The sequence below is a fragment of the Pan troglodytes genome, chromosome 22 (assembly GCF_028858775.2).
Source record: "Pan troglodytes isolate AG18354 chromosome 22, NHGRI_mPanTro3-v2.0_pri, whole genome shotgun sequence".
NCBI lineage: Eukaryota > Metazoa > Chordata > Mammalia > Primates > Hominidae > Pan > Pan troglodytes.
In genome coordinates, this window is record NC_072420.2 from 43,976,549 (window position 1) to 44,045,739 (window position 69,191).

General features: G+C 56.9%; 1 protein-coding gene and 1 long non-coding RNA gene across 5 annotated transcripts; one reads left to right on the forward strand and one right to left on the reverse strand.

The window, feature by feature from the left end:
- Positions 1 to 38,564: 38,564 nt before the first annotated feature.
- Positions 38,565 to 49,453, reverse strand: SIK1 (salt inducible kinase 1). Of its 3 annotated transcripts, XM_054675309.2 has the most exons (14): positions 49,301 to 49,453; positions 48,323 to 48,492; positions 47,706 to 47,822; positions 44,261 to 44,324; positions 43,925 to 44,086; positions 43,206 to 43,330; positions 42,973 to 43,096; positions 42,197 to 42,420; positions 41,822 to 41,968; positions 41,316 to 41,441; positions 40,984 to 41,200; positions 40,223 to 40,504; positions 39,504 to 39,735; positions 38,565 to 39,078 (listed from the first exon to the last, which is right to left on the reverse strand). In XM_054675309.2, the coding sequence occupies exons 2-14, from the start codon at positions 48,476 to 48,478 to the stop codon at positions 38,703 to 38,705; spliced, it is 2,352 nt and encodes a 783-aa protein (XP_054531284.1). In that variant the 5' UTR covers positions 48,479 to 48,492; positions 49,301 to 49,453; the 3' UTR covers positions 38,565 to 38,702. The 3 variants fall into 3 exon arrangements, with proteins under 3 accessions (XP_054531284.1, XP_054531285.1, XP_054531286.1); XM_054675310.2 differs by lacking the exon at positions 41,822 to 41,968 and having other exon boundaries at positions 49,301 to 49,444; XM_054675311.2 differs by lacking the exon at positions 40,223 to 40,504 and having other exon boundaries at positions 49,301 to 49,444.
- A 3,558-nt stretch (positions 49,454 to 53,011) lies between these two features.
- LOC107970172 (uncharacterized) lies at positions 53,012 to 59,769 on the forward strand. Of its 2 annotated transcripts, none has more exons than XR_010154405.1 (2): positions 53,012 to 57,833; positions 59,119 to 59,769. It is a non-coding gene; the product is annotated as an uncharacterized LOC107970172 (long non-coding RNA). The 2 variants fall into 2 exon arrangements; XR_008541556.1 differs by lacking the exon at positions 53,012 to 57,833 and adding an exon at positions 58,230 to 58,308.
- The last annotated feature ends 9,422 nt before the right edge of the window (positions 59,770 to 69,191 follow it).

Here is a 69,191-nt window from a genome sequence, read left to right on the forward strand (position 1 = left end):
CTCTATCTCTTGACCTCGTGATCCGCCTGCCTCGGCCTCCCAAAGTGCTGGGATTACAGGCGTGAGCCACCGCGCCCAGCTGAGAGGGCCCTTTCTTAGGATCACCGCTGCCAGAGGACACAGCCATGGCAGCCATCAGGCCTGCTGCAAACAGAGCTGGCACTGAAGGTTCTCAAGCCCTCCCATGACAGAGTGCACAGTGGTCGAGGGTTCAGGTCACTCCCACCAACCTTGGGGCCAGAGGGGATGGCCTGACAGCCACCCCCAGACCTGGCCACAGGATTCTGGCAGCAGCCTCTCCTCAGTGAAACCAGCAGACGAGCCAAGGGCCGTCCCAGTCACCAGCAGTTTTGGGTCCCATGTACACTTGGGTCCCTTGTGCACCTGTTGGGGAGGGGCATGCACAACTGGGTCCCATGCATACCTGGGTTCCATGCACACCTAAGTCCCATGCACATCTGAGTCCCATGCACACCTGGGTCCCATGCACTCCTGGGTTCCATGCATACCTAAGTCCCATGCATACCTGGGTCCCATGCACACATGCACACCTGGGTCCCATGCACACCTGGGTTCCATGCACACCTAAGTCCCATGCACACCTGGGTTCCATGCACACCTAAGTCCCATGCACACCTGGGTTCCATGCACACCTAAGTCCCATGCACAACTGGGTCCCATGCACACCTGGGTTCCATGCACACCTAAGTCCCATGCATACCTGGTCCCATGCACACATGCACACCTGGGTCCCATGCACACCTGGGTTCCATGCACGCCTAAGTCCCATGCATACCTGGGTCCCATGCACACATGCACACCTGGGTCCCATGCACACCTGGGTTCCATGCACACCTAAGTCCCATGCATACCTGGGTCCCATGCACACATGCACACCTGGGTCCCATGCACACATGCACACCTGGGTCCCATGCACACCTGGGTTCCATGCACACCTAAGTCCCATGCACAACTGGGTCCCATGCACACCTGGGTCCCATGCACACCTGGGTCCCAAGCACACATGCACACCTGGGTCCCATGCACACCTGGGTTCCATGCATACCTGGATCCCATGGACACCTGGGTCCCAGGCGCACCTAAGTCCCATGCACACATGCACACCTGGGTCCCAGGCACACATGCACACCTGGGTCCCAGGCACACCTGGGCCAGCTGCTGGCTGCAGTGCAGGTAGTGATGACAATTCTCCTAACCAAAGACCCGCTGGCACCAGCCTCGTACTTGATGATCCTTCGACTCTTTGCTGAGCACCTTCCATGCACGGCCCTCAGGGGAAAAGCCCTTGATGGAAGGGAGGTGGGCGCTAGAGACACAGGTGAGGAAGCCAAGCCTGTTCAGTAGCGATGGAGCTACAGGGAAAATAAAGCGGGAGCCCTGGGCATGGTGGTTTAAATAGGGAGGTCCTGCAGGAAGGTCCTGACATGCTGCTTTTGGGCAAAGACCTTCAGGCTTGGAGTGGCATGAAGCCTGGGGTCTGCACGTCGGGGAGCTGCTGCCTCTGAGACAGACCCCAAGCAGAATCAGATTCGGGGTCCCAGATCCCCAACCCGCCACTGACGGTGACTCCCAGGCCAGGAGTGAAACCCACGCTCTCATTACCTTGATTTCTCAGGGGGCTTCATGAATATTTTGGTGTCTGGGGCACCTGTGGACAGTGGAGGAGGGGTGAGGCTGGCCCTGTGTGAGGAGGAGTCCAGGAGAAACCTGTGGTTACGCAGCCACCTTGGCCTGCCTGACAGTCAGGTTCCTCCTGAGGCCACAGTGAGATTGTGGGACGGGACCTTCCTGCTCGGTGATCCTCTGGAGGTCAGCTAGACGTCCTCTAGGAAGTCCGGCAAGGCCTGGAGTTGAGTGGCCCTGGCTAGTGTCCCAGGACCGGCCCGGGCCTCCCGTGGAGGAAAGGGTGTCCAGGAGGGGAGTCGAGGCAGGGACATACAGGGCATCTCCGACCTGGAGGAGGTCCCCCCGCTGCAGAGGTCTCTGGGGATGAAAGCGGGGAGTCCCTGTCTTGACCACACCTGAACCCTACAGGAGGCTTCAAGGGCAGGTGGGCGGCGGGCTGAGGGGGTGCTGAGTCTTTGGCCTCTGAGGCGGTGTCCCATCTGTGCGGCACTGGGGGGCTTCGGATCAGCCTCCTGGCAGCCCTCCCTGCTGAGCCCTCAAAGCTGTCCAACCTCGGGGGTGGGGGTCCCGAGCCCCCTTCTCTAGAAGCCCCTTGGCCCTTCCTGGACTGAGGAGCAACTTGCGGCTCTCCCGGCCCTGCCCTGTGTGTGACGGGAGGGGGACTTTGCCTCAGTTTTGTGCAGGATGGGTCACACCCGCGTCCAGAGAGAATGGGGCTGAGCTCTGCCCCGTTGACAGTTGTGCCCCAAAAGGACGCTGAGAATGTGGGAGCGTCTCTCCTAAAAGTGCTACCCTTTCCCTCGGCCGGGAGGGAGGGGGGCAGGCCAGGACTTGGAGGTACCGTGTGGGCGAGAGGGTTGTTGTCATAGCTCCTGGGTGGCGGGAGCAGGAAAGCTGGAGCCCAGTAGGAAGCAGTCCCCAGGTTCCCACCGGCTGATTCTAGGGTGAGGGCGAGTGGGCGCAGAGGAAGTGCCAGCCCTTCTGGGGAGCCCCTGAGGCTGTAGCAGGGCCAGCTGGAAACCACCCCTCAGTGAACACACAGCCTGTGCCTTCTGGGGCTGGGAGGTCAGGGCACCTCTGCCCAGAGGGCTCCTAAGCTGCCTGGGGAGCATCTCCTGCTGGTCACAAAACCCCAGGGAGCCCTGGGCCCCACCCGGCAGGCACAGAGAGCTCTTTGCCACCCAAGACCGAGTTGTCTCCTTCTAACACCACGGTGCACCCCCAGAAGCTGCAGTCAGGAGGGGACAGGGCAGAGGTGTTGTCCCCAAGCACCCTTGCTCCACAGGGCTGGAAAAGAACAGAACTGTCTGGAGTTACTGGTAGTCGCCTTGAGGGGGCGATGAGGGAGGGAACATCGCCTGCCCTGTGGCAGAGAAGAGGCAGGCGCCGGGGCCTTCTGGGAGGCGGTGCGGGTCTCGTTAGCACTCCCAGAAGCAGCAGCTTTCCCACTGTGCAAGTACAGGCCCCCCAGGACCTGCCAGAGGCACCAAAACCACGGGTCTCCGTGTGTGTGTGTGTGCGTGCTGTGTGCACGTGTATGCATGTGTGTGCCTACGTGTGTGCCTGTGTGTGCCTATGTGTGCTATGTGCATGTGTGTGGTGTGTGCCTGTGTACAGGCCTGTCCCTTAGCAATTGTTGCAGGCCCCATTCCCCCGGGTGACAAGCACTCCTCCCTGCAGCTGTCACCTCACACCCCAGGGCCAGCAGGATGTCTCAGCCCCCTCACCACCCTGCTTCGGTCTCCCGGTCTGTCAACTGGGGCCATTCGATGAGCCTCACCTGAGGTCTCTGCAGACGGCCTGTCCAGGTGGCAGGTGACGAATGCCCGGACACTGGTGGAATCCTATTCCCGGCCCTCCCAGGACTCACTCCAACTCCACAGGCCTTGGGTTGGGGCCCAGACACCTGCCCCTCCTCAAGCTTTCAGGGAAGCTGAGGCGGCCTGGTCTTTGCAGGCAGGTGCAGTGCCATAGTGCACAGCCCCCCACCATGACCAGCAGCTAAAACCCCCTTTCCAGCCGCCACGGCCACCCCACCCGACTTCTCACGGTGTGGCCTCCTGCGGTGTTTCGGTTTTGTGTAAATGGGGTCCCCGCTGCCCCCTCCCATGCCCACTGCACTGGGCCATGCCGAGCAGTGTGTGGTCAGGGCTGTCCCGCCTGGGTGGGTATTTGGGGGTTTCCGGTGTGGGCTGTGTGGGCCGGAGCTGCCGAGAGCGGGCTTCTGATTTCTGGTGCACGGATGTGCTGCCGGGCCCCAAGGGTGTGTTAGTTCTGCGTTAGCCAAAGCACCAAGACGATGATGTCCCCAGCCGGACTAAGAAGCACGGGGAATGGGCGTCCATCAAGAAGGAGCCGTGCCTGGGCAGAGGGCTGTGCTCGCCCAAGGACAGCGACCCGCGCTCCCCACTTCCTCTCCAGGGACTGGGGGTGGAGGTGCCCCAGAGGCCCCACCAAAGGCAGCCTGAACGGGCCTCCTGAGCCAATGCAGGGCCCCAGGATACTGCTCGGCAGGGCCCTGGAATCGCTTGCCCAGCCTGACTGCACTTGGCCAGACAAACTGTGTGTTCGTTTGCCTGTTTGTGTGCTTTTGTGGGTGCCAAGCTAGAAGCCACTGAATCTGATCTGTCCCAAGCCACTTGAGCAGCCATTCCTGACACGCGCCACAGTGGGCACTGCCCTGGACACCTGCGGGGTCGGAAAGGAGGAACCAGACGCCCGGACCTGCCCCCTAGACCCATGGCCTGGCCCGAGGGAGAGGTGCATGGCTGGCACAGATGCACGGACCTGCCCCCTGGACCTATGGCCTGGCCAGAGGGAGAGGTGCACGGCTCGCGTGGAAGGCCACACATTCCCATCTTGAGGGCAAAGACACCAGGCGTGTGGCAAGGCGGGTGGTCACTCGAGGACACTGCAGAAGCTGCCGGCACTCCCTGGGGCCCTATAAGCAGAAACCCTGCCCAGGGACCTCCTATGAGCTCCAGCTCACATTAATTTCTAGACAGTTCCATTGCGGCTTCGGTGCTTGGTTGGTTTGTCTCCCTGTGGTGAGCACTTTGCCCAGCACTGGAGAAGCTCATGGGCCACTTGCACCTGCCTCTGCTCGCTGAAGTCCTTTTTCCCCAGAGGAAGAGACGCCTCGCTCTCCACAGCTTTCCACGTCAGAGGTCCTTGGAGACTCCACAGGAAATCCCACCAGGAATGTGGGGGTGGAGGCAGCTCTGTTCCCCTGCACCCCAGCTCTGGGCCAGCCCCTTGGCAAGGCCCCTTGGGGGACCCATGTAGAGGGCAGGGGGACCAGGAGCACCCAGCGTCCCAGAGCAGCCCCTCCTCTGGAGAAGCCATGACTGGCTGAAGTTAAGGGGCCTTAAGAAAACAAGCTCTGTGGACCTTAAATGTTTGCTGCTGTCCGAGAGGAGAGTGGAGCACCAGAAGCCATAGACGTCGGTCGGGAGGAGCTGGGTGTCCCTCCCCAGCCCCAAGCCACCAGGGATGCTGAGGAGAGCACAGGCTAGGAGAAGCCCCCTCCCCACCCTCTGCCTGGCTCCAGCTTCCGGGAGACGCCCACCCCCTCTTCTCTCCTTCTCCTTCCATCCTTCCAGAGGCTTCCCGGACTTCCCTGCTCTACCACACACACTGTTGGCCAAAATTTACTCTTAAGTATTGATAGAAAAGTCTCTTACTGATAGTATCGTGTGTATTTTTGGGATAATTGAATTCCGCGAGGTGCTTTGTTTTGTTTTTACATGAGCTAGTGGGTCTGGAAGAACCTTCCACAGAGGAGCCCCCGGCTCTGCTCCCAAGCCCTGTCTCTTCCTAACTCCTCGGACTTGAAACTGCCCGGACACGACCTCCGACCGCGCAGGTGTGCAGGGGCAGTTTCCCGGAAGCCATTCCTATTCTGGACAGCTGTGAGGTACCCATAAGTGACCATGAGCCATCTGTACAGTCATCCCGTAACCCCAACTAGATACAGTTTGGGTATCTGTGCCCCCCAAACTGTGCCAACAAGGGGAGGGTGCCTGGGGTGGGGAGAGAGGCTGCCGGGTAGAGAGCGTCAGGTGGGAAATGGGACTGGGCTACACACTTTTGTGGAGTTTGCACCACTCCTCACACCACTCACACCAGCTGCCAGGACACTTCCTGTCCAGGGCCCAGCGCCTCTGGCAGGTGGGAGCCCCATTCAGTGACCGTGGCCCCGCCCCCCTCCCCCGAGCCTCCAAAGAAAGGAGCCGTTGTTTATCCAGCAACAAGCCCTGTGGATAGTGAGGATCCCGGGAGGGGACAAGGAGCAACTGAACACTGGCTCCATGGGACAAAGGCACCGGCTCTCAGTCTCCAGAGTGTGGTCCCCTGGCTTGCTGAGAAACTCCGCCGGGACTGGGGAGGGGGAAGGGGGCAGGGGGCAGAGCAGGTGTGACTAGGACCCAATAGCCAGCGTATGTGTGGCTGGTGCAGTGCTACTTCCGTCCCCCTCCTGAGCCCCCCTTGAATCAAGTGGCACCGTCACCCCTGCAGAGCGCGAGAAGCCACCCGCCCGGGAGCTGCCAAACGTCATTAAGTCCCTACGGTGATGGTGACGCAGGCACTGAAAGCTCTGAGAAATAGGCCGGCAGAGGGAGGGAGGGAGGGATCCAGGATGCCAGGCCTTTGTGTCCCTGTCACGCCAGGCTCAGGGACGTCGTCTGAGCCAGGAAAGAAGGAGGCTGGGGGCTGGGCCCAGGGCAGGGGCCCTGTGTGTATAGGAAGGGAAGCCCCAGGCAGGGAGCCCAGCCCTCCGAACGCAGCCTGCTAAGGGCACCGGGAATTAAGACGTGAAAGGCACACAGCAGAACGCGCGTGGGCCTCGAAAGGCTCCCTCGGAGCTCTTCATGGGCTGGCCCCAGGAGTGTTAGCGAGAGTGCCCACTGTTCCCACCCACGGACCCCCGGGCCCCAGCAGCTACAGCCCGAGCCTTGTTCCTGAGGCCCCACGCAGTACGAGAGGAGAGAGCGCCACCCAGAATGGACCTCAGAGAGGGTCCCTCCAGAGGGCACGGGCCCACCCTCCTCTGTCCTTTCCTTGCTGGCCATGACACAGGGAATAAAGTAACTCCGGATAGTCCTTTCCTGGGGTTTAAGGCAATTTTTTTTTTTTTTTTTGAGACGGAGTTTCGCTCTGTCGCCCAGGCTGGAGGGCAATGGCGTGATCTCAGCTCACTGCAAACTCCGCCTCCCGGGTTCAAGCAATTCTCCTGCCTCAGCCTCTCGAGTAGCTGGGATTACAGGCATGCACCACCACGCCTGGCTAATTTTGTATTTTTAGTAGACGGGGCTTCTCCATGTTGGTCAGGCTGGTCTCAAACTCCCGACCTCAGGTGATCTGCCTGCCTCAGCCTTCCAAAGTGCTGATATTACGGACATGACCCACTGCACCTGGCCAAGGCCAATTTTTAGATACCCATTTTAGACACCCATCCCAGGCTGTGTTCAGGAAAAAGTGAGATGGGGTGTCAGGAGCTGTGTGAGCCTTGTGGTGCTGAGTGGCCATGGGCAAGCCCCTGCCCTCTGGGCCTCGGCTGGGACACAGGTGTCCCTCCCCTGGCTGGAATCATGCCCAGCATGGGCCCATCCAGCTCCGCCCTGCCCCCAGCCTCACCTGAGCTCACCACACACAGGCCCATCAGGGAAGCGGGACTGGGCACTCCCTGGCACCCCTGAGAGCCGGGGCCAGGCAGAGAGGCCACACAGGCCCACCTGTGCCCAGGTAGGCAGGTCCCGTAGAACCTGGACAGGTGCATGACCTGGGCAGGGGTGACAGCAGAAACACAGCTCCTCATTAAAGAGAAAACCTTATCCTGGATGTGTGCGTGGGTGTGAGTGTGCTTACTTGTGAGTGTATGGGAGAATGTGTGTGTGGGTGTGAATGGGTGTGATGTCGGCGAGGGTGTATTTTGACAGAGAGTGCTGCTAGGTGTGTGAGTGTATGTATGAAATCACCTCTAATTGTGCATATGACTGCTGTGAGATGATGTTGGGTGTCTGATGGGTGTGTGGTGTGTGTGAGATGATGTTGGGTGTCTGATGGGTGTGTGGTGTGTGTGAGATGGTGTGTGGGTGTCTGATGAGGGAGTGTGTGCTGTGTGTAACCATGTGTCTCTGGTATGTGTGTTATGTATGTGAGTGTGTGGGGAGGTTATGTCTTTGTGGTGTGTATTGTGTGTACCCATGTTGTGTGTGTTTCTCTGTGTGTCCATGGTGTGTTCACAATGTGTACCAGTGGTGTGTGTGTCCATGGTGTGTGTGTGTGTAGTGTGTGTCCCTGGTGTGTGTGGTGTGGGTCCCTGGTGTGTGTGTGTGTCCCTGGTGTGTGTGTGGGTCCCTGGTGTGTGTGGTATGCGTCCCTGGTGTGTGTGTGGTGTGCATCCCCGGTGTGTGTGTGTGTGTGTGTGTCCCTGGTGTGTGTGCATCCCTTGTGTGTCTGTCCCTGGTGTGTGTCCCTGGTGTGTGTGTGTACCTGGTGTGTGGGTCCCTGGTGTGTGTGTGGGTCCCTGGTGTGTGTGGTATGCGTCCCTGGTGTGTGTGTGGTGTGCATCCCTGGTGTGTGTGTGTGTGTCCCTGGTGTGTGCGGGGGTCCCTGGTGTGTGTGGTGTGCGTCCCTGGTGTGTGTGGGTGTCCCTGGTGTGTGCGGGGGTCCCTGGTGTGTGTGGTGTGCGTCCCTGGTGTGTGTGTGGTGTGTGTCCCTGGTGTGTGTGTACCTGGTGTGTGTGGGTTTCCCTGGTGTGTGTGGTATGCGTCCCTGGTGTGTGTGTGGTGTGTGTCCCTGGTGTGTGTGGGTGTCCCTGGTGTGTGTGGTATGCGTCCCTGGTGTGTGTGTGGTGTGTGTCCCTGGTGTGTGTGGGTGTCCCTGGTGTGTGTGGTATGCGTCCCTGGTGTGTGTGTGGTGTGCATCCCCGGTGTGTGTGTGTGTGTCCCTGGTGTGTGCGGGTGTCCCTGGTGTGTGTGGTGTGTGTCCCTGGTGTGTGTGTGTGTGTCTGTCCCTGACGTGTGTGTGTATCTGTGCACACGGCTGCCCACCCACAGGCTGTCCTGGCCAGGTGCCTGGTTCTCCCAGGCCCTGCGGAACACTCTGTGCAGAGTGGGCCCAGGAGGTGGGATTCCTGCAGAGCCGGTCCCTCTGGCCCTCGGGGTCTGCGCATCTTGGGCAGTGTCCTGTGGGCTGCTCTGAGCCCAGGCACTGCTTGCAGGGCAGATGGGACACCGGCTGGAGGATGCCCACAGCCCATGGGCTGGTTGCTGCTGTCTCCCACCTGCCTGCCAGGGGCACAGCCGGGGGTTTAGGGTGCAGCCTCCGGCCCGCTGGCTCAAGTTTCCAGAAGAGTCTGCCACAGACAGATCTCATGTAGCAAAGGGCAGAGGCCAGAGGTGGATTCCACACGGGCCTGCAATGGGTGACTGTGGGCAAGTCACCAAACCACGCAGGGCCTCCTGGTCACCGACCAGTCACCACCCCTGTCCCAGGATAGGTGATGAGACAAAGCCCTTCCCTTGGCCCTGGCAGAGGAGTGAGGAGCAGCCGCTCTGCCTTAGTTTATAAAATGGGAAGAACAAGTCCCTGAGGGTCAACGTTTGGGGGACCTTGCAGAGACTGGGCACAAAGTGTCCTGCACATCTAGGATCAGGCAGGTGATGCTCAGACAAGTTCCAAACACATGGGGAACCAAAATGTGGTTGCCCCAAAATGTGGTTTTGGGGACCCCAACACCTGGGGTGGGCGGGCACAGCGTGCTCCTGTGTTGCTGAGAGCCAGAGAGGAAGTCTCCCACCCCACAGGGCTTTCCTGATCCAGGCATCTCGGCCCGGGGCCTGGCTGCTGGGCGGGCCCCAGGAGTGCGCCCGTGGAGGGCCTTCTGGGATGACATTGGCCTGTGGCCACTGCTGCAGCCCCAGCCCAGCCTTCAGGTCTCTCCCGCTTCAGAAGCCCTTGGCCATCCCCAGGCACCTCCCGGACACTGCCCAGAGCGGCGGCCCTAAGACGACAAGAGCTGTGATGCCCCGTTGGTGCCGCTAGGACTGCCCAGCCCTCCTGCTGCTCCGTGGACCTCCAGGGTCTGGGATGGGTGGGTGGGGCCCTTCCTGGTGACTGGCGTTTACTGGGCTTCTGTGGGGCCACCAAGCACCGACACAGGGTCAGAGTGAGGAGCGAAAGCCCTGACGCCTGCCCTCATGGGGAGTCGGTCTCCTCTGGACACGGCCTTGTTCCAGTGACCACAGAGGCTGGCGAGTGCCACGTGGTCCCCACTGCATCACACACCTCCCACGCCCTGCCCGGCGTCAGGGACAGGAGGCTCAGGGAAGTGAAGGACACTGCCCAGGGGCATGGGGCTGACCAGGGCTCGCCCAGGCCTGCCTGCCCCAAAGCCCAGCTCCTCTCTCCACCCGGCTCCTGGCTTTGTCCCAAAAAGCAGGAAGGACCAGACACTTGGTTTGGGGCAAAACTTAAGTGGGAGGGTGCTAAAAAAAAATCAAGATCAATAACATTTTAGTGTAATACTTTTAAAAATTAAAATTAATGCACAATTCATGATGAACGAAATGTCAAACTTCTAAACAAGTCAAGGCCCGCCTCTGTGTGGCACAGCCCTGGGGGCGAGTGCTCAGCCCACCCCAAACCCCTGGGCCGGGCTCCAGGGAAATGCTGCCAGCTTCCCACTTCCAGCAGAGCCAGCCCCTCAGCTGTGAGACGGTTTCCACAGCGACCAGCCCAGGTAGCGGGGAGGCTCTCCAGTTCAGGGGCTGCTAGGAGACACTGGGAAGGGGGATCCCTGCAGGGAAGAGCCAGGAAGGGGCTCCACAATTCCTCTGGAGGAAACACGACCTCCAAGGATGAGGAGAGGAAATCCCTCCAGCCCAGGAATTTCCCAAGCCAGAGCTCTCTGCCTCATGAGAATGGAGCCACCGTCCCCAGGGCCAAGGGAGGCTGCTCCCTCCCTTCCTCCTTCCCTCCCTTCCTCCCTCCCTCCCTCCCTTCCTCCTCCCTGTCCTTGCCCCCCGGGAGCCTAAGAGCTCGCTACCTGGGGTGAATGCCCAGTAGACCGTGCAGTTCCGATTTTCTCACACACTGCACTTTCGGATGATTACTTATGGATGCTAGCCATTACGAAGGAAGCAAAAAGCCGTGTGCAGTGCAGGACTGAGTTTGCTTGATTAAAAGCCCTCGCCAGTTGCTGACGCCCTGGGGTTGCGTCTGAGGGGCGGTGAACGTGGCCTCCAGATTTCTCTTGCTGCAGAGGCTTGGGCAGGTCCCGATGGCAGTTGGCTGTGGGGTGAGCGGGGGGTGCCAGGCAGGAGGCAGGGGCCTGGCAGGAAATAGATGTTACATGCAAATTGAATCACTTAAGGAGCATTTAATAAAGGAATTACAAGAACAGGACAGACTTGGGAAACCAGGAGGGATGGGTGCTCAAGGGGCAGCCCGGGCAGGAGAACCGCGTCTTCCCAAGGCCTGGAGAGGGAGGGCAGGAGCCAGTGCCGACCCAAGCCTTGTAGCTGTTGGTAAGAAGGCCTGGACAGGAGCCACTCCCCCACCCCTGACACACATAAAGGACACAGTGAGCCCCAAGCCCTTGGAGGGCAGTGGAAACGCCCCCTTAACAGGCAACGTTCTTCCGAGAAACAGAACCAGGGGGATTTGTCCCGGCTTTCCTGACATGAAAGAAACAATAGGCGGTTCACATACACGTATATATATTTAGACAATAGGCGGTTTACATACATGTATATATGTTTAGAGAACAGATGGTTTACATACACGGATATATGTTTAGACAACAGGCGGTTTACATACACGGATATATGTTTAGACAACAGGCGGTTTACATACACGGATATATGTTTAGACAACAGGCGGTTTACCTACACGGATATATGTTTAGAGATTTATTTTAAGGCATTGGATCCCGCAATCATGGGGGTTCAAAACCTGCAGGGCAGGCGGCGGGCGGGAGACACGCAGCAGGGCACGTCACCGTCTTGAGGCAGGTGTTCTCAGTGAAACCTCAGTTTTCACTCTTAAGGGCTTCCTTTGAAGGGATGAGTCCCTCCCAGAAAAATCGAGGCTAATCTCCTTCAGATCATCTGATTGTGGATATTGAGCTCCTCTGCAGGACACCTTCCCAGCTACACCTGAGCTCATGTTTGAGCACTTAGGTACTGTGGCCTGGCCAGGATTACAGGTCATGCAAACCTCATCCTCCCCATTTTGCCTCTCCCATCCTGGGCTTCTCTGCCAGGGCTTCCTAAGGGCTGAGCCAGAGGAGGAGAGGGCCTTGGGGGCATGCAGAGAGCTCAGCAGAGCAAGAAGACGTCAGCCAGGCTGGGGGTCCCGGCGACTCAGGCAGGAGCCTGACGTTTAATTCCAGGTCTGCAGGAAACCATCTTGAGCTCCAGGTGGGAGAGGGTTCCCTGTGATCAGATTCTGAGCCTCGGGCGGGAGAGCGTTCCCTGTGATCAGATTCTGAGCCCCAGGCAGGAAAGGGTTCCCTGTGATCAGATTCTGAGCCCCGGGCGGGAGAGGGTTCCCTGTGATCAGATTCTGAGCCCCGGGCGGGAGAGGGTTCCCTGTGATCAGATTCCACAAAAGAAGAGCTTCTTCCTTCCCCTCCCATTCCCAGTCACCCACGAGACCCGTGGCTAGCTGGTGGTGGCATGTGGGGCAAACGCCTGTGTTGACCACCTGGGAGGTTTGGTTTCCTCCACTAGAAAACTGGAGAGCTGAAAACATGTCCTTGTAGAACATGTGAAATGACCTCCTGGGGTGCCTGACGCTGCCCGTGCGGGCTCTGGCGATGCCTCAGTGGCTTCCTAAGACACACCCTCCTTCACCCCGCACAGTCTCCGGTGCAGAGATGGACGAGCTGGGGGACTCAGGCAATTTCCCCCAAAAAGTGTTGCAATGGATTGAGAACGCCTCCCGGAGTGTCTGAGGCCACCTGCATTTTCAGAAGAAAGTTCCACTTTCTTCTGAACAGATAACATGGCGCTTTGACTGCCACTGTTATCTGCTGCACCGAGTCAGGAGAGGCTGGGCCGTGACGTGACGCAGTAACAAGCAAACCTCCAAAATCTCACAGCTTAATTGCACTACAGCATATTTCTCTCTAGGGCAAGCAGCACACGGATTGTCAGGGCCCTCCTCCAGGGTCACTGGGGGGCCGGGTTCCCCATCTCCTAGTGCCACCCTCACAGACATGCCTCCAGGGTCCCACAGCAGAGAGGGGCCCGTGGAGGAGGCATGCAACCTCTGAGTGTGTTGGCAAGCCGACTCATGGTCCTTCTGCTCAGAGCCCATTGGCCATGGCTGGTCACATGGTCCCAACCTCACCTCGAGGGACGCTGGGCCTGAAGGAAAACACACAGAATATTTAGAGAATTCTCCTGCCCTTCCTCTATGGAAATGTGGGACAGCTGGGCATGTCTAAAATTAATCGGTTTTTAAGAATGTTCAGTAAGATCCCATCCTGGGAAGAAAACCCTATTTAAAAATATATCATATAGAATATATAAAACATATACACATACAGATATAGACTGTGTGTGTTTTCTATTTCCATGTAGCAAATTACCCCAAAACTGAGCAGTGTAAAACAACAAACCTTCATTATCTTACAGTTTCAGAGGCTCCAGGATTTGGAAGAAGCCCAGTGGGGTGGCTGTGGCTCAGGATCTGGCATGAGGTTGCCGCCAGGACGGCAACACCTGCACCTGCGACTGGGCTGGGGGATCCGTTTCCAAGGAAGCTTGCTCACATGGCTGCTGGGGAGAGGCCTCCAGTCCTCACAGGGCCATTGGTGGAGGCTGCAGCTCCTCACAGGCTATTGGCCGGAGGCCTCCATCCCTGGCCTCATAGGCTTCTCCACAAGGCTGCTTGAGCATCTCCTAACATGGCAACTGTCTTCCCCCAGAGTGACCCCAGGGAGAGCAAGGTGGAATCCACAAAGCCATTTGTGAACTAGGCTTGGACATCACTCACTGTCACACAGGCCAACTCTGATACAATGATACCAGGACGCTGTGATGGCCAATTTCATGTGTCACCTTGACTGGGAAGAGGTGGCGAGATATTTGGCCGCATGTTCTCTGGGGTATCTGTGAGCTGTCTCTGGGTGAGATCAGCATTTGAGTTGAAGGACTGAGGAAAGTCCATGGCTGTCCCCTGCGTGGGCGGGCATCCTCCAATCCCTTGAAGGCCTGAGCAGAACAAAAGGCTGAGGGAGGCAGAGCCCACTTTCTCTGCCTGAAGGTCTTCAAGCTGATGGGATCTTGTCCAGCCTTCAGATTTGAACTCGGCTGCATCATCAGCTCTCCTGGGTCTCAGGCCTTCAGACTCAGATGGGGACATGGGCCCTCGTCCATCTCCAGGTGGCAGGTCTCAGGACATCTCAGCTTCGGTAATCACATGAGCCAGTTCCCTGGAATAAATAAACCCATCTCCTACTGCTTCTGTTTCTCCGGAGAACCCTGATGAATACAGCTATGGAGGCTGGCGGGGAAGACCCCAGAGACATCCTGGAGGCTCCCACAGAGAGAGGGGGGTGGTGCAGGGTTTTATTTCCAGTAGGATTTTTACTACAGCAGCGGAATTGATGACTAAGGTCCACAGATGAAAATGGCAGAGGTTCCAAGCAACCCCCAACACCACCCAGCGCAATCTCCACATTCTAAGAAACTCATTAGACCCAGACACACAGCCTGCAGGGCTGAGCAGGACTGACCCGCCAGTCACCCAGCCGCAGCCCCAGCCTCTGTGTGGGGATAGGGAGGTCGCAGTCATCAGAGCTGGTGGCTCATCAGGGCACCAGCCCAGAGGGTAGAGGGGAATGAGCAGGAGAGCACGCACACCTCTGTTCCCACTCCAAGTCTGGAGAGACAGCAGCCTCACCCCGGGGCAGGGGAGCATGAGCGGGACAGAAGATTCGAGCTTTCAGCTGGGCTGGGCTGCATTTCCACAGTTAAAAGTGAGCAGACGGCCAGGTGCGGTGGCTCAACGCACTCTGGGAGACCAAGGCGGGTGGATCACAAGGTCAGTAGTTCAAGACCAGCCTGGCCCACGTGGCGAAACCCTGTCTCTACCAAAAATACAAAACATTAGCCAGGTGTGGTGGTGGGTGCCTGTAGTCCCAGCTGCTCCAGAGGCTGAGGCAGGAGAATTGCTTGAACCCAGGAGACGGAGGTTGCAGTGAGCCGAGATCACACCACTGTACTCCAGCCTAGGCAACAAAGCAAGACTCTATCTAAAAAAAAAAAAAAAAAAAAAAAAAAAGAAAGTGAGCAGACTCAGGGGAGTCTGTCCCAGGGGCTGTAAGGGACAAGGAGGGGAGTGTGACGGGGCTGGCTGAAAGCTGCGATTGGCCAAAAGAAAGTAGTCTGTACTCATCCCAGGGCTGAGGCTGGGCCAGCAATAGTATGTAGACAGCACGGCCCAGGCCGGTGTCAGTTTGTAGACAGCACGGCCCAGGCAGGTGACGGTGTGTAGACAGCACAGCCCAGGCCGGTGTAGACAGCACGGCCCAGGCAGGTGACGGTGTGTACAGGCAGGTGACGGTGTGTAGACAGCACGGCCCAGGCCAGTGTAGACAGCACGGCCCAGGCCGGTGACGGTGTGTAGACAGCACGGCCCAGGCAGGTGACGGTGTGTAGACAGCACGGCCCAGGCAGGTGACGGTGTGTAGACAGCACGGCCCAGGCCGGTGTCGGTGTGTAGACAGCACGGCCCAGGCAGGTGACGGTGTGTTGACAGCACGGCCCAGGCCAGTGTCAGTGTGTAGACAGCACAGCCCAGGCAGGTGACGGTGTGTAGACAGCACGGCCCAGGCAGGTGACGGTGTGTAGACAGCACAGCCCAGGCCGGTGTAGACAGCACAGCCCAGGCCGGTGTAGACAGCATGGATGCAGCCGGGCTCCAGCTGCTCGGCCATGTCCGTGGCCTGCAGAATTCTAAGAAAAACAATGACAGGTAGTGTGTGTGTTCATCCATTCTCGCATTATATAAAGAAATACACAAGGCCGGGCGCAGTGGCTCACGCCTGTAATCCCAGCACTTTGGGAGGCCAAGGCAGCTGGATCATGAGGTCAGGAGATCCAGACCATCCTGGCCAACATGGTGAAACCCCATCTCTACTAAAAATACAAAAAAAAAAAAAATTAGTTGGGGGTGCTGGTGTGCACCTGTAGTCCCAGCTACTTGGGAGGCTGAGGCAGAAGAATCACTTGAACCTGGAAGGCAGAGGTTGCAGTGAGCTGAGATTGCACCACTGCACTCCAGTCTGGCAACAGAGTGAGACTCCATCTCAAAAAAAAAGGAAGGAAGGAAGGAAAGAAGGAAGAGAGAGAGAAAGAGAAGGAAGGAAGGAAGAAGGAAGAAAGGAAGGAAAGAAAGAGAGAGAGAGAGACAGACATGAGACTGGGTAATTTGTAAGGAAAGAGGTTGAATTGGCTCATGGTTCTGCTGGCTGTACAGAAAGCATAGCAGCATCAGCTTCTGAGGAGGCCTCAGGAAGCTTCCAATCATGGCAGGAGGCAACAGGGGAGCAGGTGTGTCTTCCATGGCCAGAGCAGGAGGAAGAGAGAAGAGAGAGTGGGGGCAAGGTGCACATGCTTTAAAATGACCAGATCTCACGAGAACTCACTGTTGTGAGGACAGTACCAAGGGGATGGTCCTAAACCATTCATGAGAAATCCACCCCCATGAGCCAACCGCCTCTCACCAGGCCCCACCTCCAACGCTGGGAATGACAATTCTGCATAAGGTTTGGGTGAGACAGAGCCAAACCTTGTCAGTGTGCATGTATTTGTCTGATTTAAGGAGCTAATTTATAGCCCAGTAAATAAAAAGAGAAGATGAAGAAAGGAGTTAGGAAGGGAAACGTTGAGACAGAGTGAGCTAGAAACCCGTCCGACTACTGCAAACTGGGGTTGGTGCTGTTTCCCCACAATTAAGAGTAGGTGGGGCCTAGGGTGTCTTTGCAATCCTGTCGCTGCAGGTCCTCATGGGGTGGGGGCAGGCTCAGTAGCCCCTGCTGAGCAGAGGGCCTCTCCAGGCCCTCAGGGACAGAGGGCCTTGGGAGGATGCACCCCCAGCCAGTGCAGGGAGGCTGAGGAAGCTCCCACTGAATGGCAACCACATTCATTTGGCCTCACAGTCCACCCCAGGACTTGGGCGGTCCTGTTAGCAATGACAGGCAGCAGAAAGCGTTTCCATGTAAATTCCTACAAAGCTCTGGCTCTCTTGCTCCGGCTTCTGTGATTGGAGCCTGGAACACTGATTCGAAGGATCTTCAGTCGGAAAGGGGACCTGCCACCTTCATGGCAGCACCCAGAGAGCAGCTTCCACGGGGCTGGATCCAGGACCCTAAACCATGGCCCCGAGGCTCTGCCCCTCTGCCCAGGCTGACACCACATGTCCTGCCCAGAATAACCAAGGCAACCAGTGACCGTGTCCGGTTCAGATCTGCTCTCCCACTGTTCCCAAATGAGCTTCGCAAGCCAGAGGTTTTGACTTGGAACTGAGCGAGATGAAAACTGTGAGAAGGGCCCCAGGGCAAGGAAGCCCTTCCCTCCCCCACGGTCAATTCTGCGCAAAATTTATTCCTGTCCCTCCAGGCCACCAGCGGAGGGAGAGCCAAGGCCCAGGAGGCTGTGTGAAGAAACCCCGGCCACCCCACCGTGTCCCCAGGGCCCACATGCTCCACTCTCTTTGGTCAAAGAGTCCCTGGTGCAGCAGGGTGACTGGTCCATAAAGATTGTGTCCACTTATGCGCCAGGCACGGGCAAGGGGCTGGGGATACCGAGAGCCTGGAAATGCACAACCCTCCACCACAGTGCTCGCCCATTTGGCTGGGGAGGTGCACACACTGCCCAGCCTCCGTCCTCCCCTTTGCAAGGCAGCAGATAAGTCTCCCTTTTCTATAGGCTGACCCTATCCTGTTATAAGGAGGCGCATGCTCCCTTGCCAGCCGCAGTGATCAGTCCTGGGAGCTCACACAGCCCAAGCTACACCATTGGAAGTCCCTGGGAGACTTGTCCACACAGTGAAGGGAAAACCGGCCTCTTCTCATCAGGGCTGCTAACCTGGGATTGCCAGAGGCCATCCCCCACTGCATGGAGAGAGAGCTGACACCCTGAATGAAGTCAAGTAAAGACAAGCAGGGCTGAGATGCCGGGAGAGAGACAGAGCTTTGAGTGCATTATTGAGGTCCTGGATCCAGCCATGCCTGCAGCTGCGCCTGGGTGAGATAGTTATAATAAGCCAACAGGCTCCCTTTTGGCTTACGTTCATCTGAGTTGGGATTCTGCACCAAGAGAGCTCTCCCTACCGCAGATAGGACAGCACTCCTGCAGTAATGCTGGATTAATACAATAGGTGCGCAGACAGGGGTGTGCAGAGGTGCTGTGGAAATAAGGCGGTAGGCAGGACTCAGGTCTTAAAGGATGACAGCAGCTCTCCAGGCAAAGGCCCTCAGAGGGTTCCAGGCAAGAAAACTGCATGAGCCTCAGGGAGAGGCAAGGGAGCAGGTCGGGGCACACACAGTTCACAATGGCCATGAGGGCCGCGTGCAGGCCACAGGCAGTGGAGGGGGCAGCGGGTGCAGGAAGGCAGAGGGTGATGGTGGGAGCAGCACCTCCACTTTCCATCTTGGAGCAGAGAGGTGGTTAAACACCCACGACACACACTCACAGCAACCAGACATAATTCACAAATAGCCCCTCCTGTGTTCTCTCCCAGCAGTGTGAGGGAGACGCAGAACCAGTGTCTCCTCTTAAAATCCCCGAACCTTCCCGCTTGCTGGCCCTAAGCAGCAAAGAGGTCACCTGCGCGGCCTTCCTCTCCCAGCCCCTGAGCCACGGCTACATCCTGCTCCTCCCACCAAAGCTCTTCGGCCAGTCAGCCCTCAGGCTCCAGCGCGGCTCGGAGGGGCCTGCCCCTGGTATAGCGCCCGTGGTCACTGTCCGACACTCTTAGAACAACAGCCGTGTTTCTGTTCTGCACTGGGCCCTGAAGCTCATGTCATCAGCCCTGCCGGCTGCGGGGCTCCCGGATTCTCTGACCTTGACCCACGCTGCAGCCACTCCGCCTGTTTCCTGGGGCTGGTTTACACCCCGAGATGCAGGGAAGGCCCAGCTGCAGAGGCCCAGGGAGGCCAGGAGCTGTTCACAACTCCAGGAATCCACACTGGGCCTCAGTTGACGAAGGAGGCGACACCTTCTTGTGGGCCTTGCCTGCTAATCGTTGTCCTCAACCCAAGGGCACAGGTGCCGCTCCCAGGCCGCGCAGGCAGAGTAGAGCTGGGGTGGATGGCAGGCTTCAGGGACCCAGCCCCGATGAGTCACTTGGAAGGCATTTGCCCCAGAGCTTCCCTGGCCACTGCGCCTCCTCCCGCCCCAATCCAGCCCCATCTGGGTCCGAGCCTCAGGAGAGGAGCTGGCAGGTCAGGATGCAGTTCCCGTGCTCTTGCCTGTGTGTGGGGACCCGGAAGCCAGGCTGGTGGCCGAGGATGGCGAGCACAGCCCCAGCCCCTCGGCCTAGCGGGAGCTTCACGGGACGATGCTCCCCCCACACCGAGGTGTTGCTTCTGTCGCCCCCTTCAGGGCCCACAGAGGGAAGGGGCCTGGCTCTCCCACGGGGCCTCCGTAATATTTAACCATAAACCAAGGCTGCGGGGAACCCAGTTTGCAGTAAACTTCCATTTCTCTCCCCTGGATGCGCAGGACTCCACTCAGCCAGGTAGGAGAATCTGCACTCACCTGGTTTCCGGAGCAAGGAGGCTGATGGCATCAGGGACTACCTCCCTCAGCTTCCTCGGGCCACGCAGGAGTCCCCGGCCCGCCTCCTCCAAGACAGTGTGCGCATTTTGCCTGAGACAATACGGACCTCAGACCGGGTACCGTGCCCAAGCACACACGGGCACACACCCCTCCCACCTCCGGGCCATGTCCTGCCAGAGTCCACCCTCCTGGGCACAGGGCAAGCTCAGCTCTCAGCTCTCCCTGCCTGGCTGGCAGCAGCTGCAGCAGGTCACACCAGCAGCTTGGGCTCCCAAGAGCCTCGGGACCCCAGAACCACAGGTGGCCTGGCCTCTGGGGATGGTCGGGGGCTGAGCGTGAGACCCCAGCTGGGTGGCAGAGGCCCCAGCACTGAGGATTCCAGGCCATGGTAGCAGTCCACTGCAGGCCGACCTGCAAGCCAGGAGGAAGGGGCCCACCGCCCAGGGTGTCTGTTCTAAGGAGCGCAGGGACAGGGCCTCCCCTGCAGGCGAGGCCACAGAGTGGGCCACCTCCTCCTCCCTGACCCCTCCTCCCAAGGGGCTTATCCTCCTCTGCAGGGCTGGTGTTACTCCCCCAAAGCCATTACCCCCCTGTGTCACCTCCTCCCGTGGCCACTTGGAGAAGTGGTCATTGTGGTCACTCCCCACTGTGGTCACCTCCCCCCAGGTGACCTCCCCACCAGGTCAATTCCCCACCAGGTCACCACCCTACTATGGCCTCCTCCCCCAGGAGTCACTTCCTCCTGTGGCCAGCTCCCCACTGTGGTCATCTGCCCCAAATAACCTGACCCTGTCAGGTCATCTCCCCGCTGTGATCACCTCCCCCAGAAGCCACCCCTTCCCGTGGTCACCTCCCACCAGCGTGTCTCCCCCCAGGTCACCTCCCCACCAGGTCACCTCCTCCTGTGGCCAGGTCCCTGTTGTGGTCATCTGCCCCAGGTATCTCCTCATCAGGTCATCCTCCCCTGTGGTCACCTCCCCCAGAGGCCACCTCTCCCTGTGGTCACCTCCCTCCCAGGTCACCTTTGCCCCAGGTCACCTCTACCCCACACTCATGCTGACCAACATGAGGTGCCCTTCTCCTGCCGGGAGCCCGCCCGGCCACCAACACTCCCCCTGGGGCTCTCTGGCTCCTGACCTGGAGTCACTAGGGCCAACCCCATCAGACATGCTGGACAACTTTATGTGGGTCACTTAATGCCTCTGAACCTCAGCTTCCTCTTCTGCACGATGGAGACAAAAACATTTGCTCTTCAAGCCTGTGGTAGGGACCAGGTCAGAGTAAACAGGAAGCTTTCGGCCAGGCGGTGCACCTCGGTGCCCGTGAGCGTGAGCGTGTGTGCGTGTGCACGTGTGCAGATGTGTGTGGACGCTCCCTTCTCCGCAGCAGCTCCTGACCCCCTGCAGGTGACCCTCAGCCAGCCCCAGGGCTGCCCCCGCTCTCCCCTGTGGACGCCTACCTCATTCGGGGTGAAGTGGGGGGACTGGGGTGTGAGGGGTGCTTTGGGCGGCACACTTCGATCCCTCTCTCTGCAGGCCAAGTCCTGAGGCTCAGTTTCCTCCTCTGTGCCCCGGCGACGTGGTGCAGGCCTCGCGAGTGACGTGAGGGTTCGTGACCCAGGTGTGGGCAGCCAGCCCGTCACAGGAGGCCACCCACCCGGCCACAGTGCCTGGGAATTTAGGTCGGGCACTGCCGATATGTCGCCTTCCACAAGGCGGGCCCGGGCCTCTGCTGACTGTGCACCGGTCCTGGGGCTGGGTAATTCTGCAGCAGCAGCGCAGCCCATGCCGGGGAATTTGCGGGCAGAGGAGACAGTGAGGCCCGCATTCTGTGCGGGAACTCCCGAGCTCACAGAGCCCAAGACCACAGGGCTGCATCTGCTTGGCTGACTGGGCCAGGCCCACGCGTAGTAACCCGGGCGTCTCTCTCTCACAGTCCCCTTGCATCTGGCCAGGGAGCTGCCAGGCTGCACCCCGCAGTGGGGATCGGGAGAGGGGCAGTGTCGCCCATCCCCGGACGGCTGAGCCTGGTGCAGCCAGGGAGTGAGGGGGCGGGAAGCCGGGGTGCTGCCCTGAGGATGCCCCCACGGCTCTCCTGGGGCCCCGAGCGGCTGCCACGTGCGTCCAGGGTTCTGGCCACAGGGTGGGCAGGGGCCCTGTGCTCCTCACTGGAGGCCCCTGAGGCTCTGGAACTGAGACCATCCACCCGCCGGCCCCCTCTCGCCGGCTCCGGCACCCCTGCCTACTGTGACTTCCTGCCTCGGACTCGCTCTGCCAGCTTGGGGCAAACCACTTCCCTCTGGGGTTTTCACTTCCCTCTTTCCCAAGTGGGGAAAGACCACCTGTCCCCGACCCAGAAAGGGCCCCTGCCCGAGGGCAGCAGCAGTGCCAGGCTGGCATGTGAGGCTTGGGGCAGGCCCAGCCCCCAGAGGCACAGGGGGAGGCTCTGTGGGACGCTGTGTCGTTTCTAAGTACAAGGTCAGGAGAGGAGCCCCCTGACCCCGGAGGGGAGGAGAGGCAGGGCAGGAAACCGCCACCATCTCAGCCCACAGGCCTGGCTGCTGGGAGTTGCTGACAGCCCGCTCCTCCGGGGCCCCCAGGCCCAAGGCCACCCTGGGGTGTAGCTGTCCGCTAGGCCCTCTGTGCTCCCGGTCAACAGACCCACAGGGCCTGCTTGGCGGAAGGGGAGGGTTGTTAAGAATCAGCCCCCACAGAAAGCATTGCCAGGGGATTTTGTACCAAACCGAATGCACGGGTGGACGGGCAGGGCCTGTGGATGCATAGGCCAGAGGGAGCGGAGCGATGACAGGGAGCCCCCAGGGTGGGCACGGAGCACAGTCCTTTCCCTCCCAGCAGGCACCTCCCACAGCCTCCCCACCTGCCCTCCGCCATCCCAGGTCGCCCCGACCCATCTGCTGGGGTCCTCACCCGCAGCCCATGAGTCTGGCCGCCAGGACGAGTGCCTATCAGCAGCCTAGACCCTGGCCGCTGGAAGGTTGGGTTCTGTGGCCCAGGAGCAGTGCCTGGCGTGCCAGGAATGAGCCCCTCTCACCACAGCCCCATACCCAGCCCCAGTCACACCACTGGGGACCGGGCTGGCCCCGGACACAGGCCCACCAGTTCCTCCACCCCTGATCAGGCCCTTCTGTGGTTGGGGTGGGGCAAGCCCTGCCCTGCCTTGCCCCAGAGGCCTTCCACCTCCATTCCTGCCCTCCCTGGCCTGCCCTGAGTGGCCAACTCCCCACGAGGTTTGCCCCCTGCTGAAACCCTCCCCATGACCGGCTGGCACCCCTGTCCCATCCAGCAGGAGCAGCCCCTCCCAGCCAGAGCCTGCCCTCACAGTGGCTTCCCTCGCCGTGTCCAGGGCAAGGCGCCCCTCCCACCCCCAGCAGCCCTGCGAGGCTAAGGTCCCAGAAGCCTGGGGGAGACCCAGGAGCCATTTCCCAGGACGTAGCAGGGGCTTCCGGGCAGCCTGAGGAGGAGGGAAACGGAGCTTGTGTGGGTTCAGCAGGAACAGGCAGCCCGTGTCCCCCCTTGGGTCCAGCCTTCTGAGAGTCCCGCCTGCCGAGGCCCCCACCTCCCAGGGAAAGCACTTCGCTTCAGTGCAGCTCTTTGCTGCGACAGCCAAGCCCCCAGAACAGCTCCGAGGAGGTCGCAGGACATAAGAAGCCCCAAGGTTGTTTCTGAGGGCCATGGGGGAGGAGAGCCCAGGGGCACCCCACGAAGAGGAGGAGGCAGAAGTGGGCAGGGAAGGGGAGGCTGTGGAGTCGCGGATCCCACCCGCAAGCAAGGGCTCTGCGCGCTGTTTTCTGTGTCTGTCCATTTGCCTCTGTCTACCCCAACAGGGAGGATGTGTTTACTTAAAGATGCCGCTACTCACAGCAGAAGTGTCTGTTTCAAAGCAGAAATATGATCCTGTTTGGGTTGGAGGAGGGAGGCATTCCATGAGGAAAATATTTCTTCTTTACAAAAAGAGGGCCCTGGAGCGTGGAGAGGGCAGGAGAGCGGACACCGCGGGGCAGCCGAGAACTGGAAGCGGGGATTCTGGGCTCTGGGGCTAGGACCCCGGCCCAGGCTCTTCCCTGATAGCCCCTGGTGACTCAACGCGTGGGTCTTTTGTCCTTCACAGACAGGAACTGGCGTGTTTGGGCTTCTTAGTTTCCTGTGGCTGCCGAAATTCATTCCATCACAATTCTGGAGGCCAGAAGTTCAAAATCAACATGTGGGCAGAGCCACGCACCCTCCATGGGTTCTAGTGGAAGATCCTTCCCTGCCTCGTCCATCTCTTCCAGCTCCTGGTGGCCCCTGGTGGCCCTTGGCTTGTGGCTGTGCCACTCCAGTCTCCGTCTTCACATGTCCGTCTCCCTCGTGCCCGTGACTCTGGGTCCCAATTTCCCTTCCCGTCAGGTGTCCCTGTGACAGGACCCCTGTCATACAGGGATTAGGCCCACCTTACTCAAGTATGACCTCATCTTAACTTGATGACTTCTGCACAGACTCTATTTTCAAATGAGATCACTGCAGGTGCCAGCGCTTTGGACCTGGACATACCATTTTGGGGGCACAATTCAACCCATAATACCCTCCTTCTTAAAAAGAAAGTGAAAGTGGAGGCCGACCTTGAAACGCCAAGGCCTTCCTCCTGCGGGGGCGGGGTGGGAGAGGGGCCTGGCCACCCGCTGAGCCCCGCTCTCAGGCAGCATCTCTGGTGGTAGGAGGGGCCCTGGGGGGCAGCACAGGCAACAAAACCCAGGATGCCCTAGAGGCCCGTCACTGCCCAGGGGGCTCTGAGGTCCGGCTGCAGCACCAGGGTCTGACCCGCTCGGACATTTACCGCCTCTGTGATCTGGACTGAAGGCTTCAACCTTTAGTTCTCCTTCTGTGAAGTGGGCTGACAGAGAGGCCTTGGTGAGGTCACCGGGACAGCTTGCCCGTGCCCAGCGAGGGAAGGAGGAAGATGCTCAGCTGCAGGACGACACCCTTATGTACTTCCCAGCTAACCTGAGACCTCAGTTTCCCCATCTGCACCCCTGTGAGGACAAAATCTCTGCTTGCTCCCCACCTTACCCACGCATGAGGCCTCACCCTTTGACACAGGAAGATGAGCCCCAGGAATGGGAGGTGGGAGAAGGCAGCCTAGCCAGCCTCTACGTCCAGAGGCCCACACCCCCAGCCTTGCGTCTGGGGAACGTCCCAGAGTCCAACCATCTCCCATCTGAGGGGCTTGGGGTCCTGCAGCTGCAGACGACTGCACCCTCAGGGCCGACCCACACCCTGGATGGGCAGACATGCACCCCTGCTTACGCCAACTGCTGTGTCTGGGTGCCAGGCAGGGACAATTCAGCCCTATCACGGGAGCACTGCCAGGGGCTCCCGCCCACCTCTGGTCCTCCGGCCACATGTGCCTCAGTTTCCTGACCCATAAAGCAGGGAGGCTGCGATGACAACCTCAGGGCGGAACATCCCCAGGGTCCTGGGCACAGTGGCGTTCAGGACATAAACCACTGTGGCCAAAGCCTCTGGGACAGGCCTCTGAGCATATGCAATCAGGAGAGTGGGGAGAAGCCAGTCGCTGGGTCCAGGAAGCAGAAGGGAGGGTGCTGAGGGCACCTGCTGTGGGTGCTTCCTTGGGGTAGAAACGAGACCAGAAGCCCCTAGGGATGAGAGCCTGGCCACGGCAGGGACCCTGGGATACAGATGGATCCCACATGCAGAGCGCGTCCCCGGGAGACCCCAGACCTGGACGGTCAGCAAGGCCTGGGGTGAGAAACAGCTCGGTCCCAGGTAGGAGGGGTGCCCAGAGCCGCCACAGGCTCTGTAATGGGAGGGCCAGGCAGCCATCACCGCCCACTGGGCTGAGCCTGCCCTGCACTTCCAGCTCCTGCTCCCGGAAACTGCCTGGTGTGGGGGTCAGAGGGTGACCCCACAGCACTGTGGCCCAGAACACGTGAAGGCAAGCTTCACCCCACTCGGACCACTGCTACCGACTGTGGCCAGCCCACATCACTGGAGCCCGGGCTCTTTCCCCCGACTGGGGGCATTGCCGGGGTGTGTGCTGGGGTGCGCCCCCATCCCCCACAGGACCCGGCCGTGCGTTCCACACACCAAGGGCAGCTCCAGCCACCCCTGCAAGCTCTGCTGGACCCCCCCGCTCCCTCACCCACTGCTGTAACCTTCCCACCACCCTTGGTGCCAACCCTACACCTGGAAGCCACAAACGCCTCTTGGATCCCAAGCCTCCAGGCAGGGTGGTTCTGAGCGGGGTAGCATCTCCCAAGCCCTGGCCAGCCCCGAACCCCCTGCACCACCCCAGCAGGGCCCGGGGAGCTGTGGTGCTCTGAATTCTGAGTGGCCGATGGCGCATCATGCCGGTGAGAGGTAATAATCACTGCCTGACTCAGACACGCAGACTGCTGGGCTGTCATGCCTATTTCAGGAAAATTAATTATACCCCATGCCGAGAGGGAACTCGCCCATTAAACGTCTTCAACGCACCTGCCCAGAATGCCATGGCACGGCCTGCCTGCACCCCTGGGCACGGGAAAGGGTGGGCAGAGCCCCCAGTTTCTCCAGGTGTCAGGCAGGCTTGCAGGGTGGTGGCCAGCAGGGCTCCAGGCCCTTCTAGCCAGGCCCGACCCTGTCACCACTGATACTGGAAACTGCAACCTCTGCCCAGGGAGTCCCCTTTGAAAGCCAAGCCTTTGATCCAGCTGAGTGCCAGAAAAGGCCTTGGGCCGGCCCTGGGGCCGGCCCGAGGACCTGGCTCAAGGACCTGGCTGGCCCTATTGTGGCATTAGAAGGCTCTGTACCAGTAAGCCGACCGTTGCCCACATGGGAAGGCTGCCCTATGCCCTCTGGACAGCTGGCCCTGCTGGCAAGCCCGTTTCCTTCTCCTACTTGCTCTATGGGTTCTGCTAAGATGGACAGCAGGCACGTCCAGGACCAGGGGCTGGGAGCTGGGCTTAGCTGCCCTGGGCTGAAATTCAGCCCAGGCCTCTGGGCCCCGAGCTTTACCTTTCCCTGGCAAGAGTTGATGTACACGTTGGCATAACCAGGCTGCACACATCCCAGGACAAGCTTCCCAACTGTGACTAACCATGGCTCACGTTTGCCTGGGTCCCCCCACCAGGCTCGCCCCAGGCCTGCCCTTGCTATGTCCTCAGACACCCGGGGGCAGGCACAGCTGTCACCCTCCTGGCAGCTGGAAAAGAAGGGCTTGGAGCAGTTCTACAGCTCAGCGAGGCTGCAGGCTTTGCAGGGAAGAGCCGCCAGGTGCCAGACGTCACGCGTGGCAAGGCAAGTCCTACAGCCGGAACTGGCTGGCTCCTGTGCAGGCTTGGGACTTGTAGGCACACAGATCCACCCCGTCCTAGAGAAGCTGTCATTGCCACATCTACCAATTGAGGCTGTTGCATTTGTTAGCAGTTTTCAAATGTGTTTTGTCATTGTTATCATAAAAATAAATTTTATAAGAGCACCATTCCACCAAACACAGTAAGAGTGATGGTTTCAGGCAAGCCCACAGCCTCCCTAATGCTTGCTGTGGCCCGGCGTCTACCATGTGATCACGAAGACGTGGACAGAGGCGTGTGCACCCCATCCCCTTCCCACGTAGAGATACAATGGGTAATTAACGCACAGTCGACCCAGGAGACGACATGAAAAGAGGACATTCCCAGGAACAAAGAGGAGACCAGACAAACCAACTGGACACAGAGCAAGAAACACAGGCATGTCATTCACTACACTCAATACTACATGGGCTTCAGCAACCTACATGTGGATAAAGAAACTGTAGTATATATATATATATATGATGGAATACTACTCAGACATAAGAAGTAATGAAGTAATGGCATTCGCAGCAACTTGGATGAGATCGGAGGCTATTATTCTAAGTGAAGTAACTCAGGAATGGAAAACCAAACATCGTATGTTCTCACTTATAAGTGGGAGCTAAGCTATGAGGATGCAAAGGCATAAGAATGACACAATGGACTTTGGGGACTCAGGGGGAAAGGGTGGGAAGGGGGCGAGGGATAAAAGACTACAAATCGGGTTCAGTGTATACTGCTTGGGTGATGGGTGCACCAAAATCTCAGAAATCACCACTAAAGAACTTCCTCATGTAACCAAATACCACCTGTTCCCCCACAACCTATGGAAATAAAAAAGTTAAAAAAAAGACTGTTAAATGGGCTAAACTCACCAATGAAAAGCAGAGATGGTTGGACTGGCTAAAAATCAAAGACTTAAAGTATGCTGTCTGCAAGAATCACACCTGAAAGACAAAGACAGACTGCAAATATAGAAATGGTCAAAGATACAGCATTCAAACCCTGACCCCGGGGCGGCTGGCATGGCCACGAACATCGCAGGCAACATAGACTCCAGGGCAAGGAAGATGGACAAAGACACGTGGAGACAGTTCATCAGTGAAGAAAGGGTCAGCCTGTTAAGGAGACACACAGTCCTAAATATGCACGCACGTGATGGAAAGCTTCAAAATATGCAGCTGGAAATGAGAGCAGTGAAGACACAAATGAAGGCACGAGCTTCGTCCGCCACCTCACGCTCTTCCCCCAGCAACGAACAGAGAAAGAAGACAGGTCAGTGGAATGTAGACAGCTCCAAAAACAGCATCTCCAGCTCGCTCGGATGTCTGGAGGCTTCCCGACCGCAGCAGAATACGTGCTCTTCTCAGGGCACATGGTGCAGACCCAAGCAGTCAGCTGTAAATTAAAAATTAACAACTAAAAGATACCTAAAAATGGCTAAGTATTAAATAATTAGAAATGAAACACATTTCTAAGTGACCCACAGGTAAAGAAGGAAATTACAAGAAAAACAGAAAAGATTTTGCTTTTTTTTTGAGATGGAGCCTTGCTCTGTCGCCCAAGCTGGAGTGCAGTGGTGCCATCTCGGCTCACTGCAACCTCCGCTTCCCGGGTTCAAGCGATTCTCCTGCCTCAGCCTCCCAAGTAGCTGGGATTACAGGCGCCCGCCACCACAGCCAGCTAACTTCTGTATTTTTAGTAGAGACGGGGTTTCACCACGTTGGCCAGGCTGGTCTCGAACTCCTGACCTCAGGTGATCCACCTGCCTCAGCCTCCCAAAGTGCTGGGATTAAAGGCATGAGCCACCGTGCCCAGCCTAAAAACAGAAAACATTTTGAACTAAATGAAAATAAAAACGCAACACACCAAAACATACAGGATGTAACTAAAGGCGTGCTTATTGAGAAATCAGAGCTTTTAATGTTTATATCAGAAACAAGATATAAAATCAATGATTTGATCTTTTAAAAAGCTAAAGAAGAGAAAATTCAAATCAAAGTAAGTAGAAAAGGGTGATAATAAAGAGAGGAAATCAACTACATAGAAAATGAATAAGCAATAAAGCGAATCCATGGAACCCAAGGGTGGATCTTGGAAAATTAAAACAAATTGATAAACTTCCAATCAAAAAGATAAAAGAGAGTAAATACAAACCTTTAATATCAGAAATGAAATGGAAGACATTAGCACAGATTCGACACAACAGAAAGGTGATAAAGGAATATTGTGGACCAGGTGTGGTGGCTCATGCCTGTAATCCTAACACTTTGGGAGGCTGAGGTGGGCAGATCACCTGTGGTCAGCGGGTCGTGAACAGCCTGGACAATATGGTGAAACCCCGTCTCTACTAAGAATACAAAAATTAGCTGGGTGTGGTGGCAGCCACCTGTAATCCCAGCTACTCCGGAGGCTGAGGCAGGAAAACCGCTTGAACCTGGGAGGTGGAGTTTGCAGTGAGCCGAGAGCGCCCCACTGCACTCTAGCTCGTGCGACAGAGCAAGCAAGACTCCATCTCAAAAAAAAAAGAGAGAGAGAGAGAATATTGTGGACTTTACACCAATAGACCTGACAACCCGGAGGACAGGAGCATGTGCCATGACAGACGCGAACTTCCAAACTCACTCGAAAACGAAATCCCAGATCTGAATGGTTCTCAACCTACTAAAGAAAGTGAATTTGGGATTCAAAACCTTCTGACTAAGAAACTAGCCCCACATGCCTTCCGTGATTTAAAGAAGCATTTAGGGACTCAAACATTCAAGGAACAAATAATAACAATTCTACACAAGTAGAGTCAACACAAGGTGCAGAAATTGACAAGCTGATTCTAAAATGTATACGGAAATGTAAAAGACCTAAAAAAGCAAAAATAATTTAGAGAAAGAACAAAATTAGATGATTTCCACTACCTGGTTTCATCAAGATTTAAGCTATGAGGATAATAATAATCAAGACACGTGCTGTGCTGGCCAGGTGCGGTGGCTCACGCCTGTAATCCCAGCACTTTGGGAGGCCGAGGTGGGCGGATCACAAGGTCAGGAGATGGAGACCATCCTGGCTAACACGGTGAAACCCCGTCTCTACTAAAAATACAAAAAATTAGCCGGGCGTGGTGGCGGGCGCCTGTAGTCCCAGCTACTCAGGCGGCTGAGGCAGAAGAATGTCATGAACCCGGCAGGCGGAGCTTGCAGTGAGCCAAGATCGCGTCACTGCATTCTAGCCTGGGCGACAGAGCAAGACTCCATCTCAAAAAAAAAAAAAAAGACATGTGCTGTGCCACAGAACAGATAGATCCGCGGAACACAGCAGAGCCCAGAAGCAGACTCTCGAGTTGATGGTTACTTGATTTCTCACAAATGTGTCATATTAATTCAATGGGCAAAGCAGAGTCTTTCAGTAAATGGCGCTGGAACAACTGGTTATCCACAGAAAAAAATAAAAATAAACCTCAACTGCTATCCCCAACCAGAGGCAAAAATCAACTCAAAGCGGACAGAGCTGTAGACATGAAGGCTGAAAGCATAAACCCACTGGAAGGGCACACAGGAGAGCCCCCAACACTGGGGTAGACAGAGCCTTCTTGGATAAGACACAAAAAGCACCAGCTGCAGAAGATAAAATGATCAGCTGGACTTCATAACAATAAAAACCTTCAACTCTTCACTCTTCAAATGAAAGGCAAGCCACAAGGGAGAGAAATATTCTGTGTGTGGCAGGAGGAGAGGGTACAGACACATACACTCATGTGACAAAGGGACTTGGGTTCAGAATATAAGGAACTCCAACAACTCAATAATAAGAATTCAAACAACCCAATAAAAATTAGCAAAGGTGGGGCACAGGGGCTCATGCCTATAATCCCAGCACTTTGGGAGGCTGGAGGATCACTTTAGCCCAGGAGTTCAAGACCAGCCTGGGCAACATCGTGAAACCCCTTCTCTACCAAAAATAATATACAAAAATTAGCCAGGCGCGGTGGCGCATGTCTGTAGTTCCAGCTACTCAGGAGGCTGAAATGGGAGGATTGATTGAGCCCAAGAGACAGAGGCTGCAGTGAACCAAGATGGCACCACTGCATTCCAGCCTGGGTGACGGAGCGAGACCCTGTCTCAAAAAACAAAAACAAAAACCAGCAAAGATGCAAATAAATATGAAAAATAGAATGGCTAATTACAAGACAGTCAACATCACCAGTCATCAGGAAAATGCAAGATAAAATCATGATAAGACACCACGACAGACTATCCAAGTGGCTAAAATTTAAAACACTGACAACGCTAAGTGTTGGTGAGGGTTGGAGCAACCGGAGCTCTCGTACGTGGTGGGCAGGAACGCAAATAGGAGCAGCCACGTTGGAGAGCAGCTGGGCGGCTTCTGTCGAGTGAATCGCTCTCATGCCACACGAGCCAGCCTCTGCACCTTGGCCTACATTACCCAAGAGAAATGAGACACGTCCACACCAGGATTCACAGCAGCATCATTTATAATCGCCCCATGCCGGGAACCACCCAAACGTTCATCACCAGGTGAGTGGGTAAACAAACGGTGGCCTTCCCCACCACGGAACATGACTCAGCAGGAAACAGGAATGAGCTCCTGACGTGCAGCACGTGGAGGAAGCCACGTTTAATTATGCTGAGTGAGAGAAGCCAGCCCATCAGGAGCACACGCTGTCTGATTCCATTCCTAGGAATTCTGGAAAATGCAAACGCATGCCCAGTGACTGGAAGCAGGTCATCCGTTGCCTGGGGCCGGGAGCACGGCAAGGGCACGGAGCGGAGAGCCCAGGGGAGCTTTCTGGGTGACAGGCGTGTTCTGTGCGTCAATTCTGATGGTGGTGACCCAGGTCGGTGCCCGGCAGAACTCCTTGAACTTCGTGCCAAAGACGATGCGTTTGGTTCAGGTCACTGGGAGCTCGGTGGAGCTGATTTGTTCTGGGGCACATTTCTGCTGAGATGGATTTTCGTTCTCCCCTGAGCCTCACAGTCTTCCGGCCCCCCGCTCTGGAACCCAGGGCCCCGGGCTTTTCACTTAACCTCTTGGCTGGAAGGGAACATGCTCTGTGATCACAGGAAGGTACCTTCCCCTTCAAATTTCAAAGAAAAGCCCCTAAAATCTGCTGGGGAAGCCCATTCATTCCAGACCAGAACACTGCAAAGGACAAAAGGGGAACGGAGCATTTCTGGCCACCTGGGTTCCCTGAGTACTTTTTCTAAGTCCTTTCTGGTTTCTTGTTTCTTTCTTTCTTTTTTTAACAGAAATCACATTCAAATAAGTGAAATAATAATAATTAGAAAAAAGTGAGTCAGACTGAGACCCCAGCAGTTCCCCTGAGGAAAGAAACTGAACATTCCCTACCTCCTCCCTCCCTCTCTCCTCTCTCCCTCCTCCCTCCCTCTTCTCTCCCTCCTCCTTCCCTCCTCTCTCCTTCCCTCCCTCTTCTCTCCCTCTCTCCCTCCTCTCTCCTCCCTCCCTCCTCTCTCTCCTCTCTCCCTCCTCTCTCTCCTCTCTTCTCTCCCTCCCTCCCTCTCTGCCTCCCTCTCTTCTCCCTCTCTGCCTCCCTCCTCTCTCTCTCCTTTCCTCTTCTGTCCTCCCCTCTCCCCTCCTTCTCCCCCTCTCTCTTCTCTGCCAGGCAGCCACACCAGCTGCATAGGCAGGACCCGGAGCCCAGCCCTCCTGGTCTCTGAAGAGCCAGACCTGGACACCTTCCTCAGGACCTGCCCAGCTCGGAACAGCAGACTCCTCCCAAGATCAGAGGTGGGGCCACAGGCAGGGCGGCTGTGCTCACCCAAGCCCTCACCAGCATGCTGCCTCAACACCCCGGTGTTATTCCGGAAGAAACACGAAGAGGCCAACTCTGTTTCTTCCACCCCAAGAGAGTCAGTTCCTCTTAGGTCAGATTCAGTTCCTGCCTCCGAGGGAGGCGAGCACGTGCAGAAACAGGTGGATCTTCCCTCGGCTCCCTCCAGGCTGGGCCCAGGGACCTCCCTCTGGCTGGGGCATCCCCTCTCTCCCCACCCCCACCCCGAGAGGCCAGTCCCGCTCCTGGGAGCCAGTATTTCTGGACGGCCAGAAAGCCTTCTTCCTATCCCGCGGCCTAGCGAGGAGAGCACCAGCGGTTCAGGGTGACAGAAAAGCACAGAGGCAGGGCCCAGGCGCCTCCAGGCGAAGGCCTCCGCTCCCACCCCTGCCAGAGGAGGCGCGTCCACGACGGAATAAGCAGGCGGTCAGGTCGCCAACAATCCGGTCAACCACAGTGCTTCTTCCCTGGTGGGTGTCTGGCCCCGTTCTTGCTGGGGATGGTGCTCGGGGATGCCACCGCTGTGCACCCTGCGTGTCCCGCCCTTGTCACGGGAGCGGCCTGCTGACCCGGAGCACGTGTGGCCGTCGCGTCAACAACAAAGGGCTGCAAAGCTGCAGCACCAGAACGCAGACTCAGGCGTGCAGCAACGGAGGCCACGTTCTCAGCCACCGTGCCACTCTGCATGTCAGCTGGCTGGGCGTGCCTCCGTCTTGTATTAGCAAGGACACGGCAGTCACTTGATTTGCTTTGGTTGAAGCTCCAGGCAGTACCTGGCCCCTCACCAGACTGAAAAAGAAAGTCCCAGAACCCCAGAGCCCTGCATGGCTCAGAAGTGCCATCGAGTACTAGGGGTGCGCCAAGGGTGCGCCAGGGCCCGGCTCAGCCCGGCCAAGCCCCAGCAGGAAGGAACATGTCCTCAAAGAGAACATCCTGCAAAACGCCCAGGGCGGGTGGGGGATGCTCACGGTGCCAGACGTGGGCTAGGGGCCATAAAGGACCCTCAGGCAAGGGGCAAACACACCCATGGGTGTGGCCAGCTCCCTCTACCCATCGGGACCTCCCCAGTGGAGGGACTGAAATGACTCAGGAGCAGATCAAGGAGCCCAGGGCAGAATTCTGGGGTCCTACAAGGCCTGTGGATGGCTCCCCGAGGGGGGCTCCAACTTGCAACCTGAGAAGTCTAAGCCTCTATCACCATCATCATCGCCATCGTCTTCGCCACCATCAGGAGTTCTGGAAGAAGCGCCCAAGCATGGGAGACACAGGGATGGTTTCGCCAATGCTGTGTGTTAAGGAGCTGCTACCTGCTGGGGCTGCTTCAGTACCCTGGAGCACCGTGAGACACAGCTGTCCCCACGAGGAGCTGACCACTGGGTCGGGGAGCTGAGACACGGGCAGGTCACACCCTGAATTCGCATGCACGACACGACAAGAGGTTCCGACTCGAGGTTCCTGGTTTCTAAGGCTCCCAAACAATAAACACAGGTGCCCTCAGCACAGCCGCCCGGCTCCTTGTTCAGCAGATGCCACACAGCCCAACCTTGGTGTCCTGAGGCGGCCCCACTCTAAGCGGGGTGGAGTGATGAGGCTGCCTGGAGACAGAGCAGCTCCGTGGGCCCCCAGCTCCCCTGCCAGATTCCCCCACATAGGCATGGCCCGAGCAGGCACCTCCGTTCGCTCAGGAGTGCTCGGCCCTGGTTTGGCCTCCCTGTCAGACAGCCTCAAGCCACTAAGCCAGCGGCAGCCACAGCCAGGACCTCAGAGGCTACTGCTTTGTTCTTAGAGACAGCAAAACCGCAGAGATGACTCAGAAGACAAAGAGCCCCCTCCCCGGCCTCTCCCACCATCCAGCTGCCTGAGGGGCTGTCGCAGGGCAGGCTCTCCCGAGGGCCAGGACGCCCTGTCTGAGCAGGGCTCCAGGAACAATGAGGCTGGCCCCGGCCACACTTATGCCCAGCCAACCTCAGCACCGACAGTGGCCTGCCCTGTGCCTGCCCCTGCCCATGGCTCCTGCCTGCTCTCCTCATGGGAACTGCTGCGCACTCACTGAGCATCTGCCTCCTTGAGAAAAAACTTTGTTTTCTTCTTAAAAACATTGTGGGCCCGGCGCAGTGGCTCACGCTTGTAATCTCCACACTGTGGGAGGCTGAGGTGGGCAGATCACTTGAGGTCAGAAGTTCGAGACCAGCTTGGCCAACATGGTGAAACCCCATCTCTACTAAAAATACAGAAATTAGCCCGGCATGGTGGTGGGGGCCTCTAATCCCATCTACTCCGGAGGCTGAGGCAGGAGAATCGCTTGAACCCAGGAGACGGAGGTTGCTGTGAGCCAAGATCACGCCACTGCACTCCAGCCTGGGTGACAAAGCAAGGCTCAAAAAAAAAAAAAAAAAAAAAGTAGTAAAATACACGTAACATACAATGTATCGTTTTAACCATTTTTTGGTACACAGTTGAGTGCGTTAAGAACGTTCATACTGCTTTGCAGCCATCGCCACCGCCCAACTCCAGCACTTTTCATCCTCTTAAACTGCAATTCCCACCCATTCATCTCTGGCTCAGCAGCCCCTCTCCAGCCCCCGGCACCCCCCACTCCCCCTTCTGTCTCTGTGAATCTGTCCCCTCTAGGGCCCTCGCGTGTGTGTTCTTTTCCTCTAGGGCCCTCGCGTGTGTGTTCTTTTATGACGGGCTTGTTCCACTGAGCACAGCATCCTCAGGGTCCGTCCTCGCTGGCAGCCATGCTGGGCTCTCCTTTTGTACGGCTGAGGCCTATTCCACTGTCGGCATGGACTACATCTTCTTTGTTTGTTTTTTTTTTTTGAGACAGAGTTTCGCTCTTGTTACCCAGGCTGGAGTGCAATGGCACCATCTCGGCTCACCACAAACTCCGCCTCCTGGGTTCAAACGATTCTCCTGCCTCAGCCCCCCCGAGTAGCTGGGATTACAGGCATGCACCACCATGCCCCGCTAATTTTGTATTTTTAGTAGAGATGAGGTTTCTCCATGTTAGTCAGGCTGGTCTCAAACTCCCAACCTCAGGTGATCCACCCACCTCGGCCTCCCAAAGTGCTGGGATTATAGGCGGGACCACATCTTCTTGATCCCTTCATTGGCTGACGGCCCCTCGGGCTGCTTCCTAGTATGGCTGTCGTCATGCTGCTGTGAACATGGGTGTACAGACCTCTCTGGGCCCTGCCTTCGGTTCTTCAGGGTCCATACCATTAGGAGGAGCGGCCGGATCAGGTGGTGGTTCTAATCTTTGAGGAGCTGGTACACTGCTCTCCCATAAAGGCTGCGCCATTTGACCCTCCCACCAACAGCGCACAAGGGGTCCACTTTGGTAAGGACCACCTTAATGGGAGCGAAGAGGTTGAAGAGCTTTTTTTAACCAAAATATCCACCAGGTGACAACATGAACAAGTCCTTTGTTCTCATAAAGCAGCAGTGTGTGCCTTCTTGCTAGAAGGTGGTGAAGTCTTTCAGAGACCAGGAAATGGTTTGGCTGTGAGATTCTTCCAACTGCTTAATTTATAACCAGACTCAGAGAACCTGGCGGAGGATGGGGTAAGGATGGATGGTGCCGGCAGCCCCGGGCGGGGCTGAGACTTTCAGTGACTGAGCCCGGCCACTGGGGAAGGGTCCTGAGGAGGGGGCAGACCACGGGGCCACCTGTGGCTGCCGCAGGGGGAGGGGTCCTCTGCTGACGGAAGGCCATTAGTTCCCTGCAGTGAGGTGGAATGCAGGAGTTGGCTCCGTGCCCTCCTCTTTAAGATTTGAAACTTCTACAAGCCTGGAGGATGTGGCCTCTCAGGGAAGCCGCTTGGAAGGAAAGAGCTCCCAGAGAGATGAGAGAGAGAGGAAGGGAAAAAGTCAAGGTTTTTTCCTTCCAAATATTTTATTTAAATATTAAATTAAAAAACATACATCAACTAATCATTTGGCATACATTTCTCATGTTAACATAAGAGATAAAATAATTCAGTTATGGTAAAAAAAAAAAAAAACTATGTACATCTCAATCAGATCACGTAGTGTCTTTAAATAGGCTATTGCATTGCCGTCTGTATTACAGCACTGTCAAGAAATCTACAAAACACACATCACACACTCTTAAAAAAACAAGTAAAACACGCCTTTAACGTCCTCCAAGAGAGGTTCCACAGCAATAAGAAAAACAAAAACCACCGTGAAAGTAAAGTGCTTGTCATTGCTTCAAAGAGGAAACACACAATGGTTTCTGAGGCCTTTGATCTATGGCATTAGAACAGAAATCATTTTAAAAAGGGGAAGGGGTTTTGTGTTGGAATCAATTGTGCTACCTCTGTAAAAATGAAGGCAAGGGCCTGGCTGCCCCAAGATGGTCTGGATTCTCTCCCATCCCAAAAACTTCTTTATGAGCGAACAGGAGACTTTGGTGTTTTCTCTGCGGCAAGGCACCTGGTCTGCCCTCCGGACAGCCTTTCGCCCAGTCTTTGAAACAGCCACAGAGCAGCAGCAGCAGCAGCAGCAGGAATGGGGGCAGCCAGCTTCCCTGCGGCCCGGCACAGGCACAGCCCCCGGTGGGCACCAGCAGGCCAGGGATGCATCCTCCTGCACTGGGCCCGCCTCCCTACCCTCAAGTAACTGGGTCAATCTTTGGCTTTTAAAAATACCCGCCTTTCCCCTTTCTCAATGCCTCTGTTTAACACTGCAGGGTTTAAGAAGCCGAAGTAGCTGAAGGCACCTGGGCTGGGTTTGGGGGCGGGGACTGGACTCAGGGAGCAGCATTGCCTTCATTGCCTTCCAGAGGCTTCTGGCTGGTGGAGCCCCACGGAGTCCACCTGCCAAAGGTGCGCCCAGACCTGCCAGGTAAGGGCCGCCCCTTCCTGCCGCCTCCACCCCAGTGCTGAGGGAGCAAAGGCCCTGGGGCCCCTTCCTCAATGCACACCTGTGCTGACAGGGACGCTTCTTAACAACAGGAGTGAGGGAAGCTGACACCTGGAACACAAACGTGTAGTACAAAATGTAACAAATAAGTAGTGTCTACCTGTCTCCCATGTAGATACATATACAGGATTTGCTTTAAAAAAGAAGAAAAACTTAAAAACACTGACCTAAACCTCTCACTTTACCTTCCTTGAACAAAAGCCAAAGAGCCTAGGTGGGGGGTGGGGAGGGGGGTCCCGGCCCAGGGCAGGCACGGCCCTGAGCCCTGAGCCCTGAGCCATGAGCCTGTCTCCCAGCTGCCCAGCCCTGCAGTCAGCCTCCAATATTGCACAACTTCACCCAAGTCAGGTGTTCTTGTTGGACCCCATCATGAAATGCATAAACGTCAGCAGCAGCGGAAACGGGAGGTGCAGCAGGAAGAAGCTTCTGGGCTTCCGCAAGGGCACCCAGGGGCTCAGGGCCAAGTGGCCCTCAGGACGGAGTCCCCAGCACTTTGAATTCACCTCTGCCCTCTCTGAGGTTCTTCCTGCCGTTCCTCCGAAGAGTCCTGGAAAACTAATTCTTGAGCAGTTTATGAAACTTCTCAACTAAAATAAGAAAAAAAAGTCTTCCAGGTTTTGATTTCAGGGGAGAGAATTCCTAGAATCTGTAGATGATCTTTGCCTGGGCTGCTTTAAAACTGATACATGAAGCAGAAAGTTCACAGTTTTCCTTAAAGCAGAAATCAGGAAGTGGAGAGCGTTGACTAAAGAAATGGATAGTAATCAATGCACGCGCGCGCACGCACGCGCGCACACACACACACACACACAAGCGGACAACAATGCGTCCGCTCGTTTCCGTAGACGTCCGAGGTAATCATCTCAACCACGACGAACCCAGAGAGAGGGGCTGAGATCCCCACACCACGGCACTGCACATGTGTTCCCTCCACCCCGCTCCCCTCCTGCCCCCGCCCCCAGACACGCCCCTCAATTATCTTTCTTCCTAAAGTTTCCAGTCCCTACTCAAAGTTGAGGTCACTCAGTGCAAGAAAAAAATAAAACAAAAATAAACTAAAAAGCCAAAACACCTAATGTATTGCTTATTTCGCTTCTAGAAAGTTCTTGGCTTTGAGTCCAGATGTCTTCACCTCCTCTGAAGTTATTGCTGTAAGAGTCAGTGTCCGCGCCAGGATGCAGGGCTGCCCTCACTGCACCAGGACAAACGTGCCTAGGGAGCAGGGCATCAGGTCCTCCATCTCACAGTCCCCCTGCAGCAGCCCCAGGGGCTCACAACCTGGGGCCAGCCTGGCCAGGCGTGGTGGGGGCACAGCGGGGAGGGCGGTGGGGCCGGTGCCAATGTGCAGGTGTGTGTCCAGGAGCTGCGCCGCCGAGGCCACCGGGGACACGCCGGTCTGCAGGAGTGGGGGCGGCAGCAGCGGGAGCCCCGACATGAGGAGGGTGCTGGGGAGCGGGGCAGCCCCAGGGCCATCACAGGGGGTGATCACAAACGGGGCAGGGGCCGGCTGGGGGGCCTGTGAGCAGCCGGGTGCAGCGGCCGGGTGGTGCTGTAACTGGAGCAGCCTGTGGGAACAGAGGACAGGTGGTCACTGCGCCGGCTCGCAGGGTTCTCAGGTTTCCGAGTGCCCGTGTGGCAGGGCCCGCCCGTGGAGCTGCCAGCTGCGGCTGCCAAGGGCAGGTGCGTGGCTGATCCCTGACTGCGCCCCACCTTTCATTCTCCACCGGGTTTCTCAGCAGCTCAGAGATGCGGCCACAAGGCGCCCTCGCTCCCCGCCACCCTCACCCACCCAGGGACTTTAAAGGACACGCCCGCCTGCTGCACCTCCGTGGCTCAGCACCTAGGACCTACGCCCCACACATCTCCCTGGCTGGGAGCGGGGGTGTGCACTGGGCTACAGAGAGGAGGGAACCACTTAGCAGATGAGGTTCCTCGAGGAGATAACCTGCCGTGTGCCCACCCGGGGTCCCAGGGCGGGGGCAGGCCCTACCTCTGCTGCTCTAGCACCTCCTCCAGCAGGCTCCAGCCCTCCCGGCTGCCGGCTGCGCCGCCGTGCAGGCCTGGGCTCTGTGCAGGGGCGTGGAAGGGGCTCAGGCCGCCCCTGCTGGCCCGGCTGGCGGGGGCCTGGCACACCTGGCGAGCCAGCCCCTTGATTTTGTTCAGTCCCAGAAACCCTTTGGTCCGCGTGGTCTTCCTCAGCTGCTGCCGAAAGGCCTTCAGCCCTGCAGGGAGAATGAATCAGGAGGTCAACGGCCACCCGGCTCTCAGCCCAGCATCCACGGCCCTTGGCTTAGGGGGTTTCCAAGCCTCAGGTTGGGGGTAAGGAAAGGACGGGTGACACAAGCACGTCTGGACAGGAGTCTGGCACCTAAGCCCCAGGATGGCGTGGAGGCAGCCGGCAGCCAGGGGCCCTCCCTCCTCCAAGTCGGGAGGTGCTGCCCAGCACAGAGTCGTCTCCTGTGCTTTCAGAACCAGCCATGGAGGCCGCGTGCTCAGGGACCCACATGTGTGTCTATCCCAGCAGGCCGTGACCCCCCGAGCCACCAGAGCACTGAGCACCCCAGCCTGCCCAGAGCACTGAGGGTCCCACCCAGGCCCGGTGGAGAACAGGGGGTGCCATCTGCCATCACGGACAAAGTCACGTACTGCCAGAGACACACATGGTCCCCTGGGGAAGGTGGAGGTAAGTGTGGGAGGAGCGTGGCTCACCTTGAGTCAGTGAGGTGTCCGACGCCCGCCGTCCCTCCTGGAAGCTGACAGGGAGCAGAACAGCTCCTCCCAAGCCCCCCTGAGCCTGCAGCACTGGGGTGGCGGACTGCGACCCCAGGAAGGGTGAGGCCAGCCTGACCGGGGAGCAGGCGCCCAGCAGCCCCTGAGTGGCCGGGGTGCCACTGAGCCCCGCGGGGCTTTTGCTCGCAGAGAAGGTCAGACAACTGTCAGAGCTGGTTCCCTCTGCAGGACTTGCCGTGGTGGAGGGGGAGACGACTATACCTGTGGGGGGAGGACAGCGCTTTTGATGCTGCAGTGCAGAGGAACAGGCTCCCCCGGCCACTGCTGGGCACACATGGCTGCGCTGGCCTCCCCATCCCCACCCTCAACCTGGTGGGAAGAGGGCTCGAGGCCACCAGAGCCCAGGGAGCCACAAAGGCAAGCCACCATCACGGTGCAGCTGCAGGGGGCAGGTCATAGTGGACCTCAGGCCAAGGGGCTGCCCTCCCAGCACCTAGGGGCGGCCTGGGGAGGACCCTGCTGGAGGCCAGACCCCATGCTGTATCCTCCACTAGAACGACCACATGCAGGGCAGGCTCTAAACATCAACTGTGTGGTCTCAGGGATTAAAACAAATGGCAAATCCTGAGAAGTCCAACCTGAGAGGCTGCCAGGCAAAACGTCCATTCTAAATTAGCCCACCCTCACGTCGACTGTAAGCCTATCCACCGGTGTCCTCCTGGGCCCCCGGGGACACTTACATGGAGCGGTGAGTGGGGAGAGGCGGGTGGAGACCTCGGCCAGGGTGTGCCTCCGGCCCGTGCTACTGGGCAGGGACTCCTGCGTGTCCTGCTCCTCCTCTAGGCCCGGCCCCTGCCTGGCCTCCTCACTGATGGCTGTGTCCAGCAGGCTGCTTGGGGACACGGGCCGGGGCCGGAACACTCCGCTGCAGCTGGCATCCACCGGGAAGAACAAGGGCTGCGTTGGAGAGACACAAGCCAGTGACTTCTCGGGCTCCAGGTGACCCGGGCACACCGGGGGCACCAGGGCTGGGGTGAGGCAAGCCCTCTCCACACCCGCTGTGGGCACTCACCCACTGCAGCGAGCTCTGGAGCTCACAGTCCATCTCGGCCTGGAGGACGGACTGCACCAAGGTCTGCGGCTGCGGGCACAGCAAGGCGGGTCGGAAAGGGTCGGTGGAAAGACCTTCCTGAGGCACCTGGGGCCGGCAGACGGGAAAGAGGCTGTCAGGGGAGCGCCTCCGGACCACCAGCGCCATCAAGAGAAGAAACAAGCTGGCTTCTGTCTGGAGTGCAAGCTGCCTCGCTGGTGGGCATGACAGCTGACGGAGGGACACTGGCTGGCCAGGCTGGGCTCAGGACCAGGTGCTGGTGCTGCGCTGCCAGAAGGCGGCGTGACAGGCCGGCCCCAGGGATGAGTCAGGGACAAGTGGCCTCTGGGCAGAGTCCAGCCCCCAGCAGCTGGCACCCCCTTCCCCACGAGGCCTGGGACCCGCTGCCCACGCAAGGAACTGCCCTCCAAGCCGGTGCCTGACAGGGGAGGGAGCCTGGGGCCCAGGAGGAGACTCCTCCCCCTCACCTCCAAACCACTGAGGTCCGAGCTCCGAGGCCGCGGCTGCCTGGCAGGCCCGGGGCGGGCGCACTGGGCATTCCGATACTCCTTGAGCCGCTCGAGGAGGAGGTAATAAATGGCAGCAAAGTGGTTATAGCTGCTGTTTTGCAGTGACTGGGAACAAGAGGAGCAGAGATCAGCATGGGGACGGCGGGGAGCCCCAGGGCCCACCCGATCCCAGGTTATTCTTGGGTGACTGAGAATATCCTTTAGTGGGGTGGACAAGCCGGCCCCTAAATTAGCCTGTGCTCCCGTTTTAACTCAGCTGGTGAGTGCCTGCTCCCCCTGAGACAGCTGCCTAGGCCCTGCGGGTGAGGCCAGGGCAAGTGTGGCCAGGCTCACCTCCACCGTCCTCTGCCGGTCAACGCCCAGGGTCTGCATGATACCCAGCGCCTGCTCATCGTAGTCGCCCAGGTTGGAGGTGTAGCTGTGTGCGGAGAAGGCGGGGCAGGCGGGTCCCGGCAAGCAGGGCTCAGCCCGCATCCACCGGTGCTGCCGGATCTGGGCGATGGTGATGCGCCTGGCGGGGTCCACCACCAGCATGCGGCGGATCAGGCTCTCACAGTCTGTGGAGGGGCCAGGAGGCTGAGCCAGGGCGGCCGGGACCTCGCCTGCGCTCCCACCCACCGCCCCACGTGGTTTGACACGCCAGGGCCCAGGAGCAGGGGCCGGGCCATCGGCTCAGTCCTGCCACCCAAGGGGAGCCATCAGCCAGGGATCCAGACCCTGGGGGCCGCCACACTTTGTGTCCACCACACAGAGAACCACTTAGGTTCACCCTTCTGCCGTGCCCCACGCCTGAGCACCAGGTGGACAGGCATCTTTATGACACAGAAAAGCCGGGTGAGCCACAGCCAGTGGGTTGGACTCAGGGATGATGCCAGCACCCTGGGTGCAGGTACTGGGCGGGGACGGCAGGCGCAAGGCACAAGCCTGTGCAGCAAGGGCACCCGTCCACCCTCGAAATAGGGCACTGAGAAGGCATCCATGGGCTGGGTTTCTCCCGCAGCCCACAGTAACCTGGGCCTGATTCCCAGACTCAACAAGGACTCAGAAGCCAGCCGCGAACGGGCTGCAGGAGACACAGGCCCCTGCCCAGGCGAGACCACGCGACTCACCTTGAGACATGAAGAAGGGGATGCGGAAGCGGCCCTCCAGCACCCGCTGTCTCAGCGTCGGCAGGTTAGGCCCATCGAAGGGGAGAGAACCGCAGACCAGGACGTACAACACCACGCCCAGGCTCTGTTGAGGACCACAGAGCCACGTCAGCGCCAGGGCGGCGCCCCCGGGAACACGGCGCCCTCGGGGAACGCGGCCTCGGGAAGGGGGTCTGCGCGCACACGGCTCCTACCCAGATGTCCAGCTGGGGACCTTCATACTCCTTCCCCTCAAAGACTTCCGGGGCGGCATACGGGGGGCTCCCACACCACGTGGACAGAGGCTCTCCTGACTTGTAGAAATTCCCAAATCCAAAATCTGAGCAGCAAAGAAACAGATGGATGAGGTTAAACGGCAAATGGCAAGGGGCTGCGGTTTCGGCACGTGCCGGGAAGCTGGGGCTGCTTGCGGGCACACTCCCACCCCGGGGCCTCCGTGCCTGCCAGCTTGATGTCCCTGCTCCCACCCCGGACCCTCCGTGCCTGCCAGCTTGATGTCCCTGCTCCCACCCCGGACCCTCCGTGCCTGCCAGCTTGATGTCCCTGCTCCCACCCCGGGGCCTCCGTGCCTGCCAGCTTGATGTCCCTGCTCCCACCCCGGGGCCTCCGTGCCTGCCAGCTTGATGTCCCTGCTCCCACCCCGGGGCCTCCGTGCCTGCCAGCTTGATGTCCCTGCTCCCACCCCGGGGCCTCCGTGCCTGCCAGCTTGATGTCCCTGCTCCCACCCCGGGGCCTCCGTGCCTGCCAGCTTGATGTCCCTGCTCCCACCCCGGGGCCTCCGTGCCTGCCAGCTTGATGTCCCTGCTCCCACCCCGGGGCCTCCGTGCCTGCCAGCTTGATGTCCCTGCTCCCACCCCGGACCCTCCGTGCCTGCCAGCTTGATGTCCCTGCTCCCACCCCGGGGCCTCCGTGCCTGCCAGCTTGATGTCCATGTTGCCATCCAGCAGGAGGTTCTCGGTCTTGAGGTCCCGGTGGACGATGTGATGGTCGTGACAGTACTCCACGGCCGACAGGATTTGCCAGAACTTCTTCCGCGCCTCGTTCTCACTCAGGTGCCCGTTGGAAGTCAAATAATCTGAGGAGCCACAAAACAAAGCTACAGCCCCCAGGGCAAAGCCTGCCCACCACCCATGGAGCCCTGGGGAACACCGCGGGGTCCTGGGATGTGTGGCCCAAACACTGGCCGCGCAAATCCAGACACGTTTGTGCCATTGGTTTTCAACAGATACTGAAAATGAGTGTGGCTTACCAAACATTTCTCCATTTTTAGCAAATTCAGTGACGATGTAAAGCATATCCTTTGTTTCCATAACCTAAAAAAGAAAGACCTGACATTTAACCGCACAAAAAAGGCACAAGGCAGCGCTACAAACCATCCACCAGAACCCCAGGAAATTTCTAACTTCTCTAGGACAAAGGCATTCATCATTTAAAGATGCAAAGAAAAAGAAAAATTTCTCAAATAAAAAAAAAAAACAGGAGATTCCTACTCACAAAGACAGCTTTGAAAAATCAGAGGTGAATTCCTCACTGACTTGCCTATCCTGATACACCTTTGCTCTCACAAAAGGTCTAAATATATTAGAATTCCCCTCTGTGGTCATATTTAATTCAAGGCACCTCACATACAATTTGAGAATGCTTAGGCCGGGGCATGGTGGCTCACGCCTGTAATCCCAGCACTTCGGGAGGCCAAGGCAGGAGAATCGCTTGAGTTCGAGACCAGCCTGGTCAACACGGCAAGACCCCATCTCTACAAAAAATACAAAAACTAGCTAGGTGAGGTGGTGGGCACCTGTAATCCCAGCTACTCAGGAGGCTGAGTCAAGAGGATCATTCGAACCCGCGAGGCGGAGGTTGCAGTGAGCCGAGATCGTACCACTGCACTCCAACTTGGGCGACAGAGCGAGACTCCATCTCAAAAAAGGAGAGACAGTATTCTGAAGGCTACAGAGGAGGAGATTGCTGGAAGTCTGCTGGGCTTTATAGAAGCCTAGTAGGCAACAGATGATTCCAGCCAACAGTCAGAGCCACCTGGGTAATAGAGAATGCACACCCCATTCCCACTCGCTTGATTGACAGAATGAATGGGGCTGTGGGAACCCAGCTTTATTGACAGGATGAATGAGGCTGTGAGAATCCAGCCTCATTCACTCAGCATGTAGCCATTCACTCAGCATGTAGCCACACAACAGCCATGCCAACATAGCCCTTTGAAGTTCATTCACTAATCAATAACTTTATTTTACTTAAAAAGAGATTTAAAAATATAACTTATGTCTGTGAGTATTGAAAAATTTTGGAGAGGATGAAACAATATATTCTTATGAAAAAAGATTTCTTTGGGTTCAAAATATACAGTTATTCCTTTAAAAAGATGCTTTGTGCTGGAGGTGGTGGCTCATGCTTGTAATCCCAGTACTTTGGGATCACCCAGGCTGATCACTTGAGGTTAGGAGTTCGAGACCAGCCTGGTCAACATGGTGAAACCCCATCTCTACTAAAAATACAAAAATTAGCCAGGTGTGGTGGCGCGTGCCTGTAGTCCCAGCTACTTGGGAGGCTGAGGTAGGAGAATCGCTTGAACCCAGGAGGTGGAGGTTGCAGTGAGTCACGATCCATAGCACCACTGCACTCCAGCCTGGGCGACAGTGAGACTCCATCTCAAAAAAAAAAAAAAAAAAAAAAGATGCTTCAAAGATTGCTGCTTTGAGTTATAAATCTAAAAAGAAAAGTGTTCTATAAATTCTAGCAGTTTGGCAAGAATTTTAACTGCCCCGCCCCTGTGGGTGGTACAATAACTCTAAGACCACTGCTGACCCGTCCCCAACTGAAGAAAGGGAGGAGGAGGAAAAGAATTAAAAGTCAAAGTGTTTGAACTTTTTGAAAACTTGAAAAAAAGAGGGAAGTGTCTCAGCAGGGTTCTGGGGCCCCGGCCAGCGGAATGAAAATTAGACACTAGTGGCTGGGCGCGGTGGCTCATGCCTGTAATCCCAGCACTTTGGGAGGCCGAGGCGGGCGGATCACAAGGTCAGGAGATCCAGACTATCCTGGCTAACACGGTGAAACCCTGTCTCTACTAAAAATACAAAAAATTAGCTGGGTGTTGTGGCGGGCGCCTGTAGCCCCAGCTACTTGGGAGGCTGAGGCAGAAGAATTGCTTGAACCCAGGAGGCGGCAGTTGCAGTGAGCCGAAATCGCGCCACTGCACTCCAGCCTGGGTGACGGACAGAGACTCCGTCTCAAAAAAGAAAAAAAAAAAGACAGAAAGAAAGAAAGAAAAGAAAGAAAATTAGACATTAGCATCAAAACCAGAGGAGTAAAAGTCATTGCTACACCACTGAATTCTATCATCTCCAAACAGTTAAGAATCACATATAGCAGCAGTAAGAAAATGCACCTCCAGAAAAGACCTCAGCAGCAAACACATGGGCAATTTGTTTCTTTAACGGAGCTAATTCCACACAATGGGCAAAGGAGAAGAACAGGAAGAAAAGGAAGGTACTACCATTAGGTTTCAGCCCTTGAGCAAAGTCAAAAACAAAACCAGCTCAGCCCACTCCTGAGGAAATGGGCCGGGCACGCTGCACAGGCAGTACACCAGTGGGCATGGAGCACACAACTTAAAAATGACAACAGAAACAAAACACAAACCAGGCGCACACGGCATGAATTCTGTGCTTAAAGACACTGAGCAAACTGTCGTCACGGTGAACATAAGCTCCACCAATACTGCTACTTTTATTTTCAATCTAGTGCAGAGGCTTTTGGGGGATAATTTCAAATCATAATTCTCTCTCCTACCACACTGTACACCGAGCTGTCCTAATTGCACAAACACACACAACAACATCCCAGAGTCATCTCACATTCCATTTCATAAGAATCATTACGAGGAACTTCAACCCAACACAAATGGATGAAATAGCACCTGCAAAGAACTTCTTCTGCAAGAAGACTTGATTTCACCTTGCAAAAGTGGTCATTTGTCATTAGGGAGGTGTAAATGATTGCTTTGCTGTTCTAATTAAATTAGTACTTATTTCCTGATGATATAATTTATTAATTTCAACATGAGAACAAAAATTAAGTCACAAAATAAACCAACAGACAGACAGGGCAAGCCATGTTCCTAGCATGGATTAAATGACAAGCTCCTTGCTCTTACTGTGGAAAAGTATTTTCATCTCTCCGTTTTTCATGGAAGAGTTTAAATAGGGAAAACAAGTGCTCACTACTGTCCTTGCAAAAATAAACTAATGAAAACCAGTAAGAGCAGCTGGCTTTAAAGTTTAATAATTATCTGCAAAGGTGGAAGTTTCCAGTTTCACTCAAATTTGTCCTTTTATACTAAATGCGTGACCTGTGGCAATACCTACAGATGAGTTTGTCTGTTTTCATAGTAAAGCAAATTTACAACAGACTTCTACACATTTAAAACTGGATCAGGTTAGGATACTAAATAAAATTCTAATGAAGCAAATCTCAATTATGATCCAAAAGCAATAAAATAATTGTAAATATATCTGCACAGCCTATAAAAATCAATCTATTTACCTTATACAACTAAATGCCCAACTTCCACACACTCCCCAAAAGGGAAGCCACCTTCAGAAATTGCAGACTTATGCTGTTGGAAATAATATATAACACATTTGCCAGGATTAGCAGAGAAAGGCAAGCTGACCCCTTACCTGGTAAAGCTTTATGATGTGTGGATGGTTCAGAAGCTTCATCAGCTGAACCTCACGATAGATTTTCTCCAAATTGCTTGAATCTAATCGTGTTTTATCAATTATTTTTATTGCAACCTACAAATTTAAAAAGAAAAAGGATATTCTGTGGGTTTTTTTAAAAAAAGAAAAAAAAACCCTCAACCTAATTGACACATTTCATTTTTTGCAAGTTAATTTCTCAACACTCTGTCTCCAAAAGGTCACAAGAAGTTGGGAAAACATAACCAAAGTAACCACTAATGTTATTTAAAATAATCAGAGTTAAGTAAGTGACTTAAGTATTTGCAGGCTCACTTTACAGGGCTTAGCTCTGAGTCCATGAACCACTGCAATCTCAGGTTGGTCCTTTTTTTGCTATTATCCTCTCTGCTTTCTCCCAATATATGTCCAAATCATGCAGCAACATAATATAAAGCATTTTTTTTCCTTTACCGAACTAAAAACGGTTACTATTTACCCACCACGACAATCAAGCCTGGAGCAGTGAATCTGCATGGGGTCCACCCGCCAACGGTCGGGTCGCCCCGGGTCCAGTGGGGAGGCCCCGCCGGCTGGGTCCCGCCGCCCCCACGCACCTGCGTTTTGGTGACTCGATGCCGCGCCAGCTTCACCACCGCGAAGTTGCCTTTGCCCAGGGTCCGCTCGATGTCGTAAAAACCCACCCGGAGGGGTTTCTGCTGGCCCTGACCCTGGCCCGCGGGGTCCGCGCTGAACTCCGACATGATAACCATGGCTCCGCGCGCACCTGCGGGGCCGCACAGAGCTCAGAGCCCACCAGCGCCCCCGCCGCCCGCGGTCGGCTCCATCCGTGCCCGCGGAGCCCGCGGAGCCCCCAGTCCCCACGGGACGCAGGGACCTGCTCCCACGCCTGTCGCCCCCACTCTATCCACGGGCCCCTCCAGCCCCTTGGGAGGTGTGGACCCGCCCCCGCCGCCCGCTCCACCCGGACCCCCGACCCTCTTGAGCCCCGCGGGGCGCGCGGACCCGCTCTCATAGAGGCCCCTGCCGCCCGAGTCCGGTTCCGTCCCGATCCCGGGACCCCCTGAGCCGGGCTTCCACACTCGCCTCCCGCCGCCCGCTGTCGGTTCCGTCCCCACCCTCGACCCCCTTAGCACCTCTGGGCGCGGACCCGCTCCCACACCTGGCCCTGCCACCCGAGGTCGGCTAGATCCGGATCCCAGGACCGCCCCCTGCCCCGCTCCCACACCCTGCCCCCGCCGCCCGCGATCCGTCCGGTCCCCACCCCCGACATCCCAGGCACCTCGGGGATCGCGGACCCGCCCCCCACACCCGGTCTCTCCGCCCGCGGTCGGCTCCAACCTGACCCACGGCTCCCCAGCCCCTGAGCCCCGCGGACTCACTCCTACCCCGGTCCCCCAACAAAGGGGAGCCCGAGGGCGGCCAGGCCGCCAACCCCGCCCGCGAACTCCGCGCGCGCAAGGCCAGGGACCCTGCGCGGTGGCTGCAACCCCAAGCCCCGGCCCGGCGCCCGCGCGGAGCCCCCACGGCGGCCACCTCCGCCCGCCCGGAGCCCGCCGCTGCCGCCGCCTCACCTCCGCCGCCCCCGGAGCGCCCAGGCCAGGAAGCCGCCCGCTCGGCCGCTGGCGCTGCTCGGGTGCCTACTGCTCCGGCTGCGGCCGCCGCTGCTGCTGCCTCCGGGGCCGCGCCGCATGTCAGCCCGGAGCCGCCGCGCTCCGCCGCACGCGGCGCCCGGCCCCGCCCCGGCCCGCCCCGGCCCGCCCCCCGTAGTCCCCGCCCCCTGCCCCGCCCCCGCCGCCCGGGCGGGGGCCGCCCATTGACGTCGCTTTGACGCCAGAGCGACGCGCGGCCGAGCGCCGGGCGGAGGGAGAGCGGGAGATCGGGCGGTTGCCAAGAGACTGGCGGCTCTGACGCGCGCGGGATGAGGCCGTTGCCCTGGCGACCGCGGGCCGGTGACGTCAGGGGCGCCCGCCGCCCGAGGCCCGCCCGCCTGCCCTCCGCCGGGCGCCCCCTCCCGGGCGCTGGGGGCACTGCGGGCGGCCCCACCGCCGAGGGCGCGCCCGCCCCTCCACGCTCGGGCACTCGGGCCGGGTCCCGCGGGCGCCTTGTGCTCGCTCCCTCCAGGAGGGGACGGCTCTCGGGCAGGGGTCGCCGGCCCCTCCACGCGGCCTGCGTTCGTCCAGACTCAGAGCCTCGGGACGTGCGGGGGCCCGGGGGCCTCGCGGGCTCGCGCGTGGGGCTGGCGGCGCGGATGCCCTGGGGCGCTGCAGACCCCGAGAGGCCGCTTGCCCGCGGGGACGTCAGCCGCTTTTGCTGTTAAAATCTGAAATGTTCAGCAAGTTAGAAACTTGAAACCTAAGGAAGCGTGACCGGCCGCTCTGGAAGCCCCCGCCGCGCGGCCGGTCCCGGCCCCGGCCCTCAGCGGCGCTGGCGTCTGCGCGTCCCGGGGCTGCCCCCGCAGCATGTGGGGCTGGGACCCTCTTCCCGCGCGGGCCCCGGGCGGACGCTGCGGGCGGTGACGGAGCCAGGCCGGCCGCCTGGGGAGGGGACGGGGGCGCGGGACCACTTGCTTGCCCGTGGCCGATGCCTCATCCGAACGGAAAACGTTTTCTTCAGGGGAGACAGAGGCTGTGGGCGGAGGTATTTTTTAAGCCTGAGGACCCATTTGGGAGTTCGATTCTGGATCGAGCCTAGGGTCAGTTTTCCTTGTGTTAAGTAACACTACTTCACAGAAGGGGGAACGAGAATTCAGGGAAGTTGGCACAAAACTTGGAACCCTTCTCGGGAGGCTTTCCTGCCTGGACGGACGCCTGGGAGGAGGGCCCGGAGAAACTAGGATGCTCATTCGCCCGAGGGTCTGACCACAGATTTCCCAATCGCCACACACACACACACACACACACACACACACACACACGGGTTGTTTGGGAGTCAGTTGGTTTTCAAAGGCTTTCAAGGAAATGAAGAGTCCCAAAGTTTTCCTTAATCGTTCAAAGTGTTTTTCTTTGTCCCAGGTTTATATACCAAGAATACGGGGGAATATTTTTAGTTCCTTTCAGCTGAACAGTTTACAACTGCCTTTTTTCCTTTTGGAGGTCCCAACACCCTGTTAATCCGCTCCTAGGAGAACTAAACAAAAACAAGGCTGGACGTCGTGTCTCCCGCCTGTACTCCCAGTGCTTTGGGAGGCTGAGGCAGGAGGATCAGTTGAGCTCAGGAGTTTGAGACCGGCTTGGTTAATATAGCAAGACCTCACCTCTATAAAATACTTTTAAAATAGCCAGGTGTGGTGGCACACGCCTGTGGGGCCGGCTATTTGGGAGCCTGAGGTGGGAGGATGGCGTGAGCCTGGGAGGTTGAGGCTGTAGTGAGCTGTCATTGCACCACTGCACTCCAGCCTGAGCAAGAGAACAAGGCCCTGTCTCAAAAAAGAACGAAGATAAAAGGCGGGGTGGGGGAAAACCAGGCCCCTGATCACACTCACCATTCAGTCCCTCAGCCTGTGACTTGAAATACTGCCCCCCGCTTCCAGGAAGCAGGCTTCCCCACCCCTCCCACCCTAGCCAGAGTCTTCCAAAAGGTCTTAGGTATTTGCAAACACCTGGCTGGCTGTTTGGAAACATTGCATCAGCACCAAATAAAAACTGCAGCCAAAACTGCCTCCGCAGAACAGGTCCCCAAACTCAGGTGCACTTGACCTTTCACCCTGACCCAGCCCTGAGCTTCCAAAACCCAGAACAGCCCTGTGCCAACCATGGCCATCCTGTTTTCCCTTCCCTGGGCCCGTGGGCAAGGAGCTCGCTCTGCAGAGAAAGGCAGGAAGCACAGAGGAAAAGGCCAAGCTTGGAACGGCCGTCCCGTCTCCCCACTGGGGGAACCCCTGGCACCCTCATAACTAAGTCTGTGCTTCAACCTGGTCTCTGTTACCCAATGTCTTTTGTTGTTGTTTGTGTCCTTGACCCCCCGAGGCTGTATTTCCTTTCAGAAGCTTTGATTTCTTTTCTGTTTTCTGGTCTTCCATGCTTTTAACACGAGGAAAAATAAAACACATGGTGTGAGTCTAAGGATTGTACAAGCAAATGATTGGAGAAGCTCCTCACTGAACATAATGGAAGGAATGCTCCCAAAGTCTGCAGGAACGGTACTTTATTATTATGGTTTGCATATTATTGCAGATTTGTGGAAAACGGCAAGTCAGTTTTCCTTTCCACATGGACTTTCTTCAGCTTGTCTTATGATTGCCGTGTTTCTGGAGTTCATCTTGTTTTTTAGGCCTTAAGACTGGAAACCCCAACAGGAAATGGGTCCATTTAATATTCATAGTTGTAGCGCTGGCCACTGGCATGTCACAAAACTCTCAAAATCAATTGATAAACACAGAGAATGGAGCACGGGGCAGCATTTTTACAAAGGGATGGGTGCCCAGCTGGCCCCAGTGCCGCCCTCTGTGAGGAAGGAATCTCCCAGTGCAGCCAGGAGTCAGACGAGTTCCTCTTCCCGACCCTACCCTCCCATCTTCGACGCCTAAGGCCCTTCCCTGTCTTCCTGGCTTTGCTTCAGGTGGTTTTGTACTTTTTAAATTTTGTTTTGGTTTGTTTAGGCTTCAGCCTAGTGGCTTTAGGTGCCAGAAAATCAGATTAACCACTGCAGCAGCATCCTTCTCAGGGACCCGGGGGCCACATTGGTCATTTTGCCCCATTGTATCTGGAGAGCTTGACAGACAGACATGTGCACTAGGTCAGGAAGCCACGGCCCTGGCCTGGGAAGAGGGCAGGTAGGAGAAAAGCCCCCAGTCCCCTCCACCCTCAGGGAATGGCCCAGTTGTCCACAGGTTAAGTCAAGAATCCCCCGTGAACAGGTCAAACCAGAGACTGCCCAGTCCCAGCGTCCGCCCCCAGGGCATTGCTTCCTTCACCTCCTACACTTGGCTCCCTGTGGTTCCGTGGCTGCCACAGTTGTGTGGATCCTACCGGGCCCAGGGCCCCTCCCCATCTCAGACAGCACCCACTTTCAGGCTAGGCCTTCCACGGGCTGCTTAAATGGACCACGAAGGCCGGCAAAGCAGCAGAAACGTGCCTGTTCACGGGCCCGTCAGCCCTCCCCGCTCCAGCCCTCTAGGGTTTCTGGTTCCGGTTTCTGTCGCTGCCGTTAGTGAGGAATTATTCATGTGGCCAATGCGTTTTCTTGATATTTAAGCAGGGCTGTGGCCGATATCCAGGCTGAGGACCCAAGAGGCCTTTGGGTGTCTGTGTCCCTGAGCCATATGCTGAGGTCGGGGTGGGGGAGGGAGGTGCAGGAAGGGGCCAGCCCCAGCGAGAGTCAGCCAGGCCCCAAACAGAGCCAGGGGTTCCCCCGGGGGGGAGTGCTCACTTAGGAAGGGCACCATGGACAGCCTGGCAGGAGGTCGCCCTGTGCTGAGCAGGCAGCTCTGGAGTAAACCACCTGCCTCTCTGAAGGAAGAAGGAAAGCGCATCCACAAACGGAGCAAAGGTCCCCAGAGGCAGAGCAGAAGCCTCTGGGATGCTGCAGCTTTGTGCAGACACTGGGGACCAGGACTGGGGCCCCGAGCAGGCTGCAGGTGCTGGCCGTGCTCTTTATCCTGGGCACTCTGCCAGGGCCACACGGAGCGTGGCTCCCGGGAGATGGAGACGTCTGAGTGTCAGCTCAGGTCTCGGTGTTTCCAGGTGACATGCTGGCTGCTAGTGTAGAGCATGGTAAACCATCTTTTTTTTTTTGGTTACTATTTACTTATGCAAAATAATGTGAGTTTCTGCCATTTGCAACAAGTGTGCCAGCTGCAATGAGTCAGCGGGTGGACACAGGTGAGCATGGCCAGACTGTGCCAGAACATGGTGACAGACAGACATGCTTCGAAGTTCACTGTGGGAAGGGACAGGTCCCCAGAGAGAGGTGAGACGGTGCAACGCGAGGGTGAGTTCGGAGTCGTCCTCCAGATGTCCACAAAGGCTCGAGAGGCCCTGCTGTGTGTCAGGCACTGCGTGAAGGTTGTGGGCACAGTAGGAGGGACACAAGACACCTTCTCTCGAGGACCGTTGGTTCCAGTTGTGGAAACAGTAACAGCATAAGATGATGAGTAAGAAAAGAATGCTGGCAGGAAAGTGGCCATGGAGGGAACTGCTTCCGGGCCTCTCCATGGGATTTGCCAGGCGTGGACTGAGCGAGGACCTTCCCTGAGAACACCAGCTGCTCCAGGAGAGAGAAGAGGTGGAGCCCCGGCGGGGGGCATGGGGCAGGAGGCAGCCACCCACACCTTCCCTCTCTGAATGCTGAGCAGAGGCTCTCAGCAGAGGGGAAAGAAGAGCAGAGGCCACGATTGGGAAGACAGACCCAGTGGGGGTCCTCGGCGCCGTCCACATCCATCTGCAACCTGCTGCCCAGAGCCTGCCTGCCCGGGGTGTGCACAGAGCAGCGTGGTCTGTCCCGGCTTCACGGCCTGACACGGCCAGGCAAGGATGACAGGGAAAGGGAGGCAGGGACTTGGGGCTGTTGGAGCCAAGCTGAGGAGGAAGGAGCTGGGATGGGAAGCGGGTGGCAGGAAGGAGCGTGAGGCCTGTGGGTGGAAGGTCCCTGGCCTTGGAGATGGAAGCATTTCACTTGTGCATCTCACAGCCCAGAGAAGCCAAGCCCGGACCATGGGGGAGAGAGGAGGACCCCCGTCTCGGGGCGGGCTGAGGAGACGCTCTCTCCACGGCTTCCGGATGGGTCTCCCTCCATCTCAGCTGCATCTATGGGAAAACGATGAAATGCTCCCTCCACTGCCGGGCCTTCTCTTATAAAGCAGGTTTCTTCGAAGTATAAAAATTAATAGAAAAGGTTCCATAAAAAATCAAGAAAGTAAGTATGTAAAGATGAAAACAAAAAGCACTGGAAATGCTCTTCATAGCTGACGTTTTCTTATTCACTTTTTATTAAAACAGGATGAGGCGTCCTGCCTTTTCCGGCCTTATCTAGGAAGTGTCTTGCCAGGTCACCAAATGGCAAGCAGAACCGTAAGCTGAAGTTGTCTGCCTAGAATTCCACTGTGGCAATGTTCTGCATCCCGACTGGACAGCTCTGTGCGGCGGCATCGGGGGCCCTTTTCATGCCATTCAAGGCCCCGTGGAAACAGACACCACAGCTCAGCATGAGACTGTGGCCCCACCTGACCCGGCTCATCCATCCCCAGCCTCTCGTGGTCCCCGGCCCTATGCCGACATTTGGCACTCGATGAGCCATTTCTCCACATTTCAGGAGCCTTGTTTTGAGACAGCCTGGCTGTCTGAGAGCCACCGGAGTCGACACTGGATGCCCGGCCTGGTGCCCGTGGGCCAGCACCGCCTGAGGAGGAGGCGTCTCCGGAGGCCACAGGCAGAGCCACTGAGAGGGATCTTTAAGCAGAGGGCCCCAGACGCCTCCTGGGACCCACGGGTTTGGCTGCCATGCAGGGTCTGGGAGCTACAGAGAGTCGGGAGCCAAGGGCGCGGTGGCTCACACCTGTAATCCCAGCACTTTGGGAGGCCAAGGATCACGAGGTCAGGAGATCGAGACCATCCTGGCTCATACGGTGAAACCCCATCTCCACTAAAAATACAAAAAATTAGCCGGGCGTGGTGGCGGGCGCCTGTAGTCCCAGCTACTCCGGAGACTGAGGCAGGAGAATGGCGTGAACCCGGGAGGCGGAGGTTGCAGTGAGCCGAGATCGCCCACTGCACTCCAGCTTGGGCAACAGAGCGAGACTCCATCTCAAAAAAAAAAAAAAAAGAAAGAAGGAAAAAAAGTAATAACGAGAGTAGGGAGCCAAGTCCCTGGGTTGCCAAGGCAATCCGTGGAAGCCCCTGACTTCGAGCAGGACACAGGGCCCTAAGGACAGCCCCAGCCCCTGCAGTGTGGCCTGCAATGGGTGTCATTCATTTTGACCTGGCTGTTGTGGTTTTGGGTGGCATTGTTATTTGTTTGAAAAGAAAACACATGGGCTGCGTATGGCATGAGCAAGTACAGACGTCATTGGGATCGGCTAATGAAAATGACAGAGTACTCTAAAGTGACACCTTACAGGGACGCGGTGATGTGGCACCAGGCCCAGTGGCACCAGCACACCATCGTCTCGCTGGCATTTCCACCGTGGTCCCTGTTAAACCAGAAAGAACGAAAGTGTGATGGGGAAAAATAAGTATGTGTTTCTTGTAAAACACAGCTCATTTCAAAACTACTGAGAACAAGGGGACAGTTTGAAATTGGGCAGAGCCCCTTGGGACCAGCTGGACCAGGAAGAAGGTCCAATCAGCTCTTCCTCAGGGCCAGGAATCTCTCGGTCACTCCGAGGCCTGGAAGAAAGTTTCCAGAACCTTTTTTTGCACAAATAAACTGCAGATCTGAAATCAGCAAGAAGGTTCAGGACCTGGGCCCCCAGGATTGGAACCACGGGAGTCTCAGATCCTCAAACTAGCTGGGTTTGCTTCAGTTTTCTCAGGTGGGACGGGCCACCCTGGGTTTCCCAGGGTGATATCCCGACAGTGGAGGTGAGATGTCACAGAATGGAGGATGTGATATGATCTGTAACATGGAATCCAGCAGAAGCTCCAGCACTTAAAAGACAGGAAGCAGTGGAGGGCCTGGGTGTCCCAGCCTTCATCATTCCCTCACCTGGAGCAGCTGGTGTCCTCAGGGAAGGTTCTCATTCAGTCCATGCCTGGCAGATCCCATGGAGGTGCCCGGGTGATTCTGGCACAAGGGCTGGAAGATTCCTTCTTTGATCACTGCTTGTGGCCGGAGCTGGCTCACAGGCCTGGGGCTGCTCAGCTGCAGGACAGTGGGAGGAGGTGGGCTCTGGGTTCCTCAACCCGGCTCACAGCCCTGCTCCGACTGTCCCTGCTGGGCACCCCTGGCGGTGATATCATCAGCCTGGGCCTCCGTTTCTTTTTTCTTTTTTTTCTTTTTCCTGAGACGGAGTCTTGCTCTGTCTCCCAGGCTGGAGTGCAGTGGCACAATCTTGGCTCGCTGCAACCTCCACCTCCCAGGTTCAAGTGATTCTCCTGTCTCAGCTTCCCGAGTAGCTGGGACTACAGGCATGCACCACCACGCCCAGCTAATTTTTGTATTTTTAGTAGAGACGGAGTTTCACCACGTTGGCCAGGCTGGTCTTGAACTCCTAACTTCAGGTGATCTGCCCACCTTGGCCTCCCAAAGTGCTGGGATGACAGGCGTGAGCCACTGCGCCTGCCCTCCATTTCTTTATGGACAGTGTGTGGTCCCAGCATCCTGCAGTTGGTGTGAGGTGCAGGTGGGACGGCTTTGGGGCAGGCCCCAGTGCAGACGGCCCTGCTGCTTGCTGCCCCTGCCCCTGCCGCTGCCCCTGCTGCTGCCCCTGCCCCTGCCCCTGCCCCTGCCGCTGCCCCTGCTGCTGCCTCTGCCCCTGCCCCTGCTGCTGCCCCTGCCCCTGCTGCTGCCTCTGCCCCTGCGTTCCTGAGCGGGCCACCATGCTAGTCTTTGGGAGTCCTTTTTCTTCTTTTTAAACCAGGCTTGATTGGCTTAGGGAGAAACAGGAGACACCGCATACCATGCAGTTAAAAATGAAACTCGGATTAAATGAATATTGAATTCAGTACTGTACTGGCTTCCTGGAGCTGCTGAAATGCAAACTGGGGGCTTAAAACCACGGAGACGTATTCCCCCACAGTTCTGGGAAGTAGAAGCTCGAATGCCTGTTGGCAGGGCTGAGCTCCTCTGCAGGCTGTGGGGAAGGACCTGTCCCATGCCTCTCCTGGCTCCTGGTGGCCGCTGGCAAGCCTCGGTGTCCTGTGGCTTGTAGACACATCTCTCCAAGTGCTGTCTCTGCCTCCATCTCCGCGTCTTCCTGCCGCCTCCTTATAACGACAGCAGCCATTGGAATGGGGGTCCACCAAAATCCAGTCTGACTTCGTCTTCATTTAACTGATGATATCTTTAAAGATCCTGTTTCCAAATAAGGTCACATTCTGAGCATCCAGGGGATGCGAGTTTTGGGGAGACTCGATTCCACCAACACCAGCATCGAAGAGGGCAGGGCACAGAGATGAAGCTAAGATCCAGGGCGCACACACTGATGGGCACCCTTGAAATAACGGCAAGGTTGGTACAGGCACATCTCGATCGGAGGGGCCTAGGGGTGAGGGAGGGTGGGGAGGAGACTCCCAGAACGGGAGACACCAGCTAAGCAGTGGGGCTGGGAGAGGGCTCCAGGATAACGAGCAGCTGGGCGGGGGACGACACAGGAGAGCACACAGCGGGGGAGCAGGGCAGGGGACGACATGGGAGAGCACACAGCGGGGGAGCAGGGCAGGGGACGACAAGGGAGAGCACACGGCCAGCCCAGGATCCTCGCCCTGCCTTCGCCTCGAGCCCCAGACCAGACTCACCCTGACGATGCCTGCTCCCCATCTAATGCCTCCAGGGACCCCCTCTGGGTTCCCCCACTCATAAAGAATGCCGAGGAGTTAGGAATAGGACAAGCACGTGTCCCTCAAGGCTGCTGTTGGGATGCCCAGGACTTGTCTGAGCCCTTCTCTAGACCGGCTGCTCATCCACCCGCTGCCTCTAAAACCAGGTAAGAGAAGGGGAGAGAGAGGGTCAGGAGATGCCCTGGCCCAGAAGCAGAAGCTCCCCTGGAGGCCTCGGTCTGTGGGCCTCCTGCAGGCTGCACAGGGGGGGCCACAGCTGTCCTCACCCAGGGGCCATGCCCTCCCAAAAGGAGGCCACCAGAGGCCCCTTGTCCCACATTTTTGGAGTGTGGACAGTCAAACTGGGTCATTCAGACCCAACCTGGTCACTGTGGAGGGAATGGGCTGTGCCCCACCCCCCACCCAATACCAGGCCGAGGCCAGCAGGTCTGAGGGGCCCTGTGGAGCTCTGTCCTGCCCCAGCCCCGGCCAGCTGTCCTACTGGCTCCTCTAGTCCTCTTCTTAGGTAAGGCTGAGAAAGTGGGTCAAAGGCAACAACCCCAGAGCCTCTGGCCGCTCCTACCTGAAGGGCCGGGGCTCTGTGTGGGTGAAGACCGGCAGCTTCCTGGAGTAACCAGAGGGCTGAGCCTCCTCCTTGACTTGTTCGGAGTGTTTCTTCACTGACCGGTTTACCTGGGTGTGCATACGGAGGGTGAGCCACTGGAACAGTGAAAGCGTCCACCCTTCACTGAGTCAGTCCCTCTCCCGGAAGGGGCCAGGGACAGGGCAAGATGGCCGGGCATTGCAGGAGATTCTTCCCCTCTGGCCACATTCTCCCCATGCTGGGGAGGTGGGGGTCAGAAGCCCACCAAACAGACGGGGAAGTAGGGACAGGTGAGCTAGACCGGATAGTGGGGCACCACCCTGTCCCTGGGAACCCCATGACTGCCTCGTCTCCATCCCCTCTAAAATGCCAGGTCCACAAAACCACGGTGAGATGCCACCGCACACCCATTGGGATGGCTACCATCAAAACACAACAGAAAATTACAAGTGTCTGCAAGGAAGTGGAGAAGCCGGAGCCCTTGTGCACTGCTGACGGGAATGTGAATGGTGCAGTCGCTGTAGGAAATGGTCGGTGAGTCCTCAGATGGCATGGTGATCCCATAGGCAGTTCACACGAGCAGGAGGTGGGACACTCAAGCATCCATCCACCGATGAATGGAGACACAGAATGTTCCACAAAATGGAACATTACTCAGCCTTAAAAAGGAAGGAAGTTCTGAGACATGCTACAACACAAAGGAACCAGGAGGACATCATGCTGCGTGAACGAAGCCGGTCCCAAGAGGACAAATGCCGTATGGTTCCACGTGCACAAGGTCCCTGGAGTACTCAAATCCACAGAGGCAGAAAGTAGAGTGGGAGGTGCTGGGGCTGGGGGAGTGAGTGTTTAATGGGTTCAGAGTTTCAGTTTGGGAAGAGGGAAAAGTTTGGAGGTGGATGGTGGTGATGGTTACACAGCAGTGTCAATGAACTTAACGTCACCAAACTGTGTGCTTTCAGATGGTTAAAATAGTAAATTTTATGTTATGTGTATTTTACTGCAATAAAAAAGTTAAGCCAGGTCCCATAGTTCAGCAAGAACCAAAAGGGCCACAGGACCTCCCAGTAGCTCCCTGCCCCGTCCTTAGAAACCCGAGCTCCCTCTGGCACGGAGGGAGGCCTGGCACAAGAGGCTGGCAGTGGGGTGGGCCTTGGCAGCCCACCTGCAGCCTGGCCTGGGCTCCACATCTGCGAGGACTACACCGGGTGCTCCCAGGAGCTCCGAGTTCTCAAGAGACACCTCAGCTTTCTCATCCCCATAACCTCCTTCTCTCCATTCGGAGCGTCTCCCCTGAACCCGACATGCTTCCCCAGTGAGAACTATGCTCTCCCCCGCCCCACCCCGGTGGACGGGTCCTGCTGCTGCCCTGACACCCTGGCACTTCAGGCAGCCACTGGAAGGGCCCAGAACCAGGAGCACAGGTGCTCCTGAGCCATGCCCAGCCACCCCCGGTGGGGGCAAGCTCCGTGGCTGCGCCACGCCCTGGAGGGCTTTAGAAAGCAGCTGTGTTTGCTTTGCCCCTAGATGTCACTTAGAAACAGTGTGTCCCATAATTGTTTTCTGGGGATATTTTTGGCTTTTTTTTTTTTTTTGAGATGGAGTTTCGCCCTTGTTGCCCAGGCTGGAATGCAGTGCCACGATCTTGGCTCACTGCAACCTCTACCTCCCGAGTTCAAGCGATTCTCCTGCCTCGGCCTCCCAAAGTGCTGGGATTACAGGCGCGCCACCATGCCTGGCAAATTTTTGTATTTTTAGTAGAGACGGGGTTTCCCCATTGTGACCAGGCTGGTCTCAAACTCCTGACCTCAGGTGATCCACTCGTCTCAGCCTCCTAAAGTGCTGGGATACAGGCATGAGCAACTGCTCCTGGCCATGTCCCATAATTGAATCTGTGCTACCAAATTTATATTTTATAAATATATATTTTTAAAAATTCCAGTTTGTAGCAAAGATGGTACTATGGTTTGAAAGTGTTCCCCAAAGTTCATGTGTCAGAAGCTTGATCCCCAACATGGCCGTGTTGGGAGATGCGGTCTCATGGGAGGTGTTTGGGCCGCAGGGGCACGATCCTCACAAGTGGGTTAATATTTTATTACAGCAAATATGCACTAAGTTTGTTGGCCTTTGTTGGGCCTGTTTATTACATCTTGGATTTTCAGTGACTTTTTTCTTCTACCTTAGTTTAAAACAGTGCACATGAAAGGATTTGGAATTTTAAAACTTTTTTCTTGATGATAAAATGGAATATATGATTATTATAAAAAATATATATGAATATAATACTAACATATAAGAAATAATTCATAATTCTACCACTCAGATATCATCACTCAGTATTTTGGTGCATTTTTTTCTAGTTGAATAGATGTAAATTTTTAAAAAATAAATTTGGATTGTACCCCATATGAACACTCTTATAGCCTCTCTTTCTATTTGTAGAAAGAGAATTCCATGTATCATATATAATTTAAATACATTATTCTTAATATCTAATATCTCAGGTTTAACATGTAACATTCCCATTTATTTAACATTTCTATTTGTAGACATTATTGTTTCTACACGTTACTATAAACAGTGTTATTGTGAGCATCTTTCCCAAAACTCTTAATTCCTATGTGAAATTTTTCCCTAGGATAAAGCCTTAAAAATGGAATTACCAAGTGAAAGAGGATAAAGTGTCTTAAAGCCTTTGATGTATGTTGCCAAACTGCTGGGGCACCCCTGACCTTAAACTGTGCCAACATTTAAGAATTTTCATTTTAAAAATATTTTGCTAAGTTCAGAAGTGGAAAATAATATCTGGATTAGTTTCCTAGGGCAGCCATAACAAAGTATAAAAAACAGGCAGTTCCAAACAACAGAAATGTGTCCTCCCACAGTTCTGGAGCCAGATGTCTGAAATCTGTGTGGGCAAGGCCATGTTCCCTCTTCAGCCTCCTGGCGAGATTCCTTTCATGCCTCTTCCAGCTTCTGGAGGTTCTCAGGGACACCTGTCAGTCGTTGGCTTACAGATCCCTCATCCAGTCTCTGCCACCATCTTCAGATGGGCCGGCTTTTCCCGGGGCCTCCCTCTCTTCTTATAAGGACACCAGGCATTCTGTATTTAGGACCCAGCCTACTCCAGTATGGTCTCACTCTAACTAGTTAATCTGCAACGACCCTATTTCCAAATAAGGCCATGTTCTTAGGTACAGGAGGTGAGGACTTAACATACCTTTCAGTAGGGGGACACAGTTCAATCCGTAATAGCATGCATTTATTGTAATGGGCAATTCTTGGATTTCCTTATGGAAAGTGATTCTTCTCTTCATGTTCATTGGCCATTTGTGTTTCGTATGAGTGTCAGTTCTTATTTTCTGCTCCATTTTCTATTAGTGGGTCTCAGTCAAGGCTCCCTTTATTGTGAGAGGCAGAAATGCAACTGAAACTGGTTTAAGCTAAAAGGAGAGTTGGTGGTTAACATAACTAAAGGGCCCAGGATATGCAGGCTTCAGGCTGAGCTCGACCCAGGCTCACACAATGTTTACCTGTTCTCTTCCCTTTTTTCAGCAGCATCCCTCAGTTCTACTTCCCTGCCTTGGCTTTGTTCTCAGGCAGGCTCATTCCAGTTTGTAGCAAAGATGGTGCTATGCTTTCAAAGTGTCCCCCAAAGTTCATGTGTCAGAAGCTTGATCCCCATCATGGCAATGGTGGGAGGTGGGGCCTAATGGGAGGTGCTTGGGTCATAGGGGTACGACCCTCACAAGTGGATTAATGCCATTATCTCAAGAGTGCATTCCTTATAAAAGGACAAGTTTGGCCCCATCTTGCGCTCTCTCTCTCTCTCCCCCTCTCTTTGTGTGTGTGTGTGTGTGTGTGTGTGTGCTCTCACTTTCTCACTCTTGCCCGTCTGCCTTCCACCTTGGGATGCTGCAGCAAGAAGGCCCTAACTAGATGCCAGTGCCATGCTCTTGGACTTCCCAGCCTCCCCAGGACATCTCTGTTCATTATAGATTACCCAGATTGTGATATTTTGTTATAGCTGCACAAAGCAGACTAAGACAGGTAGCTAACATCCTACTAGTTCACCGTCTACAGAGAAAGCATATCTTTTCCCTGATAGTCCCAGCCACGGTCCCAGGCAAGCCCTTCATTGGCCAGGTTTATGTCATGTTTAATCTCTGGAGGTGAAGAATTTAGGTCAGCACACCCAAATAATCTGGACTAAGGGCAGGAGGGGGTGGTTCACTGGGGGCTATTACAAAGGAAGGAGCCACAGATTCCTTTGCACGGGCAAAATCAAAAGATGGGCCCCTAGTACGGAAATGCTTATTTATTCTGAGAACTCTTTTTATATTAAAGGCATGAATCCTTTACCTCTTTCTTCCATGTTTTTTTCTTAGTTATTTGTCTCTGTGGGTTTTTTTTACAGGAGGCCAAACGCTGCCTTGTGAGTGTGGCATTCCTGGGGCACATCTGCCATATAGCATCACTGCATAATAACGTCCAACAGGAGCATATTGCCAGGACACATTCTCTGGGCGTGAACAAAAAAAACAAACCTGTGGCTAGTACTTCAGTCAGTGAATTGGCATTCGAAAGCGTGTCGTCATTAGTACAGACGTCAGCGGTGAATGAGAAAGCAAAGAACCCGTGGCTGCACCTAATAAAAGGCCGGCAGGGAGATAAAAGCTACCGTGGTTGTGCAATGATGGGACAAAATGCCCAGGGTCACTGGTCCAGGTGCAGGTTTTGAGTCCTCACTCAAAAATGAGATAAGGAATGTGACTTTGAACTCATTAACCTTTAGATCAGGCTATGAACTAAAGGCAAATAGAACAGGTGGCCTGACCCCTGCCAGAGACTGGCACTGCCTGCGAGGGAGGAGCTCCCAGGTGGGCAGGGACCAGAGGTCAGTGGCTTGGTGCACTCATAGGGCCGGGCCGGCAGTTCCCCCTCCTTCCTCTTCTCCTCCCCCTCCACGGGGGAGATTCTAAAACCCCCAGGAGGATGTCCCTGGTAACACTGCTTCTCCCTTTTCACGTTAGGCCCCAAGCCCTGTTTAGATCCCAGGGTAACAGCACTGAGCAGTGGAAGAGCCCTTGCTACGTGGCCACCCAGCCGTGGGCCCAGTGAGGACACGTTCCTTTTTGCACAGTTGGCCGGAGAAGCTGCTGTGCGTCAGGGCCGGGCCTGTGGCTGGGAGAGCAACCAAGTGTAGGGAGGGTCACGGGGCAACTGTGGCCCACGTTACTGCCCAGACGGTGCCCCCTGTCCTAGAAGGAGGCATCCCCTCACAACCCCTGCCCAGGAAGGAGGTGTCGGGGCTGACAGCGGCACCTGGGAGGTGACTTGGAAGGTCTGGGGTTGGGGGGTTGACAAGGGCGTGAACAGTTGGGAGATGGGTGAATTAGAAAGGGGCAACCAAACAAGTCAAGCATCTTCCCAAATGTTTCAAGGTTTAAGAGGGCGTTGTAACACACAATGGTGTGTGAGTGTGTGTGTGCACATCCCTCTATGTGCATACATCTCTGTGCACACGTGTGCATCTGTGTGTGATGTACACACTCACACATGTGCTAGCAGAGGAAGCACAGGGAGAGGCTCACAGGCCTGAGTGACGTCAGGGACAGGTATGGCCCACAGGGTGGTCTGGCAGAAGCTGGCCTGGTACCTGCCTGGCTCCCCGGCCTCACCCCCTAACCCAGGGTGCAGGCTCCAGCTGCCCTCTCTCCAGGGCAGGGTGGGACACCCTGAGTGCTCAGTGGGCTTCCCGGCCCTCAGTCCCCAGAAGGTGAGGGTCCCCATCCTCCTGGGTGCCCCCTACCCCAGCTCCTGAGCCACACGGTCGTGGACTGGGGAAGCAGAGTCCAGACTCTAAGGAGGGGTTTCTTTGTCATCTTCCAACTCAGGACCATTGGGCCAATCGGAGCAGCTCAGCCTCAGTTTCTCTCTTCTTCATCTCCTGTGTACTTGAGGGGCCTCCCGAGGGCTGCTCCCTTCCCAGATGAGGCTGAAGTAAACCCTGGCATACAGGTGGGTGGGTCCCTGGAGGGGACAGGCCATGCTAAAGCCACCAAGCCCCCAAAAGTGCGAAAGGATGAACAGGAGGGCGGCAGGGGCATAGCTGGGTGCCTTGGAGTGGGGCGGGGGCTGGATTCGGGGGTGGGAAGAGCAGAGCACCTTCCCTGCACGGGGAGGCTGCCCCTTCCTCTGCACAGACCTGCCTGCCCCCTCCACTCCGCGTGGCCCAGGGGAGCCAGGCCTGGAAGGATGTCGTGGGCGATGCTAGCTTGGAGTGACTCCTTTTATGGGGAAACTTTGGAACTTCATCTGAGAAAGCCTTGTGCTAACCCAGGGCCCCGCCTCTGGCCAGGGCAAGACAAGGAAGCCATCCATAGTCTTCAAGACTGTTGCTCCCGGGACAGTGCCGTTTCCTGTGGGAGCTTCAACACTCAGAACTCACCCTGGCATGCAGGAGGCTCACATGACGCCCTTGTCAAAGAAGCTGATGGGTGATTTAATTAGTGAACAAATGATTCACGAGCAAAGAACCAAAATCTCTCCGTGTGTGCCTGCATCTGTGCTTGCGTGTGTGCGTGTTTGTGTATGCTTGTGTGCACTACACGCAAGTGTGTGTATCTGTGTATATATTTTCTTGTGCACGCCTATGGATTTGGTTATGTGCAGATATTTGCTTTGTGCACGTGGGCATGCATAGGTGTGTGCATGTGGGTTTGCTGTATGCATGTGTGTTTATGTTGTCAGGTGAATGCAGGCATGTACTCATGTGTGTATGAGTTACTGTGCGCATAAGTGTGTGTGCATGTGTGTGATTCTGTGAGTGCTTGTGTTTGTGTATGCGAGTTTGTGTGTACATGTGTTTGTGTGTGTGGATCCATGCGTATGCACGTGTCTCTGTGGGTGGGTCCGTGTGTGTGCACATGTGTGCTCTCCTTTAAGCTCACCCCTGGCCAAGCCTCTTGGAGCCCAGGGCTTCCCAGGAACTTTGTGGAGCATTTAGGGGTGTTTCAGTGAAGTTGGAAACAGGCTGGGGAGGGATGGATTTGTTGTGACCTGGAGGAGCGGGTAGATGACCTCACCCAGTTGCACACAGAGGGTGTGGGTTAGGCACCGTGTACTTAAACTTGGCATTGAAGTAGAATGGACATTCTGGAAGGAGACGTGACAGGGATTTTCACCCCCACAAACGCTCACAAGAGAACTGCCCCCAGGGAGCTGTCCAGATACCCTTCCAACACTCCAGTCACCCCCACTCCCCTGGAAGCATTATCCACTGCAGGCACTTTGTGTGGCCAGAATGGAGAACCCTGCAGCTTCTTCATGTGGCGTTTCCTCTGCCCACCCTCCCAGCTCCAGCTGGCCCAGTGCCTCCAGGCACCAGCCCTCAGCAGCACCACCCACTCAAGGGTTCATGACAGACGGGTCCGAGCAGGGCAAAGTGGCCCCAAGGACTCTGAGCAGGAAGGGATTGAACACAGGGAAGGGGTATCACAGGACCCAGGATGGGCTGCAGACTCCAGACGGGCCTCCTGGGAGACTCAGGCACAGAGTGCCACCCCACCAGGCACTGTCACCACGGCAGACCCCCCGGAGCCATGCCGGGAGCATAAAGCCACCAGGGCCACTGCGTTGCCACTGCCTTGCACCCCCGGAGCTGGGGAACAGACCCGCACAGCCGTGACCACCTGAAAGCCAGATGAGCCAGGGGAAGCAGCTGCGCCTGCAGCCACCCCCACTCCAGCACATGGAGAACGCGCCAGGACAAGCTGGTGTCTCCGTGGGGTGCCCCCGTTGTCCCCATGTCTCACATACACTCGCCTGATGGGTGGCCTTCCCCACATCCGGGACCCTGGCTAGAGTCTGGAAGGCGGCTGCCCACGTCCCAGCTGCCCCTGAGCAGGGAGGCCGGCAGGGGATACACGGCGAGTTCTCTCAGTGGTTGGCCGGGCCCCAGCCCCCGGGTGCTGCGAGGGGACCCTGTGAGCCTGCTGATGGCCAGTGAGCCGCGGTCCTCTGGTCCTAGCCGGCCTCGGGTCTGTGGTCCTCCGGGCAGGACGTGTCTGGCAGGCCAGAGGCGGCTCCTGTGTGCACAGAACAGCCGCTTTTACAGGGGCGTCGGCTCGTGGCGCTGGCAGGGCTTCTGTCGCACCAGCCCTCGGCCCGAGGCAAATGCCGAATGCCGGTGCTGGGAACGGAAGTGGGAAATGACGGGGGGGGGGGGGGGGGTGCGGGGGAGCGGCCCTGACGGGGACTGTACGGGGACGCATGGGGGTGCGGGGAGTTGAAGGAGAAAGCAGCAGAGGGAGGTGTGTGGATGTGTGTGTGTGCGTGACTGGGGTGTGAGCGTGCCCACTGTGTGTGTGCCCGTGTGTGTGGCTGTGAGGCGTGAGTGCAGGCGTGAAGTGTCTGGGAGTGGGAGCGGGCATGGGTGTGTGCCACGGGCCTGCTGTTGGGTCCTTGGAGGCCACGGTTGCCCCTGAAGGGCCTGCAAGCTCTTTTTTGATTTGTAGTTATTTGAGAAGTCTATACAGGAAGAAAATTAAACTGCATTTACTAAATACAATAAAATTACAGGAAGACAGAATTGTGCCCAAATTACAAACATGTGGCCCGAGTTGCTCCACGACAGCTCAGCCCCAGACCATGCAGTGGAGATGGCAGCCCCGAGCCCCGGGCCCATCTCCTGCTCCCCACTGAGGTGACACAGGACCCCCATAAGGCAGGACCCCAGAGCCCCGCGCAGCAGCGGGGGCTGTGTGGGGGGAGGGACCCCTGCCTGCTGTCCCTGCCCAGCCTGCGGTCCCGCCCCCACCGGGCAGCGGACCCTGGACTGCTCATGATCACGGCCTCACCTGGAAAGCTGCTATGGGCTGGTCTGAGCCTCTTCCCTCTTTCCGGGAAATCTGAGGCCCACCAGCAGCGGGCAGCAGGTCATGGGTATGGTCGAGGACTTGGAGGCCCAAGAAGGCCACCAAGGAGCAGGAAGGGCCGTGTCCTGGGAACAGAGTCCAGGCCAGAGACCCTCCCCAAGGCTGTCACCCAGGAGGGAGATGATGGGAAGTGACAGTGGGGCCCAGGCTGGAAGTGAGAGGGGCCGGGCCTGTGGCAGAGTAAGAGCTGGCATGGAGTGGGCAGAGGCCAAGGCAGCCGGGTGGGCACCAGACTTGGGAGATGCTCGGCCTCGCACCGAGAAAGGGGGGGCACTGGGGCCAAGTGCCCACTGCCTGGAGAGCAGGGCTGGGTCCTCAAGGGCCCCCTGCTTTTGGATGTTGTGCAGCCACTGAAGCTGAAGCCCAGTCGCCCCGGCTCCACGGTCCGGGTCCAGACTCCCAGCAGGTGGCCGCCCCTGACTACCTACTCTGAAATCCAGGCACATCCTGGCACCACCCGGCCAAGAGCCCACATGGCCCCAGGGCATTCATCTCACCGGGCAGGGGCAGCCTCTGACCTCATCCCAGCTCAGTAGGTGCTCGCGGTGCCCTCCTAAACGCCAGCCATGAGCTTGAGCGAACGCCAGTGTGTCGTGAGGCTGAGCACAGCCTGGCCCCTCCACTCCGGCTCCTGGTGGCTGTCTGCTGTGTCCCCTATGGGGGAAGAGGTTTCTCTTTGGCCCAAGCCCACCTGCCCCTGCCTGAGGGCGCCCTCAGCCACTAGGCTCAGCCCGTCGGAAACCCGAGAGCCCATGTCCACGACAGGGCCAGCCAGTGGGGAGAGGACCCGGGGCTCCCTTGGAGGCAGGGCACTGCTCATTCCCGCGGCCGCTCGGCCCCGCCCGCTCCCTCCACCCCGATTTCCCACAGGGCTTGCAGGCATGGCCCCAAACAGACTCCCTCACCCAAGCCATGCGCCTGGGCCTGCCTTTGGGTGTGGATGGGGGGTGCCTGGCAGGGGATGCCTGGCGGGGGGTGCCTGGCGGGGGTGCCTGGCGGGGGGTGCCTGGCGGGGGGTGCTCTGAGTGCAGGAGCGGACGCCCAGGCTGCCCGAGGAGGGCAGGGCGTGAGGACTGGGACAGCCGCGCCCCTGCTGCTTGGCACGACCCAGTGAAGAAATGACGCCCGGAAGGGCCACGTGAGCTTCGGGCGGGCGGTGCCGGTGGAGGGAGAGGCAGAGGCTGTCAGCCTCTCCCCACCCCTGCCTCACCTGGCCACGCCCGACGTCACCGTGTCTTTCTTTGTGAGATCTGAGTCCACTGACCCCACCTTGTTTAGATTAGGTTGGAAGTCACCTGGGTTGAGCTGATGGCTGATTCCGTCAGCAAAAAGAACCGTGGAACATACTGGCACTTGGGCCGGTGTGAAGCCGCCCCCCTGCCATGAAAAATGGCTCTTCCCTGCCACAGCCGGCCCAGCGGGAGCCAGGTCAGGGCCTGGAGACACAGCGCCCCCCACCGGAGCCACTGCCCGGCCCAGCAGCACCTGCGGAGAATCCCACCAGCAC

Bases quoted from the DNA above. Each gene is read 5' to 3' on its own strand.
- SIK1 (XM_054675309.2), bottom strand. From the start codon at position 48,478: ATGGTTATCATGTCGGAGTTCAGCGCGGACCCCGCGGGCCAGGGTCAG. The intron at 43,097-43,205 runs GTAGGAGCCGTG...GGTCCTCAACAG, and splicing joins GTCCCCAGCTGGACATCTGG to AGCCTGGGCGTGGTGTTGTA. The intron at 41,969-42,196 runs GTGAGCCTGGCC...TCTTGTTCCCAG, and splicing joins ACCGGCAGAGGACGGTGGAG to TCACTGCAAAACAGCAGCTA.